This window comes from Salmo salar, chromosome 06, assembly GCF_965601325.2.
Source record: "Salmo salar chromosome 06, fSalSal1, whole genome shotgun sequence".
NCBI classification, from domain to species: Eukaryota; Metazoa; Chordata; class Actinopteri; order Salmoniformes; family Salmonidae; genus Salmo; species Salmo salar.
In genome coordinates, this window is record NC_138296.1 from 36,028,447 (window position 1) to 36,080,317 (window position 51,871).

At 44.0% G+C, this 51,871-nt stretch overlaps 1 protein-coding gene across 1 annotated transcript; it reads right to left on the reverse strand.

Moving 5' to 3' along the window:
* Positions 1-6,375: 6,375 nt before the first annotated feature.
* LOC106607062 (netrin-1) lies at positions 6,376-50,757 on the reverse strand. Its single transcript, XM_014203636.3, has 7 exons — positions 50,470-50,757; positions 49,097-50,141; positions 26,482-26,670; positions 18,254-18,403; positions 17,035-17,088; positions 13,504-13,578; positions 6,376-7,100 (listed from the first exon to the last, which is right to left on the reverse strand). The coding sequence occupies exons 2-7, from the start codon at positions 50,109-50,111 to the stop codon at positions 6,781-6,783; spliced, it is 1,803 nt and encodes a 600-aa protein (XP_014059111.3). The 5' UTR covers positions 50,112-50,141; positions 50,470-50,757; the 3' UTR covers positions 6,376-6,780.
* Positions 50,758-51,871: the final 1,114 nt, after the last annotated feature.

Genomic DNA, 51,871 nt, shown 5'->3' on the forward strand with positions numbered 1-51,871 from the left:
TTTGCTAGTAAGTGAGTTATGAGCCCAGTTATAGATAATTTATAATCAGCAATGGGGAGTGGTTGCTTCCAAAAAGAGCACAAAGCATGTACATTTCTAGCCATCTTTGAAAAGCGAGTCAGGTAAAGAGCATTTTTTCTGTCTTAAAGGGGCAGTGTTGTATTTTGAGACAGGCTTAAATAAGCTAAGTAGCCAATAGGCAGAGGGTAGCATAATTTGTCTGATTCTCTGTAATGTTATGGGAATAATAATTAACTTTATTTTGTAAAGTGGTTTCTTGCATCAAACAACACATTTTCAGTCACCTCCTTGTCTGAAGGGCAAGTGGATAAACAGGTTAATCTCAAGCCCTGCATGTTTTTCAAAAAGTCTCATGGAATGTAGGCCTACATTGAACACCACACATTGGCTGCTACGGTAGGCTGAATGATAGAACAGCTATTTCCATGTTAAAATATTATGGGATGCATTTTCTCCATTGTTTTTGATGGTAGGCCACTCTGATAGGCCTACATTATGATCAATGGCCACAGTATGCTACTTGGCCTCTGTTATAACTGTAACTAAGCGGGTACAGCCTCAGTGTTCACAAATGTGCGCTAGAAGTTGCACAGAATTTTCACAACGTTCAAGTTTGCGCTCAGCAGACCTGGAATTTGCTCAGATGCCGACATTTCTTTGAGCGAACATTGGTCCACACACCCCAACACAGTTGTGAAGAAGGCACGACAACGCTTCTTCCTCCTCAGGAGGTTGAAAATATTTTTCATGTGCCCTTAGATCCTCAAAAAGTTCTACAGCTACACCATTGAGAGCATCTTGACTGACTACATCACCGTTTGGTATGGCAACTGATTGACATCCGACGGCAAGGCGCTACAAAGGGTAGTATGTACGACCCAGTACATACTACCCTACTCTATACTACTCTATACCAGGCGGTGTCAGAGGAAGGCCCTAAAAATTGTCAAAGACTACATCCGCCTGAGTCATAGACTGTTCTCTCTGCTACCGCACGGCAAGTGGTACCGATGCACCAAGTCTGGAGCTAACAGGACCCTAAACAGCTTCTACCCCCAAACCATAAGACTGCTAAATAGTTAACCAAACAGCTACCCAGACTATCTACATTAACCCACCCTTTAGCACTAACTTTGACTCATCACATACACTGCTGATACTGCGCATTATCTATCCTGTTGCCTGGTCACTTTACCCCTACCTATATGTACATAGCTATCTACCTCAATTTCCTCGTACCCCTGCACATCAACTCGGTACTGGTACCCTGTGTATATAACCAAGTAATTGTTAATCATTGTGTATTTATTTCTTGTGTTATTATCTTTCTATTCTTTTTCAGTTTTTCTCTCTGCATTGTTGGAAAGGGCCCGTAAGCATTTTATGGTTAGTCTACACCTGTTGTTTGCTAAGCATGTGACAAATACATTTTGATTTGACATTGGTGTTCATCACCATCATAAAGCGATTGGGTCCCTATAGCAGTCTTCATACTGACTGACAAGATCCTCTCCTCTGATGTTCTAAAGCAAATAACGCTTGAAAAATAGGTTTGCTGAGGAAACATTGGGTTATATTGTTCTTTATTTGGTTGGCTGTTTGGATGGGTTTTACGGAGTGTTAAGAAGATGGAGCGGGGGGTTCCAGAAACAAAGGTACTGATTGCATCTACTTTTCAGAGAGAAGGGGATCAGAACCCCATGGCTCTGGTTCTACCTGATTTAAACACACCCTAAAGCTTTCTCTCGAATAAAATGTGGAGGCACTCTTCTAAAAAGTTAAATGAAGTCTCTGTTTCACAGAGTCACTTTCCCTCAAGAGAGGAGTGGAGCAGAGGGGGAGAAAGGAAGGGCTTTACTAGTGTCAGATTAACCATGGTGGCGCTACTGCCTGCTGAGGGCCCTGGTTGTATTGGGTCTGAGAGTTTCTCACGGCACCTCTTCTCTCCAGGCTAATCCACTCTCCAAGCCTCAGACCTCCCCTCAGCCCTTCACCATCCACCCAACCCCATAGTATTCTCATCGATGGTTTGCAACTCAAACAGCTTCCGAATGGTGTGCAATGGTGTTGGGTGGTGTAGGTGGGAGGCTGGAGTGTGTATGTGAGTCAGAGTTGTGTGGTAGTTAATATAACAGTGAAGTGGTGCTTCACAAGAGGTGTGAACCAGGAGAATGGGGGTGGGAATCTATTCCTGGATATGATGTGAAAAGTTCAACAGCGATGTGCTCAGACCTTTTTTCTACTACCTTCTAATTTACTAATAGCAGGTGGAGGGGTCCTTTGCTTCATTTAGAACTTTGTTTTCATTTTACCTTCGAACATCACTGTCTCCACAGTAACAGAGAAAGGGGAAGCAGATAGTAATTCTATGCCCCTCAGAAGTTTCAGAGTGAAGCCAGGGAGCAAGGAGTGAAATAGAGATTTCAGAGTTTGAAGCATTTGAATATCTGATTGTGACAAAAATATGGTCTTAAAAACACGGTGTGATGGGAGGTTCCCCCATTTCCTGTCAGTGGCTGTTGTACACCAGTGGGGGGGCATAGGGACACTGTCCAGGCCTGTCCTGTCCTGCTGTCAGTTTGGTCCCTGTCAGACGTGCTGGCGGAAGCCTTTGTTTTCGGAGGTGTCTGCAGCCCCTTAACAGGGAAACAATGGCAGGAGTGTGCCTGGCCCTGGGCTGGATGTTTATGGAATGTACAGGGCTAAAGGCGGGAATCCCATCCTGCTGCAGTCTACTGGAGACCGCTTGCATGCGAGCTGAAATCATTCCTCCTCCCAATATCACTCCACAGCCCTCTCTCTCTGCGTCCTGGAGTAGAGCCATGTGTTGCTCCAGATCCTCCTGTTCTCACACTGAGAGTAAGACTCACACACACCCAGATCCCTTTTCACCTCATTTCCCATCCCTCCCTATTACACAGTGAATAGAGCGAGAGCACATCATAAAACAGTCTGAACTCTTTAGTCTGAAGTGAAAGAGTTGTTTTGGGTGTTCAGGACTGAACTGTGTTTTTGTGGAGGAGGCCTGGAGCTTGGATAGCAAGAACAGTCATCCTGGCAGCCAGCAAAACCAATAGAAACCAATAGCAGCACATAGAGAAAGGAGCAAGAGGCTTGTGCAACTCCAGACACACCACATCTTTTGTGTGTCTGAATGAGCGTTATGAGTTTACACTCATCCATAGTGACCTCATCCTCTGTCTTTCTCTCCTCCATCTTTAAGGCTTGTTAGTTGGGATCTTTTTACGGCCACGTCGGCCAGTCATGTTATTGGTTGTGGTCCCTTTCACTAATGAAGAGCACAGCCTTTTATAAAGGGGCGGTTGGTTGGATCCTTGGGAGTATTTTGGATTGTGTTTCTCTTGAGTAGGCCTAGCCTATGACCAATCAATCCTACTGTAGTGTTGGTACAAACTCCCTTAACAGACAAAAAACTAACTAAGGACTTGAGTTGGGGATGGGTATTTTGTATGATGGTTAAAGCAGGGCTACTTTTGGCCATGTACACGTTGTTGAGAATGAAGTTTAGGATGTCATCCAATGACTACAATGCCTCCACCTCACAGTTCCATCTGCGCTGCGCATTAACTAAAAGCTTAGTGATATAATCAGCTTAATATCGAGTACTTATTGTCTGTGAAGGTTATAGAGTTCAGGGATCTAAAACCAATGATGAGAAGGAATTGCTGAGTTAACTACTTTGTGTTGTTGTAAATGACTGGAGCTCTTGGGCGGTAATGTCTAATAAATGTTGAATACATTTACTCAGTGAACAACTCTATTAGTATTGCTGTTTTCTGTAGTCAACCTCTGTGCTGACTGTACTGAAATTACCTCTTTAACTAGGAACTTGGTGCTGTTTAGATTATTATTATATATATTTATTTAACCTTTATATAACTAGGCAAGTCAGTTAAGAACAAATTCTTATTTACAATGACGGCCTACACCGGCCAAACCCAGCCAACGCTGGGCCAATTGTGAGCCGCCCTATGGGACTCCCGATCATGGCCGGTTGTGATACAGCCTGGATTCGAACCAGGGTGTCTATAGTGCCTTAGACCGCTGCACCACTCTTAACGTTTAATTTCATTTTCCCAACTGTAATTCACTGTTATTGCAGGAGGAAAACAGACAAAGGCTGATGCAGTCTCATATGGTAATGACAGACTGTGGTCTTATTGGGCCACACCATTTAGCCCATGTCAATCCCAAATGACTCACTGAAGTACAGAACTACCAATGAGACTCAGATGAGATGATGAGAAACAGTTGAAAGTCCACAAGTACTTTTACAGAGCTTTATTTCAGATTTACTAGGCTGTTCAATAGCTACAGACTTTTACTTTTTCATTACAGCCGTCTATTATCCAAAGCAAAGAGTAACCAAAAATAAAAACAGGCAAAAACAAAAGCCACATTGTTTCATGTGTCATTAAATATATTCATTTGTGATAAACATAATATATTAGTATGCATTACAGGACATTACACAAACCTTTGCAATGGACAGAGCTAAACAACATTTACAAGCCCAAGTATGAACACAAGCAACATTCAGATATATTTTTGTAGCAGATATCTGGTCATGACTGAGTACCATTCTCCAAATGTGTGGAAAACTGGTCTAACTTTACACAGTGGACCCACTGACAGCTTTGATATGTGTAGATCCAGAGATGGATGCACTGGCACAAGAACAGTTGAAATGGATTGCAATAAAAATGTCAATACAAATATGTCAACCAAAAAAAAAATACTAAAAATGTCTGGGTATGTGTGTGTACAGGTGTGCATCTGCTTGCATTTATGTGTGTTATGCATTTCCCAAATATGTTTGGGAATGTTTATTACAGGTTGTATAGACAAGCCTCTCTCTGCTGAAATACACTCCTGGGTATGCATAACTTGTAAACAAGAGAAATCTGCCTCTTTTTCATTCATTTGTCTACCCATTTCTTAAGCCTATAGTATTTAAAACTCTGGTTAATAACACATGGACATAAATCTAGTAAATGTTTAACAAAAAATAGTAACAAACTATACAGCTATATAACATTTAAACAGCCGGTCACCCCTTTTGTTGAGTACCAAGTAACGCCTTGAAAATGGAATGTCTGCAAGGTTTGAAGTGAGAATCAGATGCTGACAGTGTGTTGATCACACAGCTTGACTCCTGTGATATTTCATCACTCCACAGGTTTTCTTTTACAACATCATGCATGTATCTTTATACAGCATATACATACTGTACATACTGTCATCCACAATTTGGTTAGCTTAGTCAGCTAAGTAGTCAGCATGCATCTACTATTTTAACAAAACGTAGGTTCATTTTGATAGGTCTTATCAAACCACATGAGGTGATTCACTGTTGAAGAAATCAGAATGTCCCCCCCCACGATCAGTCCTTTACCAGCAGAAACAGGTCAATGCTCAGAGGAATGTTCAAGCATTCAAGCAGTACTTTGTATTTTAACAAACGTGAACAGGATAGCAAACCAAATGCATCAATCAATGACACAGAGTCAGTGGACATTAGGTTCCAGGACCAAAGGCCAAAGGCAGCACAGTCAATGTGTGATCTCAGTTTGAACAATCATGAATGGACATACATTAGTTCTTTGATGATTTTTCTAAAACCATACAGTATGTTAGTTTGTATCCTGCAAGGTGCCATTAAACACTGAACATATCTTATATGTTCTGAATACTGTTGAATACTAAAGGACTAAACATTAAGTGCACTGTTAACGCATCTATTTTAGTTCTTCTAGTTGAGAACAGAGTGCTGTCTAAATACAATAATATTGTATAATTATATCATGCCTACTGGTACTTTTATTTTGCTGAGGTCACAACCACACTGTCAGGATGGCAAGGAAATGTATCATTTAACAGACTCTTTCCCAATGCTAGTATCTGAGGAGCAACTTGTTCATGGCACTTTCATTTTGATTACATAGTTAGCAGTAATAATGAGGTAACAACCACATGAGGAGCTCTTAAAGAAGAAAGGTAACTGGCAATAGCTGGCTTGTTTTTTTTTTTTTTTCTCCCATTTTTACAAGTATACGCTGAAACCACAGTAAAACCTAGTTTAAATGATCAATTTAACGTGTTAACACTCTTAGCAGTTTACACAGTTTATCTTGACAAGGCCTGGCAAGCAGGAGCCACTCATTAAACATGAGAGAGATTCCCCTTAAGTCATGCCGTGCCACCTCAGCTTGCTAGAAAAAACTTTACACAATATATATATATATATATAAATATATATATATATATATATATATATATATATATATATATATATATATATATATATATATATATATATATATATATATATATATATATTAAACACAGAAATGTGATACAGTAGATTTTTTCTGATGTTCTGTAAAAATGAACTGGAAATATAAAAATAACGGTATCATGAATAAAACAAAAAATAAGTAACTCATCTGAAATATTAGGTGCAAACTCTGCAATTCCACAACGAAACAAACCTTGAAGGACAAACAGAACAGCAACTGTAAAAAGAGCTCCTTCACACGAATGTTTCTAAAACTAATATTCTCTTTTTTCTTCCACTCAAAGTAGCAGCACAGTCACTTTCTCTCTCTCTCTCTGTTCACTTCACTTCACCTCTCCCTCTTTCCTCTCTCCCTCTGGTGTTTCCTCTTTCTTTCTCATCCTCCTGTGTTCCTCAGACTCGAGGTGAGCCCCCTCTCTTTCTCTCCTTTCTGGCTCCTCTTAACACTTGCCCCTCTTGTCGCGCTGTTGGAACTTCCTCAGTCTCCGGCCCCACAGGTCCTTCCAGGGGATGAGCAGGCTACCCTTGTCCGCCACCACGCCACTCTGCCCTGGGGAGTCGTCATCCGTGCCCAGCAGCAGGTATTTCCTGCCAAGCTTGATCTTGGGGCACTTGCAGGCCACGTCCTTGGCACGCACCCACAGGAGCTGGTCGCCGCGCCGGATGCGTTGTTCACCTTGCTTGTAGATGGAGATGATGTTCACGGTAAACTTCCACCACTCCCCTGCCTTGTCTCCTTTGAGGACGTGCACTTGGACAGCTGGATGACCAATGAGAAGAAGGAGTGAAGGGGGAATAAGAAAATGTCACAATAAAGCAAGCAACTCTTCACTATAAGAGATCCAGTTAAATGTTAATGTACAGTAAAACATAGATCATTTTAATAAAACACAGGGTAACTAAGCAGGCAATCCTTAGCAGCCTGTGGGTTTCTGTTCCTGGGGTCCAGACTGGCCTGGGGTGATCCCTCAGCTGTAAATGTCCTGTTTTACTATAGCTCCAATAACTGCTCCAATGTTTGAGTATGATTCAGGAATTGCTGACCCAGTGGGTGTGAATTGTTCCCCTGGTCGCTCCCCTCCCCTCCCCTCAGCCATGACCCCTGACCTCTCCTTGTTGTGTTGGCTAGCATGCTCCGTAATACAGCAACAGTTGCCATAGTGCTCCACAGAGTAAAGACAATGGGTGCCCGCTGAGTACATTTGAATGAGCACCTCCCTGAGACTGGCTGTAATGTTTTACTGCTGTGGATGTATCCTTAGAAACGCTTTCCTTTCCTCAACTGACAAGCCTGGAGAAAAATAAGTGGCGGGTATACTGGTTTAAACTCAGAAAGTCCAACAGTGAAAGTGCAGCATTCAACCTTCACTAAGAAAATACCACATCTGTTTGAGGTAAAAGCTCTGAAGCAAAGCCATTCCTGTGCTTTTGATAGAATGGTCTTTCAGCTGTTAAACAGGACGCTGCACATCTTAAGAACCCTGGGCTAGAGAAACCTGGACCTGGTAGCCATTGAACCTTTCTCCCAAGAATTTGGCCCCTTAGAGCAGACAGAAATACAGACCCCCCCCCCTTACAGCAGCTCCCCTGCATGGATTTCTCTGTCACATAAATCTACCATTACTCCATTACTCTGATTGCAAAAACGCCTCAGTCATCGCAACAAGGGGGAAACAACTGAACTCACTGGGGTAGGAGCTAATCTGTGCTTGAGGTGAAGTGGTTTAGCTGGGAATGTGCTGTTAACCATTGGACTAAAGGAGGGGATGAACCAACCTTAATAGTTTCCACTCACAATTGTTTGAATTGTTTGAATTGACCCAATTTGGAAAACAATGTGTGGATGGTGTGAAATGTTTCAAACACACTAATAAATACACACACACACACACACACACACACACACACACACACACACACACACACACACACACACACACACACACACACACACACACACACACACACACCCAGACACACACACACACAAATGCATACATGCACAAGCAGACACACGAGTGCACACATACACACATAGACACACACACACTTGTGTGTGGACTAATGTTAGAAAAACATAGGTGGCTGAAAATAGCACAGGAAGTATTTTTTTCTCCTTGTCTCTCTCTCTGAATGCCAACGCTCTCTATTGCGAGCAGCATCGATTGTCCCCCATAACAGCCTGGAACGTTCTAAGAGAACAGGAAGGGGGGCCCTGCTAGTGTGAGCAAATTGTACACAATTTCAGAAGAAAGGAGGCCTGTTGGGCTGAGTAGAGCACGCTCTCACAGTCCTGCCATTCATTAACAATGTGTCTCTGGGCTGGAGCCTACTCCTTCACCCAAACACATAAAGGGTGTGTGGGGGGGTGGAGTGGGCCACTATTTATCTTCCCAGCCACAGAGAGGCTTCCAGAAGAATCGGGATGTGTTCCGACCTCATGAGCTATCCGGGTTCTGCTCCCAGAGCCCCATCCAAGAGCAGCGTGAGAATCCAGCAGAGATAGCCCTCTTCTCTCTGGGTCGCTCTTACTGACCGACTGGCTAACGAGCTCCCCGGTGAATGGACCAGACTCAGCTCTCTGCTGTCTGACACCAACGCAGAACCCTCTGTCACTCTATGGGCTGCTCAGGAAATTGGTAGTTCTCTAAGCAGATAGTAAAATACTGTTATACTGCACTGAGATTCCAGCCCATGAGGGGAGCAAAGTATGTAGTACTAATCATGGATGTTAGCTGGAAAGACCAAGCAGCTCAGTCCTCAAACCTCTGCACATTGCTTCAGTCCTGCTCCTCATCCAATGAAGTCCAAAGCGCACATGGGGCTGGTGTTGAATTGAGCTCATGAATGGAGATCTAGGAAACGAAACTTTAGTTTTTCTGTTAGCAGACAATATGGTACATCAGTACTACTTGGACCATCTTAGCAGGGTAGCACAGAGGGAGGGAGTGAGAGAGAGAGGAAGAGGGAGAGAGAGGAAGAGGGAGAAAGAGAGGGGTTTAATAACACAATGGCAGCCAAGCCTCCCGCTGGGTCCCCTCTCTGAGCAGTGTGCTGGGGCTTGACCCACACACCGCCAACAAGGGGGCTCTAATCAAATTAGAGCGTGTTTAATTTCAATACTGAGGCCCCTGTCCCATCTGGTTATCAGCTGAGTGACTGATCTGGGCCCTGCTGCCCCCAGGGTGAGCTCACAGGGACCGCTGGGTGATGGGGCTGTGTGACCCTTCCTTTCACCGCTGGCCCTGAACGTCTGCAAAAGCTCTTTGATTCATTGTCCTCCCCGCTGGAGGGGTGTCAGCCCAGAATATAACCCTTTGTGGCTGCCGTCGCCGTAGCTACGGCCGCGATGGAAAACAAAAATGAATAAACACAACATATTTCTTTCTCTCCGGGGTGGCAATCCGCCAGCGTCGGCCTAATTTACCACCTGTTTGCACCCTGTGGAATGCTCCGAGCCGGCAGAGTGCACCACTGTGTTTAAACAGGGGGCCTCTTCCCGCGACCCCGGGAGGCCCGCAGCGCCACTCACACAGGGGGGTCGTGACCCCAAAGAACAGAGACACTGTGAACCCCCCAAAGGCCCAGGGACAGCCCTGAGAAATGAATTAGATTGAGGCAGAGGAAAATCCCCCTGAGGAATGGTCTCTCCATACAGCCCCAGCTCAGCCACAGGAGAATCATCTGCACTCAGCTGTTTTGATGAACTCTTGAAAAACCAACCTTCTGCTTTTCATGAATCAGTCTTGTGATTTATAGATTCGTCCGTTCTTTTCATGGATGACTAGCAAGATTAAATGAATGAAAATATGGATTCTGATGGCTGTTCAGTTTTCTGGTGAACTGAAACAAGGAGCTCACATTATTGTCTCTCTCTGTGTTGCACAAATTTGATTGAGAAAAGAAGAACATATGGCCATTTATGCATTGAAACTTTGTTAGTCTCTGATGTATCGCTCTGTTTGATTGATGAACTATGATTGATGATGAGGCTTTTGAACATGTGACAGCTATGAAGGGGAACAGTGTGGCCAATGTGTTTCATTAGAGAACACTGAACTAAGTATTAAAGGGATAGTTCACCCAAATAAAAATATGACACAGTGGTTTCCTTACCCTGTAAGCAGTCTATGGACAAGGTATCACAGCAATCCATGCTTTGGTTTAGTTGACTTGACTTGAATGGGATTTGTGCCACAAATGCTAAAACATTATCATGTGAACAGTGAAAGTAAAAAACAGTGCCAGGGAAGCTACATCAAAGCATGGATTGTAGTCATTCCTTGTCAATAGACTGCTTACAGGGTAAGGAAACCAATATGTCATTTTGTAATATGGGTGAACTATCCCCAAACCCTGATTATAGCAGATACGGTCTTGTATGAACAAATCTATTCTATCAATCAAAGGCTTAACAATTTGAACACCAATTTAATGGGTATAACTACAGAGGAATTGGTGACAAAAATATTCAATATGATATAGGCCTACTGTACAGTTAGGTCTCATGCCAGGAGTCTAAGAGATCTTGCATTGTATTTTATAAAGGAAACTTATGTGGCTATTTGGCTATAGGGAGTACGATCTGTTCTCAAATGCTGGCAGAGTGCTGGACGTGCCTCAGGGTTTGTGCTGCTGCTGCGGTTGGGGAGATTTGTACGGTGGTTAGCAGACATGAATCTGCTGATAGGAGATCTGCACCATAATACTACTGTGATTAATGGAATGGAAAACCCTCAGAGGCGAGGGAATCACTCTCCATATGGAGATATGGAGGCTACACAGTGGGACAGCACAGATGAAACACTATATAGGAGGCCTATGATATGATCCATGGACTGTCCCTACTGCTACTACTGTCTCTCTTACATTACCCCCTACCCTTCTCATTCTTTTTGGTCTGTTTTTAGATCTAGAGGTGCTGTTTTTTGGTGCTGATTCAGAATATAATGATACAAGTCCAGCATCGTCAATCATCAAACTCAAATGTCCTTTTAGCTTCAAGTTACAGAAGTTATTTCATTTTGTCACGTCCTGGCCAGTATAAGGGTTAATTGTTATTGTAGTTTGGTCAGGACGTGGCAGAGGTTATTTGTTTTATGTGGTTCAGGGTGGTGTGTTAGTTAGGAGGGTGTTTGATTTATTATTTCCGGGTTTTGAGTTATGGTCTATGTTTATGTATTTCTATGTGTAGTCTAGTGAGTGTGTTTCTATGTTGAGTTAATTGGGGTGGACTTCCAATTGAAGGCAGCTGTTTGGTGTCGCCTTTGATTGGAAGTCCTATATTAGTTGGGTGTGTTTGTCTTGTATTTGTGGGAGATTGTTTTTTGCATTGCGTGTTTTTGTGAGCCTGCAAAACTGTCATTTGTCGTGCTTATTGTTTTCTTGTTTTTTTCGTGTTCAACGTTCGTTAATAAATTAAGAAAATGAACACCAACTCTGCTGCATATTGGTCCACCATTTCAGATGATGATTTCGCTATATCGTCCTCTGACGAAGAAAGCCGTGACACATTTGTGAAACCGTTCTAAAAAAGCAAGCTATGTAATACTTGTATTTGGCTTGAACGTGAATGTTTTCATATTATTCACTTACTGTAACGCTGTGATATCTACAGTGCATGTAATGGCACATTTGATCAGAAGTATTTCAGATGCAGATTAACTCCTGTGGAGTCATTGATGACAGAGTATATTTGTTGTGTGATTTGGCTAATTTTATTAATATGGGGCTTGCTGAAAATTCCTAAGGGCCAGCTCCAAGCCAGAGCCTCATGCTCCCAGGGTGCACCAGCCTTTCACCATGGAGCAATAAAACTGGACCCCACTGAGGCTGGCGGGCTGAGAGCAGGGATTGCCCTAGACCATGGACAGGGGCCAGAGGGAGATGGACAGGGCTTAGAGGGAGGTGGAAGGGGAGAGGAAATTGTCCGTTAGCTGTAATTGAGAGGGACAGTGAGAGGACACAGCGGGAGCTTGTTCTGCGGCCCTCTGAAGCTCAGAGCCCTCTCTTTATGAGGTACAACTCCCCTAAGACACACACACACTCACACACACACTCACACACACACATCCGTCAAGGTGGGAAAACAAATCCGAATAGTTCCAGCTAAAGCCTGGCAGAGCGGAGCTTTTCAGCTCTCCAAACCAACAGGGGGGCTGGCTCGTCCCACAACCTATCTCTGAGGACAGTTTCAGCTGGAGTGGAGGAACTGATATGAGCTCAAGATGTAGAGGTAAGAGTTGAATATTCCCTTTGTTTCTCTGCCCAGACACTGATGCCACTGATCTCTATCTTTGGTGATAAAAGAAGAGGCCCTGCGGTGACGATGCCCCCAGCAAACACTCTTCTCTCTGTCCAGCTCCCCCCACCTCCAGTGAATCTCACATAGTAATGAGTGTATGTCAGTGCAGGGATGTTAGGATATGTTAGACAGGTTTTGTGTGGCTAGCTTACAGATGATAGATAATAATATGTATATGTTTTCCATGCTAACTAATCAAAGTGTAAGTAGACTGGATTTATTTATTTTATTTTTATTTCACCTTAATTTAACCAGGTAGGCTAGTTGAGAACAAGTTCTCATTTGCAACTGCGACCTGGCCAAGATAAAGCAAAGCAGTGTGACACATACAACAACACAGAGTTACACATGGAATAAACAAACATACAGTCAAAAAACAAAAACAAAAAGTCTATATACAGAGAGTGCAAATGAGGTAAGATAAGGGAGTTAAAGCAATAAATAGGCCATGGTGGCGAAGTAATTACAATATAGCAATTAAACACTGGAATGGTAGATGAAGACACATCTGGATACATCTGTTAATGTGCTTTACACCGTCATTACCCAAACACAGTCGAAAGCTGTCTGGTTTTGTAACACAACGTTCAAGAAATATACATCTTTTTTTAATTCCATCATGTCTTATTTCCCAGAAAGCAGCACTCCTCAGTCTAATACTGGCTGGCCTATCCATCAGCGGGGTCCCCTGGGCTCAGTTCCGAGACCATTTCCCTTTGATGCAATGACTGTAATCCTGGGAGCGTGACTAAACCACAGAGAGGGGCTTGGGAGTGGGCATGCCTGTGATTAATAAATACATCTGACCCTTGACCTCTGGCCGACACCTGGGCATATAATTCCTGCACAGTGGACTCACCATAGTCTTTCTTGCAGTACTTCTTCATGTTGATCTTCAGCTTGCCCTTGGATGCCTTGCAGTGAGAATCACAGTCTGTGGAAGCGAGTGAAATAATGGGTGGATTAGGTTACAGCACAGCCAACATATCACAAACATCTAGATTTGAATTATTCTCTACCATGGTTTATGGACTGACCTCAATTATGTTATCTAATAAATGCCTTTTAGGTACATCCAAAGGTCTATACTCTACCCCACTGTAAGGGATTTAAAGCTTACATCTATTGCCAGGCCATTTTAGTGTATTTATGGTACACTGTCTCATGTTATGCTGTTATGGTGTCCCTGTGGAGCTGGTGGAGGCTTAAGGCTTCCACCAGCAAGGCATGCTTCGGTTCGGCTGGCGCCTAGTAGGCGAACCAAATGAGTGTGCTCACATACTCCCTTATAAGACCTTTGCTTGAAAAATGAGAAAAAGCGGAAATAGTACTGTTTGTCCATCTTGAGGCGCCGTAGCCAGTATACACTTCCTCAAAATAGTTTGAATAAATCTAAGATAACTCAAGAAATCTGTCATTTATTTGACGTTTTTGCCGAGAAGATCTTAGTCACACAATTTTACATCTAACTAAGATGTTTGCTACCGAACTTGCAATAGTCTCAAGAAAAAATGTGGCGTGTACGAACAGCCGGAATAAAAACCTTGCCGAAGACCAAAACAAACAAAAACATCACAAAATGTCATAATACACTGAGTGCACAAAAACTGATTGAAGTGGATTTAACAGGTGCCATCAATTAAGGATCATGGCTTTCACCTGGATTCAACTGGTCAGCCTATGGTTTTGTACACTCAGTATATATGCACAAACTGTTCGGAACAGTTTAGGATGGGAAGCATGCGGACGCCTTTACACAGATCCTATTGTCAGCTCACTCCCACTCTCTTCCTCCAACCTCTCCACACAGAATCTCTAGCCTGTCAGAGTCCTGGCATCCATTGTGTCAGCACTCAGGGTTGGGAAGGTCACTCACAAAAGGAGGTCACTGAGGGAAATTAGCTAGTAGCCTAACAAAAATTAGCAGGGGCCTAAACAGTATTGAACCCACTTGAGGCAAGAAAGAGAATACTCTCACGTTGGCCGGGGCCAATCTCTCTGTGGCCGATCTCTCTGTGGCCTCTGAGAGGAGCCTGTTACAAACCAGTGGCCAGAAAGAGCTCATAGTTATGATTAATTGCTTTCGGGTCTGGTGCTATCCCTTTGACACCAGGCTGTGTTGACCTGGGCTCGCAGGCGTGCCAAGAGGCTTTATCGATGTCCGCCGACCGTCGTGTTGTCAAGGTGCCAGGCACCTTTTGTAATGGGGGAGATGGGGCTGGGACGAGAGGCCAAACTGAAAATGGAAATCGTTTGTTCCCACTTTTCCACTGACTGACACAAATTGGAACCAGAACATCTCCTGGTTTTGCTCCCCCTCCCAGTGTAATAAGCCCCATGCTCTTTTATGGGGGGGGGGGGGGGGTCGGCCAGGGGGAAAGGGGGAGCAGTTGGGAGAGAGGGGACCTTTCAGCTTGCCTGAATATGGACAAACTTCATTATTTCTTCTAGCCCTCTGTCCAGTCCTCCCCTTTCTTTCCCTTTATATTCTGTGTGAATGAGGTTGCCCGGGTAACAGCGGAGCGAGAAAAAAACGCACTCCCCCAAAAAGGCAGATTGGGGCGGAGGCAGGGGGATGGGGAGAAAGTGCATGTATGTGGAGAAAACATTTCTAGTGAAACGCCTGGCAGCTTTCGGGGTGGTGTAGAAATGAAAAAGGGAAGGGAAATCCCAAAGTAAAATAATTTGACGAGTCTATATCGACCACGCCTGATTTCCATTTAAATGTGGCTAGGGCGGGGGCCCATTTGTCTCCCCCTGGCCCCTGGAGGCCTTCATCGTACCTCCCTTTGATAGCTGGCATTGCCCATTAGCCCAGCAGCACAATCCCAGGACTGGCCATCACACCCACAGCTCTCATTAAGGCCCCGGCCCCCGCTGGGAGGACAAACGTCCCCTTTGTGTGGCCTCTCTAGCGGGGCCACCGCCATTCTCCAGGGTCCCTGGGGACCACACCACTCTTAATTTGGAGGGTGGTGTCTGTGTGGGCTTCCTGACAAGACTCCAAACCCCATTGCAGCTGGTCGCCAACGTATGTAGCAGGTTGACCATTCAGCTCAGTGAAATATGTGGAGCCACACTGTTAGTCCCATGTTAATGATCAAAAGTGACAGAACCTATATGTTTTAGATGCATGGCAATTTCCAATTTGTAAGTTGCTCTGGATAAGAGTGTCTGCTAAATGACGTAAATGTAGAGGAGTACTTCGGGATTTGGGCAATGAGGCCCTTTTTCTACTTCCCCAGAGTCAAATGATGTCTCTGTGTCCAGCAAGAAGGAAGTTAGAGGCAGTTTCGCGAGCCAATGCTAACTAGCATTAGAGCAATGACTGTAAATCTATGGGAATCTGCTGGCATACTAGTATCCATTTAAGTAGAAGTTGGACCAAAAACAAGTTGGCTTAGGCAACAGGTTTTCGAGACCAATACTTTGCTCCAGGTCTCTCTTTTTCTCCTCATACGCATGCCAGGGGATCTACCTCACAAGCTTGGACTGAGCAGTGACTGAAAGTATGAGCTAAATGTTACAGTGTTATGTCATTTCAAATCAGTGTTGCACTATAGCACGCAGACTCAGAGCTGTGCATTTCAACAATAGGGCTGTAAATAAGTGAGCAAGGGAAGGGTTCTCTTCCCTCTCAGCGCAGCAAGAGATGATTGGAAAACAAACTGGTGCAAATGAAGCATACAATCAAGATTATGGGCTGGAGGCTGAGTGGGAATACAGAATGGGAGGCTGGGGAGAGAGAGCTGACCAAAAACCTGGATTTAAATCTCCTGACACATAGACATCCCCTTAAATACTGCAATTATGAAGGTGACCCTGAAAATACTACAATTATGAAGGTGACCCTGAAAATACTACAATTATGAAGGTGACCCTGAAAATACTACAATTATGAAGGTGACCCTGAAAATACTACAATTATGAAGGTGACCCTGAAAATACTACATTTATGAAGGTGGCCCTGAAAATACTACAATTATGAAGGTGACCCTGAAAATACTACAATTATGAAGGTGACCCTGAAAATACTACAATTATGAAGGTGACCCTGAAAATACTACAATTATGAAGGTGACCCTGAAAATACTACAATTATGAAGGTGACCCTGAAAATACTACAATTATGAAGGTGACCCTGAAAATACTACATTTATGAAGGTGGCCCTGAAAATACTACAATTATGAAGGTGACCCTGAAAATACTACATTTATGAAGGTGGCCCTGAACCCAAATAATATGTAGAAATAGAAAAACATAAAAAATAGAAACTGTGGAATGATATGAATTGTGCTCGTACTAAAATACAATACATTTGTTATTTTATGCTTTAGTAATTGCCATATCCTGTGGATACCACATGCCTCAACAGTGTCACAAACTCACCTAAGGGCTCTTCAGAGCTGGTATAGGTGGCGGTGGGCGATGCAACTGGAATCTCTGTAACAGAGAAACCAGTGCACAAACATAATGATATTTCACATCACTACTCAGTTTGACAGCTTCATATGTGGAAAAAAATAGCAAAGTTGTTAGAGCGTCTTAGTTCAATTTCCTGCTCGCCTTCCTTGGGGCTTAAATGAACCTCAGAGCATTGGTGATATACTCTCAGGTATGCCTTAATAGGTTGTCATGTTATTGATTGCTGATTAGGACACAGAGATTGTGCTCGGGATACACATTAATAGCCAGTTTCCCATTTGAGTTTCACTCTCTTGTATTCGTGGCCTGCTGTATTGTAAGGTACAGAGAGCCAGGGCCCCTGGCCTTGTTAAAATTGAAGTTGTCAGGAAGTTTGATATTACAAAAATGTAATATTAAGCTATTAAACCTAAAACATATTATCTCGAAAATATACGAGAAACCAAATATTTTCAGCTCAATTTTCAAGACCCCCATTTCCTCCATCTTTTTTACACTACATTTGTTACTTTCCCAACGAAATGAAGGAAATCCTATTCCAGTGGATTGATTTTATCGCTGTGGATCCTGGCCAAGCACACTGATTCCTTTTCCACAATGGCTTTGTTGAATTTCCAAATACAACTTTATCGGAAATGTCACCAATTGAAACGGCTGTATAAATGGTGGCCAATTGTAAATGTCTATGTGTCCCAGCCATCCGAGTTATCTTATCTGGTCATGCCAGCTGTGTTGGCGGTGCTAGCCACCCATTAGCCCATCTTGTGTATGAGGTGTTGTTTATTGCCGAGAGGCTGGAATCTGTGGATTGCTGATACTGCCAATAAACATATCAGTCATCATTACCCTGGACTGGCTGGGTGGATTTATAGGGAGATGGGCTGTTAACGGTGCTGCGACTCACAAGGCCATGTTAGCCTAGACATTATGCCCTGTTTACTTAAGCTCTGGTCTAACTGTAAAATATCCATCCAAAGTAATAAAGGAACAGGGGGAAATAACAAAATGGAATGAACTCAGGCCATGAATTCCTGCATAACAAGCATGGGTTTTGGTGCGATAGAGTACTTGTCAGCGACTACTCCTATTGATGGGGCCAGTGTTGTTACTAGCTGGGCTATGGTTGGGCTGACTTGTGTGGTCTGTCTGAGGACATTTCTCTTAGTACTGAGGCAAGTCATACTTATGCAGGGGGCGATAGGAGAGCGGCTCTGCTGGTAGCCCTTGGCACAGCGGTTGCAGGTGATGCCGGTCACACCGTCCTTGCAGGGACACTGGCCGGTGGTTTGGTTGCAGGTCTTGCCGGCTGCGCCAACTGGATGACAATCACACGCTGTCAGGAGGAAAGAGCAGGAGAAAACACAGATGAGATGACATCAACAAAACGTAGATGAAATCTGTTAGGTCTTCACTAGTATTGGTTTAAAACCAATTAGGCATAAGGCATCCTTTTCAATTCACTCTGCCTCTCGTTCCTCCAATGTTGACTCTCTGAACTTCAAAGTAAGCTTTGAACAAGCTTAAAGTGACTCACAGGCCACCACAGACCACAGATGGGGACTGGGACCTCAAACAAGTTACAATTACTCCCTTTTTACTTAATGATTGTAGGCCTTGCCATCAGGCATGAGTATTGAGGAACAGTACATTACATTATCAAATAATATCATATTTAGAATTCACTGCACAGTTCCTCTGCCTGGTCTGTTAGCACTTTGAGACCGTGTGTGTGTGTGTGTGTGTGTGTGTGTGTGTGTGTGTGTGTGTGTGTGTGTGTGTGTGTGTGTGTGTGTGTGTGTGTGTGTGTGTGTGTGTGTGTGTGTGTGTGTGCATGTGTGTGCGTGTGTGTGTGTGTGTGTGTGTGTGTGTGTGCGTGTGTGTGTGTGTGTGTGTGTGTGTGTGTGTGTGTGTGTGTGTGTGTGTGTGTGTGTGTGCGTGCATGCGTGCGTCCGTGCGTGCGTGCGTGCGTCCGTGCGTGCGTGCGTGCGTGCGTGAGATGTGTGTGTGCTTGTGAGCCGTGTGTGTGTGTGACCTGTCTTTGTGTTCTCTCTGTGGAGCGTTGTGATCCACGGAGGGCAGAGCAGAGCCTGTGCGCCTCTCAGATTGAGTTTACAATCTAAAGCTTTTTGGCAAAGAGCTCCTCGCAAATATATCCTGAATAATGTTCCCCATTAATGGGAGAGTGGAACACACTTCAAAGCCGTCTGTTTAAGTTGTTAGTCGGGAGGATCGCACATTAAATGTGAGAATTTAGTTTTGTGCATGTGCTCTGCCAAACGTTTACCATAAAGCCTGTGTTTGAAGTTGAAGCCCAGCTCTCTCCATTAGAGTTGTATGTGTTTTATGTAGCTGAAGAGTCATTTGAAAATAGCTTCAAGTGGTCCGACAGAGGCTGGACTTGGGTGTTATTAGCTGGGATTCAATGGGTTTCATGAAAATTAGAAGTCACTTGTTAAATAAAAAAAAACTTAAACTTTTCTGTCCTCTTTCTACTCAATTTGCAGTATAAGTACATTTTGTCAAGTTTGTTTGACACATTTTATTGAGGTATAATAAAATCAGCATACAATAATCCTGCCAAAAAAAACAAAAAAATGAATGAAAAGTCATGTTTCTAATCAAGTCCTCCATCTTTCCCAGACAGAATGTTATTGTGGTTCTTACGTCAGGAATAAAATAAATATGCCCATTAATTTAGAAACAGGATTTTAAACTGTACGGTACATGGACTGAAACTGTAGGCTTGCTCTTGCTTTCTGTTGATTTCATGGGCATTATCTTCTAAAGCATTTCCAAATGACTTTTTCATGCAGGGTGGGGCCCAAGAAAATAATACATGAGGTCACTATTGTCCCTCCCGATGGCATGTGGGTAACATTCATGTGTATTCTAAAGATTTGTGCCTATTTCTTAAGGGGTTAAGGGATTGTATTTGAAAGCCACATTAAAATAACTCTTGTTTTTGTATTTCTTTATATTACTTCTAGAGATGCCACTAACCACACATCACAATAGAGATGCACCACTGTGTCTCCACTCAATCCATCCGCCACCATCTAGTCCTTTTCCTCTGAGCTCAAACCACTGCATCATGCTCTTAATGTTCTGAGAGCTACACTGGGAACCAACTGGAAACATTCATTCATTTCCCTGTGCGTGTGTAGCTGCCTGCGGTGTGTAGCTGCCTGCAGTGTGTAGCTGCCTGCGGTGTGGAGGTAAAGAGTTGCTGAGAGGTTGAGGGGGAGTGTAATTCAGTGGACCGTGTGGCTGCTCCACTGCTGTGGGCTCCCTGGGCCTGGTGAAAGGCTTATACGGCGGAGCGGACGAGAGGACTGGGAATAAAACAAACCGTTAGAGCTGGGGGCCGCCGGGGGCCGCGCTGTGCTCCGAGAGCCATGTTTACACTGCGCTTGATGAGGGATGAAGTCGTTAATCTGGGAAATAAAACATGAGGCATTCCACAACGCTGGTGTTTCGGCCTTTATGGCGGAGGGGTCTATTTTGTAATCTCCACCTTTCAGAGAGTGGTGATCCTCCATTTTGGGGGTTCAGGTTGGCGAATGAAAGCAGACTTCCTCCTGGCTGTGTTGGCACAGCATTGTGATTCCTGTCCAAAAACAACAGAGTGAGATGGTTGGCTGAGTTGAGCAATAAATACCATGGGCCCTAACTGATGTCACAAAGCTCTGAGTTTGTCACCTGAGGAGAGCGCAGCAATCAGGCTGTTTGGGTTTGATCCCAGAGTATGGAACAGAGTAAAAGTTGGGGCAGAGCTGGAAGCCTTCAGGTTACTGATACAGCCCTCTAGAAAGCCTAAGACAGCTTGCTGTATGTGGTTAGCTCATTAGGGAAGGAGAGAACCTCTGTAACACTAACCTGCCCATAGCTTCATCCTCTGCCCGCCCATGACTGCATCCCAAATATAGACTGTAAAAATGTTTGGCCTGGCAGCGTGCAGTGAAACAATGATGCTCCCAACCATTAGTCACTTTCGAGAAGTGCAAAAGATCCATCAAATGTGTTAAGAACAACAGCACAACATGAACTACATTTGCCCTGAACTCCAATTAGGCGTGAACTCTGACTGCCACCACTGTGAAACGACCCCAAAACAGTCTGGGTAAGTGGCTGACTTTTATATATGATGGTGGACTGTGTTGATACATTCACTCTGTGAGACTTGGAATAGTCAGTATAAGTTAAGAGTGAAGGTCCCTTGTGGTCTGCAGTAGGAAATGTAATATGTTGCAGTTCCTGTGACTAATTGGTGGTGTACCAGGCTGAAGGGCACTGGAGAATAGGTACTCCGAGAACCCACTCTGAGCCAATAGGAATGCAGTCACGGCTGTGGTTGGAGACCACAATATGCGGGTCTGCACAGAGTCACTCACTTGTCACTGAAGCGCAAGCTGGGTCCCAGTGTAATACAGCACATTGAGATGTTGTAATCGGACCGGAAAACAAACGACTTGAAACAATATTCCGTCTTTCATACAAGGAGGATATTACACTCTTAGAACAAAGGTGCTACTGTATCTAGAACATGAAATGATTTTTCGGCTGTCCCCATAGGAGAACCCTTTGAAGAACCCTTTTTGGTTCCAAGTAGAACCCTTTCGGTTCCAGGTCAAATCAAATCAAATGTTATTTGTCACATACACATGGTTAGCAGATGTTAATGCGAGTGTAGCGAAATGCTTGTGCTTCTAGTTCCGACCATGCAGTAATATCTAACAAGTAATCTAACAATTTCACAACAACTACCTTATACACACAAGTGTAAAGGAATGAATAAGAATATGTACATAAAAATATATATGGATGAGCGATGGCCGAACGGCATAGGCAAGATGCAGTAGATGGTATAGAGTACAGTATATACATATGAGATGAGTAGTGTAGATTATGTAAACATTATATAAAGTGGCATAGTTTAAAGTGACTAGTGATACATTTATTACATCCAATTTTTTATTATTAAAGTGGCTAGAGATTGAGTCAGTATGTTGGCAGCAGCCACTCAATGTTAGTGATGGCTGTTTAACAGTCTGATGGCCTTGAGATAGAAGCTGTTTTTCAGTCTCTCGGTTCCAGCTTTGATGCACCTGTACTGACCTCGCCTTCTGGATGATAGGGGGGGAACAGGCAGTGGCTCGGGTGGTTGATGTCCTTGATGATCTTTTTGGCCTTCCTGTGACATCGGGTGGTGTAGGTGTCCTGGAGAGCAGGTAGTTTGCCCCCGGTGATACATTTTGCAGATCTCACTACCCTCTGGAGAGCCTTACGGTTGTGGGCGGAGCAGTTGCCGTACCAGGCGGTGATACAGCCCGACAGGATGCTCTCGATTGTGCATCTGTAAAAGTTTGTGAGTGTTTTTGGTGACAAGCCGAATTTCTTCAGCCTCCTGAAGTTAAAGAGGCGCTGTTGCGCCTTCTTAACCACGCTGTCTGTGTGGGTGGACCATTTCAGTTTGTCCGTGATGTGTATGCCGAGGAACTTAAAACTTTCCACCTTCTCCACTACTGTCCCGTCGATGTGGATAGGGGGGTGCTCCCTCTGCTGTTTCCTGAAGTCCACGATCATCTCCTTTGTTTTGTTGACGTTGAGTGTGAGGTTATTTTCCTGACACCACACTCCGAGGGCCCTCACAACACTACAGTAGTAGGCTTGATTACCAACAACGACGAGATGGCCTACAGGGAGGAGCCCTGTAGGCCATCTCGTCGTTGTTGGTAATCAAGCCTACTACTGTAGTGTTGTCTGCAAACTTGATGATTGAGTTGGAGGCGTGCATGGCCACGCAGTCATGGGTGAACAGGGAGTACAGGAGAGGGCTGAGAACGCACCCTTGTGGGGCCCCAGTGTTGAGGATCAGCGGGGTTGAGATGTTGTTTCCTACCCTCACCACCTGGGAGCGGCCCGTCAGGAAGTCCAGGACCCAGTTGCACAAGGCGGGGTCGAGACCCAGGATCTCGAGCTTAATGACGAGTTTGGAGGGTACTATGGTGTTAAATGTTGGGCTGTAGTCGATGAACAGCATTCTTACATAGGTATTCCTCTTGTCCAGAGGGGTTAGGGCAATGTGCAGTGGGATTGCGATTGCGTCATCTGTGGACCTATTGGGGCGGTAAGCAAATTGGAGTGGGTCTAGGGTGTCAGGTAGGGTGGAGGTGATATGATCCTTGACTTGTCTCTCAAAGCACTTCATGATAACGGAGGTGAGTGCTACGGGGCGATAGTCATTTAGTTCAGTTACCTTAGCTTTCTTGGGAACTGGAACAATGGTGGCCCTCTTGAAGCATGTGGGAACAGCAGACTGGGACAAGGATTGATTGAATATGTCCGTAAACACACCAGCCAGCTGGTCTCCGCATGCTCTGAGGACGCAGCTAGGGATGTCGTCTGGGCCTGCAGCCTTGCGAGGGTTAACACGTTGAAATGCTTAACTCACGTTGGCTGCGGTGAAGGAGAGCCCGCAGGTTTTGGTAGCGGCTGTATCGTTGGCACTGTATTGTCCTCAAAGCGAGCAAAGAAGTTGTTTAGTTTGTCTGGGAGCAGGACATCGTGGTCCGTGACGGGGCTGGTTTTCTTTTTGTAGTCCATGATTGACTGTAGACCCTGCCACTTATCTCTCATGTCTGAGCCGTTGAATTGTGACTCTACGTTGTCTCTATACTGCCGCTTAGCTTGTTTGATTGCCTTGCGGAGGGAATAGCTACACTGTTTGTATTCGGTCATGTTTCCGGTCGCCTTGCCCTGATTAAAAGCAGTGGTTCGCGCTTTCAGTTTTGCACGAATGCTGCCATCAATCCACGGTTTCTGGTTGGGGAAGGTTTTAATAGTTGCTGTGGGTACAACATCACCGATGCACTTGCTAATAAACTCGCTCACCGAATCAGCGTATTCATCAATGTTATTGTCCAACGCTATGCGGAACATATCCCAGTCCACGTGATCGAAGCAATCTTGAAGCATGGAATCAGATTGGTCGGACCAGCGTTGAACAGACCTGAGCACGGACGTTTCCTGTTTTAGTTTCTGTCTATAGGCTGGGAGCAACAAAATGGAGTCGTGGTCAGATTTTCCGAAAGGAGGGCGGGGTAGGGCTTTGTATGCGTCGCGGAAGTTAGAGTAACAATGGTCCAGGATTCTTTCCGCCCGGGTAGCGCATTCGATATGCTGATCAAATTTAGGGACTCTTGTTTTCATATTAGCCTTGTTAAAATCCCCAGCTACAATGAATGCAGCCTCAGGATATGTGGTTTCCAGTTTACATAGAGTCCAATGAAGTTCATTCAGGGCCATCGATGTGTCTGCTTGGGGGGGATATATACGGCTCTGATTATAATCGAAGAGAATTCTCTTGGTAGATAATACGGTCGACATTTGATTGTAAGGAATTCTAGGTCAGGTGAGCAAAAGGACTTGAGTTCCTGTATGTTGTTATGATCACACCACATCTCGTTAATCATAAGGCATACCCCCCGCCCTTCTTCTTACCAGAGAGATGTTTGTTTCTGTCGGCGCGATGCGTGAAGAAACCAGGTGGCTGTACCGATTCCGACAGCGTGTCTCGAGTGAGCCACGTTTCCGTGAAACAACGAACGTTACAATATCTGATGTCTCTCTGGAAGGCAACAGTTGCTCTGATTTTGTCTACCTTGTTGTCAAGAGACTGGACGTTGGCGAGTAGTAAACTCGGGAGTGGTGCGCGATGTGCCCGTCTACTGAGCCTGACCAGAAGACCGCTTCTTCTGCTCCTTCTGCGGTGCCGTTGTTTTGGGTCGCCGGCTGGGGTCCGATACATTGTCCTGGGTGGTGGACCAAACAGAGGATCCACTTTGGGAAAGTCGTATTCCTGGTCGTAATGTTGCCAAGTTGATGTTGCTCTTATATCCAATAGTTCCTCCCGGCTGTTTGTAATAAAACTTAAGATTTCCTGGAGTAACAATATAAGAAATAATACATAAAAAAACTAAATACTGCATAGTTTCCTGAGAACGCGAAGCGAGGCGGCCATCTCTGTCGGCGCCGGATCAATAACCCTTTCCACAGAGGGTTCTTTCTACCTGTAACCAAAAAGGGTTCTCCTATCGGGATAGCCAAATAACAGTTTTTTCTAAGAGTGTAGGATATTGCTGTATTATAACTCTTTGGAAAGACTAGAAGTCATCCAGTTCAGGGTAATGTGTGATGTTGGTGGATCTGATCCTGAGGTGAAATGGTTGCCTTGTTCAAAGAGAATTGTTTGAATCAACTCCTGCACTCCTGAATTCCATGGCAGACCTCACTTCTATTGGTAGCCACTCATCTTTTTTTCCAGAGAAATCCTCTGAGTTCTTCCCCTCCCCCGTTACAATTCACAGAAATGTAGGGTGATTCATTATAGCTCTCCAAGTTAAGCAAATAAAGTCTAATAAAATGTGGTCACTAGGGACCGAGTGTTGGGATCCTCCCCTGTTTTAGTGATAAAGATACTCCAACTACATTGTTTCAAAGGCTCTGTCCACAGAAATGCTGTTATTACTGTAACCTGTAACCTCTATTTGAGAGAGATAACTTATGACTTGGACAAGGAACGGAGGTAGAAGTTAAGGCACTTGAGGTAAATGCGCAAAATATGCTTTTTATTAATCCACTCACTCAAACCTGCCTCAGCTTGTGCTGTTGTTTGTGTGACTGCATGTGTGTGTGTGTGTGTGTGTGTGTGTGTGTGTGTGTGTGTGTGTGTGTGTGTGTGTGTGTGTGTGTGTGTGTGTGTGTGTGTGTGTGTGTGTGTGTGTGTGTGCACGTGTAAGTGTGTGAGTGACAGGTGCTTGTTTGCTCAGTGCTTCAGAGCCTGGCTTCTCTCCCCACGGTGCAGGGAGACAGAGGGAGTGAAGCTTTTCTCTCCTCACACACTAATCCTGAACAGCATGGACTCAAACATGACTTATGTGTTCACACCTGTGAGTGTGTGTGGGGATGGGGGATGATAGCAAGATCTGTTTCCACTCAACTGTACAGCGGATCAGCTCACACATCACTCAGTTTGTTTTGCTTGTGTTGTCATGGAAATCCCAATAGACTCCAAATACCAGAGTCACACAGGTCAGCAACACTCACACTGGCACAGGTGGGAGCTTTTGTCTTTACAACTCTCATTCACCTGTCTCACATAATAATACATAGTAGTGAAGTAGTGGAAAGTTATACTCAATAAAGTTATCAAAAGATTGTTGGAAGACTTGTTTCTTGCTGATAATTTGTTGAATTCCTAGATATCATGGCAGAACAATTCAACTTGTTTTCCAACAACATACAGAAAGTCCAAAACTGAAGCAGAATATCAACTAACGTGAGGTTTGGGTGTCATGCAGCCATTTTGAGCAGCACACCCAGCAGACGCCCAGCCCAGCTCAGGTACTGTACCTTTGCAGGCCCTCCTGTGAGAGATGGCCTTGGACATGTCCCGGAAGAAGCCCTCCTTGCAGTAGTGGCAGTGGCGTCCGGCCGTGTTGTGGCGGCAATTGAGACAGACTCCGCCGCTCCTCCGCCCAGACAGCTTGTACAGCTCCATGTTGAAACGACAGCGCCGGGCGTGCAGGTTACAGTGGCAGGCTGCAGAAAGATGGAGAGAGGGGGAGAGAAAGAGAGGCAAGGGGGAGAATAACACAGAGGTCAGTGCATTCGCATGATTTTTACACAGGTGTTGAGTAATGAAGAGTTTGGCCTCCTTTGGCCTCCACTTAATGAAGACTTTGGCCTCCTGAACCTCAACACGAAAAACCTCCCACCATGCACCCTTGCAGTTCAGCTAGTCTAGTGCTTCATAAGCTGGAACTGAAAACTGATGAACTCAGCGATTTCATTCACATGTACAGTATATCATGGTAGGGTGTTGACCACGTTACTTTCTAATTTCCAAAAAGCTAGTGGAGGGGAACCAAATAACAGCTAGTGAACTGTAGTGTATGGAGACCCTGAGAAGGTTACTGTTACTTTAGTGACATCAGTAGGTCAAAGTCCTCTGGTCAGACATGTCATTTGGAGACAATGAGTTATTAAAACAGATGGATTGGCCAGGCTGTGAGCGATCCAGTTTCTAAGAGTAAAATGGTGTGGTCCGACTCCACGCTCTCATTTCCCCTCCACCTGCTTATAGATTTGACCTCTGACCCATAGTGATGTCAGGAGAGAGATTTTCTTTCCCACAGATCTCACAGCCTTTACTAACTCTCTTAGTTGTTTTATTGTCATAACATTATGAGGGATAACTTCCCAATTAAATCGGGTGATTCATTCATCAGTTCATCAGTTCTCTGTGTGTTAGAATCAGGGTGGACTTTCCACCTCTGCTCTAGTGATATTCTCTTCCAAAGCACTGTGAAAGAACTTCAATTTTTTGGCTTGCATTTGAGCTTTTCTGTTTTAGTCTCATCCAGGCACGTACTGCTGTGATAGGGCTGGAGGAGGAGAAGCCCGCATGGTTTCTTATTTGCGGATAATCTCTCCATCAGTGCACCCTGCATTAAGGTTATAGCCACAAGATCTGAGCGATAAGGGCACATATGCTACACGTTCATCAGCACTCCCAATCACGTACCAACCAACTCACACCTGCCATTGGGGACCAAGGTTGCCAGGTGGGTGGGATTCAGAGCCGCTTCCTCTAAATTGGGGCTTAAACGCACACAGTCACACACAAACCGAGGTGTTTGGCAGCTGTCATGGGCTTATCACACCTCAAACCCCAGGGCCGATCAGCACACTCAGAGCACACCAGACCCCCGGAGCTTTGAAGCGTGCTCCCTCCCTCCCTCCTTCTCTATCCCCCCTCCCTTCCCTCTCTCCCCCCTTGCTCTTTACCGCCTTCTTATCCCAGATGTTATCTCAACTTTGGGTGGACGTGTGAGTACAAATGTAATGGGATTTTTTTTATGAATGGGAAATAGACTGGAATGCTCTTAGTGTTCTAACCAGAGGAAAACATCCTACAGATAAATGCCCAAATAAAGGAAACACCAACATAAAGTGTCAAGGGCATTGAGCCGCCATAACAGATAGATATTCTACAAGTGTCTGGAACTCTATTGGAGGGATGCTACACTATTCTTCCACCAGAAAGTCCATCCTTTGGTGTTTTGTTTACGGTGGTGGAAAACGCATCTCAGGCGCCACTCCAGAATCACCCGTAAGTGTTCAATTGGGTTGAGATCTGGTGACTGAGACACACAAACACACACACACACCCTTTAAACCCCCTATGCTCCTTTGAGACCCCTCTTTTAAAGTTGTGTGATTTGTATTGAGAGGAATGCTGCGCTTGTTCAAGGATGAAGAGGAAAGGAATTCCAGTGAATTATTGTTTATCCGGTATCAATTAGTCCCTCAGTCAGTGAAGGCCCATAATGATAGTGGCCCATATTATGAGAGGATGATGTGTGCCAAGCCAAATAAGCCTCTCATCCTCACCCTGTCAGTGATCTGAGAAAAACACATCAGTCCCCTGAGCAGATTCATATACTTGTCACATTCTCTCCGAGGTATCCAAATCAAATCAAACTTTATTTATCACATGCGCCGAAAACAACAAGTGTAGACTTTACCGTTAAATGCTTACTTACAAGCCCTTAACCAACAGTGCAGTTCAAGAAAGAGTTAAGAAAATATTTACCAAATAATCTAAAGTAAAACATTTGAAAAAGTAACACAATAAAATAACAATAACGAGGCTATATACAGGGGGTACCGGTACCGAGTCAGTGTGCGGGGTACAGGTTAGTTGAAGTAATTTGTACATGTAGGGAGGGGTGAAGTGACTATGCATAGATAATAAACAGCGAGTAGCAGCAGTGTACAAAACAAATGGAGGGGGGGGTGATTGTAAATACAGTGAGGGAAAAAAGTATTTGATCCCCTGCTGATTTTGTACGTTTGCCCAGTGACAAAGAAATGATCAGTCTATAATTTTAATGGTAGGTTTATTTGAACAGTGAGAGACAGAATAACAAAAAAAAAATCCAGAAAAACACATGTCAAAAATGTTATAAATTGATTTGCATTTTAATGAGGGAAATAAGTATTTGACCACCTCTCAATCAGAAAGATTTCTGGCTCCCAGGTGTCTTTTATACAGGTAACGAGCTGAGATTAGGAGCACACTCTTAAAGGGAGTGCTCCTAATCTCATCTTGTTACCTGTATAAAAGACACCTGTCCACAGAAGCAATCAATCAATCCGATTCCAAACTCTCCACCATGGCCAAGACCAAAGAGCTCTCCAAGGATGTTAGGAACAAGATTGTAGACCTACACAAGGCTGGAATGGGCTACAAGACCATCGCCAAGCAGCATGGTGAGAAGGTGACAACAGTTGGTGCGATTATTTGCAAATGGAAGAATCACAAAAGAACTGTCAATCTCCCTCGGCCTGGGGCTCCATGCAAGATCTCACCTCGTGGAGTTGCAATGATCATGAGAACGGTGAGGAATCAGCCCAGAACTACACGGGAGGATCTTGTCAATGATCTCAAGGCAGCTGGGACCATAGCTACCAAGAAAACAATTGGTAACACACTATGCCGTGAAGGACTGAAATCCTGCAGCGCCCGCAAGGTCCCCCTACTCAAGAAAACACATATACATGCCTGTCTGGAGTTGGCCAATGAACATCTGAATGATTCAGAGGACAACTGGGTGAAAGTGTTGTGGTCAGATGAGACCAAAATGGAGCTCTTTGGCATCAACTCAACTCGCCGTGTTTGGAGGAGGAAGAATGCTGCCTATGACCCCAAGAACACCATCCCCACCGTCAAACATGAAACATTATGCTTTGGGGGTGTTTTTCTGCTAAGGGGGCAGGACAACTTCACCGCATCAAAGGGACAATGGACGGGGCCATGTACCGTCAAATCTTGGGTGAGAACCTCCTTCCCTCAGCCAGGGCATTGAAAATGGGTCGTGGATGGGTATTCCAGCATGACAATGACCCAAAACACACGGCCAAGGCAACAAAGGAGTGGCTCAAGAAAAAGCGCAATAAGGTCCTGGAGTGGCCTAGCCAGTCTCCAGACCTTAATCCCATAGAAAATCTGTGGAGGGAGCTGAATGTTCGAGTTGCCAAACGTCAGCCTCGAAACCTTAATGACTTGGAGAAGATCTGCAAAGAGGAGTGGGACAAAATCCCTCCTGAGATGTGTGCAAACCTGGTGGCCAACTACAAGAAACGTCTGACCTCTGTGATTGCCAACAAGGGTTTTGCCACCAAGTACTAAGTCATGTTTTGCTGAGGGGTCAAATACTTATTTCCTTCATTAAAATACAAATCATTTTATAAAATTTTTGACATGCGTTTTTCTGGATTGTTTTGTTGTTATTCTGTCTCTCACTGTTCAAATAAACCTACCATTAAAATGATAGACTGATCATTTCTTTGTCAGTGGGCAAACGTACAAAATCAGCAGGGGATCAAATACTTTTTTCCCTCACTGTAGTCCAGTAGCCATTTGATGAATTGTTCAGCAGTCTTATGGCTTGGGTGTAGAAGCTATTAAGGAGTCTTTTGGTCCTAGACTTGGTGCTCCGGTACCGCTTGCCGTGTGGTAGCAGAGAAAACAGTCTATGACTTGGGTGACTGGAGTCTATGATAATTAATGTGGGCTTTCCTCTGACACCGCCTATTATACAGATCCTGGATGGCAGGAAGCTTGGCCCCAGTGATGTACTGGGCTGTACGTACTACCCTCTGTAGCTCCTTGCGGTCAGATGCCGAGTAGCTGCCTTACCAGGCTGTGATGCAACCAGTCAGGATGCTCTCGATGGTGCAGCTGTAGAAGTTTTTGAGGATCTGGGGACCCATGCCAAATCTTTTCAGTCTCCTATGGGGGAATAGGTTTTGTCGTGCCCTCTTCACCACTGTCTTGGTGTGTTTGGACCATGATAGTTTGTTGGTGATGTGGACACCAAGGACTTGAAACTCTCGACCCGCTTCACTACAGCCCTGTTGATGTTAATGGGGGCCTGTTCGGCCCGCCTTTTGTTGTCCTGGCACCACACTGCCAGTTCTCTGACCTCCTCCCTATAGGCTGTCTCATCGTTGTCGGTGATCAGGCCTACCACTGTTGTGTCGTCAGCAAACTTAATTATAGTGTTGGAGTCGTGTTTGGCCACGCAATCGTGGGTGAACAGGGAGTACAGGAGGGGACTAAGTACACACCCCTGAGGGGCCCCAGTGTTGAGGATCAGCGCGGCAGACGTGTTGTTGCCTATCCTTACCACCTGGGGGCGGCCTGTCAGGAAGTCCAGGATCCAGTTGCAGAGGGAGGTGTTTAGTCCCAGGGTCCTTAGCTTAGTGATGAGCTTTGTGGGCACTATGGTCTTGATTGCTGAGCTGTAGTCAATGAACAGCATTCTCACATAGGTGTTCCTTTTGTCCAGGAATGCCGTATTTCCATGACAACACTTGATTTTAATAGGTTGATATTTCTGAGCGCTGGGTTTGGCTGTGCATCAGGTCTAACTGTGAGTGTCTACCACATTGGTTACTGTAAACCACCCAGTGCGGTGGCTGTGCATCAGGTCTAACTGTGAGAGACTCCCACATTGGTTACTGTAAACCTCCCGGTGCGGTGGCTGTGCATCAGGACGAATTGTGAGAAACTACCACATTGGTTACTGTAAACCTCCCAGTGCGGTGGCTGGGCATCAGGTCTAACGGTGAGAGACTACAGACTCAGAGATTGAAGTCTTGTTTATTGAAGTCTGGTTTATTGAAGTCTTGTTTGGCCATGCCCTCAGGAACCTAGTGATTTCCCAATTAGAATAGGTGTATACTTTGCACATGTTTATAGGACATTTTATGAGCTATGCAGTTTGTTAAACAGCATTTGTTTCAATGTGCTGGTAAAACAAATCTTGGCATCATGTGAAGTTACACCAATAAACGGTTTTAGTTGAAATTAGAGAAAAATAAACTTGTGGCCTTTCATTGAAAGTGCTTGTTACACAGCCTACATGATGCCTGCATGATGCCTGCATGATGCCTACATGATGCCTACATGATGCCTGCATGATGCCTGCATGATGCCTGCATGATGCCTGCATGATGCCTGCATGATGCCTACATGATGCCTACATGATGCCTGCATGATGCCTACATGATGCCTACATGATGCCTGCATAACACCTGCGTGGTGTGTGGGGGAAGCTTCAGAAAATGAGTCACAAGTATTCATTAACATTCATAAAGCACTTATGAAATCAATGTGTTCCCACTCATTCCCCCATAAATATCCAAATCGCAATGTAATATATGAAGTCATAGTTAAGTCAAGTAACTATTTAACTTAATCAATAAAAATGACAAGTGACTAATTGCATGCCTGACTTATGAAAGCATAATGAATCAATCGTTATGTTTTATTAAGGATGAGAACCTATAGTATTACAGTATATCAGCATCAACGTGAGGGACATGAAAGTCACTATTTGGCTCATTAAGAATTATAGCAATAGCTTTAAGTGGATGATACAATATGTTGCCATCACAACCGACTGAAAATCACTCCTACATTACTCTTATGAAGTTCTAATACATCAGCAGACATGCCTCGAAACACTACTTGTAATATGCCTCCATTTCTTTGGGCCAAGGGATTTGTCACTGAATTAAGATCCAACTGTGCATTTGGTCTGTTGATACATACTGCATGACTTTAATGGTACAAACGCCCCTGAACGTCTTCTGTGGGGTACTCCCGTTAGATCAGTCACCCTTAAGCTCTCAGCTTCATGCCCCAGACATACTCAACATTTTCCTACAATAAATGTTTCGATTGCACATTGCTGGAGCAGCTGCTATTTTGATGAGGGAGAAAAAACAACAAAGGCCTTTTGGAATGAGCTATCCAGATGATGAATCATTTTACGAGTTTCCGGAATGCTTTTGATGACTTGAGCTGGGGTGAAAAGACAGAAACAGTCAAAAAAAAATAGAAACGTCTCATATTGGGAGGACTGATTCAGCCAACGGCCCTGATGTTCTTCCATAGCAACCCGTCACCTCGGTGTAATGCTAACGAATAAGTAAACAAGCGAGAGTGCAGATAAAGAGCGTATAAAGACTTTGATCTGTCTGAGCAGAGCTGACAGGTTGAGACAGACAACTGTTTGAACACGTGGACTTTCAGCATGTGTGGTCCCGTGTGGCTCAGTTGGTAGAGCATGGTGTTTGCAACGTGTTTGCAACGCCAGGGTTGTGGGTTTGTTTCCCACGGGGGACCAGTATGGAGAAGAAAAAAAAAAAGAAATGTATGCATTCACTACTGTAAGTTGCTGTGGATAAGAGTGTCTGCTAAATGACAAAAATGTCAAATGTTTTTATTGAGACACACAGGTTTTAACAGGATGCAGTGATGAACGACCCTGGGGCTGGGGTTCATCTGCAGTGGAAGCAGCACCTGTCTCAGTTCCTTCCTCAGCTATAGGAACTGAATGGAAACTCTGACCTCTCTACGCTGGAAGGCCCAACATCTGCATTGTCCCCCTTAGTGGCCCCTCACACCATACCACTGACACTGGGCATTCAGTAGCTCTCTCTTCTAGAAGGAATGCACACAGGCATTGATGGAAATATTGCTCATCCATGAAGAACATGGAAGAACTGGACAAGAGGGTCTGCCACAGTGACAGTTTCTGGACAGTTCCTGGAAATACTGCATATTGACCAACACAGTTATTTTTCACACTTTGACATGGTTGGCTTAAAGGGTAGAGATGATGGAAGCAGATGAGCCCAGGTGGCCTGATTTTACTACAGAGATGTAATCAAACTAAAGTCATTAGAATGGCCAATTAGTGGCAACATGTCTAATCCCTGGGGGGCTATGGCTTGTGCTTGGTTACCATGACAGCACTGAGTGAGACATGATGATAAATCCCTCAGCTCACCTTTAACCTTTGAAGACCTGCCAAACCACACAAGAGTGCACTTTGTGCCCTGAGATGGAAGATGGAAGAGATAAGCCAGGCTAATGAAATGGATTTCTGTGTTATGAAATGGTGTTTGATTCTGATGCTTTTCCATTCAACCCAAGGACCCAAGCATCCTCTTATGTCAAAGGTCAATGCATGGGTCAATACGCTTAGCCCATTTTAGTCTTCATGAAGGTAAATGCTGATTTTATCAGTAACTGCTTGCCTTATACCAAGTCAGAGTGTAAGCTTATAGGGAAAACTCCCAAAGATAACCTTCCAGCTTTAAGCTATCACTCTTGCCGAGAGAATACAACACGAAGAATGTTAAAGACCTGCTACTGAAGGTAAACGTAAACTTCAGGAGCCGCTACATGGTAATGAAAAGATTCAGACTGCCAAAACTTTGAGGTATAGTACAACACAAATGTTTAATGTGTATAACACCATGACAGACCCTGACTAAGATAGTGTACCATAATGAGAACTTGCACTCTAAATGACTGTACATTGTGTTTTACTGAAAGTCTGAAAAACACTTGTCCTATGTGTCCTGGCTCAAGTGGCCCCAATTTCTATGTTCCAGAAAACTCCTTTATAAAGGCCCTTTGCCCTGGTAATTTCTATGTTCCAGAAAACTCCTTTATAAAGGCCCTTTGGCCTGGTAATTTCTATGTTCCAGAAAACTCCTTTATAAAGGCCCTTTGGCCTGGTAATTTCTATGTTCCAGAAAACTCCTTTATAATGGCCCTTTGGCTTGGTAATTTCTATGATCCAAAATACTCCTTTATAAAGGCCCTTTGCCCTGGTAATTTCTATGTTCCAGATAACTCCTTTATAAAGGCCCTTTGCCCTGGTCATTTCTATGTTCCAGATAACTCCTTTATAAAGGCCCTTTGCCCTGGTAATTTCTATGTTCCAGATAACTCCTTTATAAAGGCCCTTTGGCCTGAGCAGCACTGTGTGCCTGAGGACTAATAGGATCTCCTTTACGCCACCAACCCCTGTGGCCGTGTTTAGCAACAACAAAGCCTCCCTAATGGGCTCCCATTTCCCACTACTAACACAGGTTTAATAGCAGTGTGTGTGTTCTCTCCCTGCTCCCCATCTCAGTGGGACACCCTTCCCCTCTCTCCCTGTGGGCTCTCTCTCACACAGAGGCAGTCTGGGAAGGCATCTCCCCTCCGCCTCGCTACGCAGTGATGTCATGGGGAGCGCTCTCTTTTTACGAGCGCAGCTCTGTGATCTCTGGCGGAGATCAATTAGCTGAGCAATCAGGCCTCCCCTGCTTTTGTGTGAGTAACTCCTCGTAAAACAGAGCGGTTGCCTGGCGACCAGGCACGTGGCGTCTCAACAAAAACAGCCACCCAATGTCAGGCCAAGCCATGCTCTAAGAACGAAGGCAGAATTAAACCGTGGTTCTCCTGTTCTGAGCATAACATTAGCTAATCTAATGTAACATTAGCGGAGTTCCATCCAGTTTGATGGGTGGTGACTGGTGCTACTGTCAAAACCAGTTGTTAATTGGCCTAAACGATGCCAGTCTACTGCACACAAGATGTCATAACCATGGAGAAGTTCGGGTTGGATCCATGTTGTCTGAGAGTTCATTGGAAGCCTCTCAAAAACCATTGTTGATCTCAATGACAATGTTTGTGTTAGCCATCTTTCCCAAGTACTCCTTTGCTCGTGTTATCAGTTAAAAAGGCATAGCTACTGTATGGTATGTCGCCTTGTCCTTTTAGAATAGCTCAAGTGGAACCACACATCACCTACACATGAACCCACAGAGACTGCTCTGTATCACAACCCTTAACAACAAGAAAAAAGACCTGACACTATGGAACAGCAAAATTGTATAATTGTGCAATCAGTAATAGCCAGAGAGCTCTGCTCCCTCCCCTCAACAACTAGTTGTGGTGCCAATGATAATACACCGTGTCTTGTGAATAATAATATATAATGAGCAGCATATCTCAGTCCATTTATCCTGTCTGCACAGGACTGGGAACAGGACGAGAGCAGGCAGGAGATCACCTCAGTGGAAATTAACTCGCTATCAAACAGAGCCCAATCAAACTGCTACTCTCCAAATCCACAGACCTGTTCTCATGGCCTCTGGTCTGAATGAGTCACGATCTATTTAAGCTCTCCAGGTCCCCACAGTCAGGAGTCCTCATCACCTCCGGGGAGCTACTTATGAATGATAAAGGTCACTAAGACTTAGCGTGTGGATTAGACGTTAGCGGCCGCACTAAGGGTAATTGTGTCTTATGTGAACTCCGCTGCTGCCTGGACGGTCAATGTGAGAAAACATTGGACTATAACATTTCCAATTAAAGTTTCAGGCTGACATGCTAATGGCAGAGCATCCTGTGGTGTCATGAGCTGCCGGGCGGTGGAAGAAAATAAACAAGTGTATATGGGGGGGGGGGGGGGGGGGGATGTCGGTTTGACGGGTCGTCTGGGGAGCATTTCCGCTTTAGCGTATGTACTGTACAACACCGGTGAGGAAACACGCCAGCATGAAATATACCTCAGTGCTGGCGCAGCGGTCTAAGGCACTGCATCTCAGTGCTAGAGGCGTCACTACAGACCTTGGTTCGATTCCAGGCTGTATCGCAACCGGGTGTGATTGGGAGTCCCATAGGGCGGTGCACAATTGGCCTAGCATCGTCTGGGTAAGGGTTTGGCCGGGGTAGACCGTCAGTGTAAATAAGAATTTGTTCTTAACTGACTTGCCTAGTTAAATAAAGGTAAAATATAGGTGATGTAATCATCTTATGAACAACTTCTTAATTTCTGGTTTATTTGTCTATATTTTGTCTGCGTAGGTGTTTATTTTCATAACTGTACTGTATTACATCACATTTACATTTTAGTCATTTAGCAGACGCTCTTATCCAGAGCAACTTACAGTAGTGAATACATACATTTCCATTTCATGCATTTTTTTTTATTTTAATTTTTTGTACTGGCCCCCCGTGGGAATCGAACCCACAACCCTGGCGTTGCACACACCATGCTGGCGTTGCAAACACCATGCTCTACCAACTGAGTCACAGGGAAGGCGTCCAGTGTGTAAGTAAAGAAACCAAGTGACAGGGGAGGCTGTTCCTTTCCTTCCCCAGGTTTATTTCTTTGAGTTTATGAGAGAGGTGATGTAAAATCCTTTGCTTACTTAGCTCAATAAGCAAAGTTTACACTCTTCTTGAACTTTCACAATGGTCAGTTGATGAGAGGTACGGCTCAAGTTCTTCTTGACTTACTCCAAATGTGTATAGCAACATCCACTACACCAGCCCTAACGCAGCACAAACAATAAATATATATATATATATATTAGTGAACAGAGGTCACAAGTCAGTCACATAATGTACTGAGGTGTTAGACAGGCAGTTCAACAGATGTGCGGCATTATAGCTCATCCACTCCTCATCTCATCTCTGAGACTTTCCTTCTGAGATCCATGCGGTCATGGTCCAGGGAGCGACCCTCTCCTGGTGCAGATGTCATCATCCTTCATTGCCTTCCATTCCTCCCCCCAAGATTTCCCTGTCCTTGGTGGATGTTAACAAGCCTCCACGCTGCTTTATTGGAATGCAGCAGCTCCACAGTGGGGACCTTTCGTCAGTGTAATTTACTGGGCGTGAAAATAACTTCAGTTGGTGGTGAGGTGGGCATGACATAGAGGGGGGCAAAGAAGAGAGGCAAAGAAGGTCCACAACAGCCAATGAAGATCAGGAGATTAATTAATTCTGCACATCCATGAACACAACATCTACACACAGCCTCTGTCATATCCTGGCTTATAGGTCCCTTTCACCTTTCTTCTTCTTCTTCTTATTCCATGTCCTGAGGCTGGAGGTGTCAGCGATCAGAATGTAAACAGGCTCTGGTGTGGTGAAGTGTGTGGTCAGAGGGGAGTCTCTCATTCATTCAGTCTCCAGATCAGAGGAGATATACTAGAAAGCTTGCAGTGAACATCTCCTGCCATGGGCACTCTGGGACTTTGGGGGGCTGCGGTGCGGTGGGCCCACTGTCCAATCCTCCCCACAGCGCGGGGAGCATTTTTTTAGCGTTCTGCTACACGCGCCCTCCACACTGTCTCCCCTGTGGTGGAGAGCGAGCGAGTAGAAATCCGCTGTGCTGTAAATCATAAACGATGATCCATCGTAACCCTGACATGTTTATTGGGCTTTTCTCCCCTTTTCTCCATGGGCTCATTTCTAACCACGCAAACTCCCGATGTTAAAATCTCCCTCAAATATGTTTTATGTTTTCAAATGTGTCAGGCCAGCCATTTTATTTCTCAATAATCAGAGGATCATTAAAGGTCCTTATCCCAGTGTTGTTGGAGGCTTTCCGTTTAGTGGCTTGTTAAGCTTTCTCTATTAATCAAAACAGGTGGAAAGCTCATAATGTGAGATAAATGAGGAAATGTTTTAGCTCTTTTCCCAGCTTGCCTTGGGAAAAGGGACTGAGCAGTTCCATTCTGGTAAGAGAAAAGAAAATGTTATGGAATAATTGTTAATGATTGTTTTCGTGGAAACACTGAGAAGTCATTGTGAGTTGTGTTATTTCATACTAATTTCACTAAAGTCCCAAAGTTTGTTCTGGTTGCTAGGTGGCTTTCAGGAGATGGAATTGGGCTGGAGAGGAAAAGGCAGGGTTCCTCCTTCTGCACGCCAACGTTTTGTTATCTTAGGGAACCCAATGAACCTACCGTAACTACGTCCTGAGCCAGATAGAAAATACACCAATCTAACCTGTACGTTTGAACCGTCTGGTTCCAATCACTGTCAGATACAGTTGAATCCAATACATTTCACATAGACTTACATCACATTGATGTCTGTCATTTCTGTCACTTTCACTTAGGTCAGAATTATCAACTTCTCTCCAGACAAGATATCACAGAACTGTCTGGCTTTTCACAATGACTTATTCAGATCAGACAGTTCCAATATGTGTTTCATTGTAACACTATGTGCTACAGGCTTGTTATGTTGGTTTTTCTGTCAGTTGTGAGTGATTGGAGACCAAGACAAACTTAGCGTCATTAAAGAAACTGCTCTTCGGTGAGAAGCCAAACCTAGAATGAAACAATAAAATAAGCTTAAAAGTCAACCAGGGCTTGTTAATGATCTTTGTGGGGGTAATTTAAACTGGAATGCAGTGTATATATGACATGTTAACTTTAAGGGTTTAGTGTAATTTATGCAATTCCCTGAGATACGGAGTGGAAACCCTTCTGAACCTACTGGCCACTGTTTTATTTACTGTTTTCATTGTGATTTGAACATGGACACTGAGGTTGTGGCCTGGAAGTTGCTGTGACCTGTAAGGTCATTGAAATGGTCATGTCTCCTTTGAAACTTCTCCATCTGTTGATGGGATGGGTCAAGTCCACCATTTTGGGTTTGATACGTGTTGAGGAAATGTGCCCCCAGTGCCCCTGTGACAACAATTTTGGACCCCCTTGTGGCCCCCCTAAATGTGGAGTATGAAATCATTTTTACATAACTCATTTTTGCTATCGTTCTTTTTTTACATCCGTTATTAGACAGTGGCAACGATGATGATTATGAACATGGTCTTTTGCCTGCTAATGCCTGCAATGCAGTGAAGAAAACAATATGACAACAATAACGTCTAATGTAACTGGCCCCTCTAACAGTACAACTGGCCCCAGCTTGGCCCCCCCAGTTGAAATGGTCTAGAACCACCACTGCACAGCACCACAGCAGGAGGAGGAGGAGGAGGAGTGTGATTGATGAATCCCCAGGTTTTTACTTCTTGCAGCAGATGGAACCCTGGGATATTTACAGTTCTGTGGGGAAGGAGGGGGGTCTGGTAGCCATTGTCCTCAAGCCCTACTGATTATATCCTACTGTTATTTATCCCCCTGGATTTCCCCCTAAATCCACTAAGTGGTTCCTTATTCGGAGAAAGGAATTGGTTGGTCACTGGGGTATGGGAGAAAGACATGTTGTGTCGGGGGTGACTGAAATCAATTTAAAAGTACTGAAGACCCTTGGATAGGCCCAAGCAGAAGTTATTTGGACAAATAAATAAAAGTGGGAACAACTCCATTTCCTTATCACGGCGGTGATTGGGTCTGCTGTTTGTTTTACAATGTTCTGGAGAGAAGTGGCTTTTAATGAGGAGGATGAGAAGAGTCGCTGAAGTCATTCTGAGAAGTGTTTTTTAATGAAGAGGACGAGAAAAGTCGCTGAAGTTGTTCTGGAGAGAAGTGTTTTTTAATGAGGAGGACGAGAAGAGTCGCTGAAGTTGTTCTGGAGAGAAGTGGTTGAGGAGGACGAGAAGAGTCGCTGAAGTCGTTCTGGAGAGAAGTGTTTTTTAATGAGGAGGACGAGAAGAGTCGCTGAAGTTGTTCTGAGAAGTGGTTTTTAATGAGGAGGACGAGAAGAGTCGCTGAAGTTGATCTGGAGAGAAGTGGTTTTTAATGAGGAGGACGAGAAGAGTCGCTGAAGTTGTTCTGAGAAGTGGTTTTTAATGAGGAGGACGAGAAGAGGTTGCTGAAGTCGTTCTGGAGAGAAGTGTTTTTTAATGAGGAGGACGAGAAGAGTCGCTGAAGTTGTTCTGAGAAGTGGTTTTTAATGAGGAGGACGAGAAGAGTTGCTGAAGTCGATCTGGAGAGAAGTGTTTTTTAATGAGGAGGACGAGAAGAGGTTGCTGAAGTCGTTCTGGAGAGAAGTGTTTTTTAATGTCTTCCCTGTGGCTCAGTTGGTATAGCATGGTGTTTGCAATGCCAGCATGGTGTGTGCAATGCCAGGGTTGTGGGTTTGATTCCCATGGGGGGCTAGTACAAAAAAAAAATGCATGAAATGAAATGTATGCATTCACTACTGTAAGTCGCTCTGGATAAGAGCGTCTGCTAAATTACTAAAATGTAAACGTAATGAGGAGGTCGCTGAAGTCGTTCTGAAAAGTGGTTTTCAATGAGGAGGACGAGAAGAGGTCGTTCTGGAGAGAAGTGGTTTTTAATGAGGAGGACGAGAAGAGTCGCTGAAGTTCTTCTGAGAAGTGGTTTTCAATGAGGAGGACAAGAAGAGTCGCTGAAGTCGATCTGGAGAGAAGTGTTTTTTAATGAGGAGGACGAGAAGAGTCGCTGAAGTCGATCTGGAGAGAAGTGGTTTTTAATGAGGAGGACGAGAAGAGTCGCTGAAGTTGTTCTGGAGAGAAGTGGTTTTTAATGAGGAGGACGAGAAGAGTCGCTGAAGTCGATCTGGAGAGAAGTGGTTTTTAATGAGGAGGACGAGAAGAGTCGCTGAAGTCTGCACATGTGAACTGAACAGAGATAAGTTTTACAATTAGAAGCTATACGAGCTTTGCTGTATCTGAAGATACGTTTTCCAGCTGAAATTATTTGAGTGTTGATACAGCACTAAAATGCAACAGTATGGATCAGTCAAACATTTTTACTTCGACTTGTTGGTCCAGTTTGTTGGTGTAAAAGCAACAGTTGCTGGAAAACTCCTTAGCTCTGACGCAAACCACATGGTGAAAACGAAAAGCCTCCTGCTGACAGTCTCAGATTCTAATGAGTCAAGCCTTCGTTCAGCCATAATAGAGCTAGTTGCCATTTGTTGTTTTTGTCATTTAGTTTAAAAGGCCCTGTATCCACATAACAGCAGAGAGGATGGCATCAGCCAAGAGGCGTTAGCGCGGCTTCTACTGGGAGTTTCACAATGCTGAGGTAATAGGGTAATTGCGATAACCAGCCATGCCATTTCACAGGGAAGTGTGTGTGTGCGTGTGTGGGCAGGGGGTGGTAACGTCCCAGTACTGGCTGTGTTGGGTGGCAGTACAGTGGGGGAGCTGGTGGGGGGGTATGTAGCTGAGTGGTGGTGCGCGGAGCGTGTCATTTCATTGGGCCATTAATCATTCCCAGACTCCCCAGCTCCAGCGCCGCGTAGGGGCTCCATGCGCTCACACTCAAACTAGGTGGTCCTGTCGCCGCTGCCGTGGCAGCCCAGGCGGGCAGAGGGTGGCGGAGGTTAAACCCATGTAGGTTAAACACGCAAACACACACACACACATCAGGTTCCCATGCCTATGTCAACAGATACACCTAAACAACACACACAGATAAACGAATACACATTCATTCCATCACACACGGTTATCAACAGATATAAATATTGCTTATTTGCTTGTTTTGACAGAAGTGGCAATCTCTTCCTTGGCTTCTCTTCAGACACTAGAATATAATACCATCTAGCAACCAGTGTAACACTATTTAATCCCTCTCCATCCTCCACATCCCCCTGTTCTCTACTTTGGAATTACAAGACTACAGATTTTATTCTGGGGGACAGTTTATATGCCAACACAGGATGGATGTATGGTAGACAGGCTCCCAGCTCTACCTGTGTGCTCCCTCTCCTCTGTTGACCATTGAGAACCCTTGTATATTTAAGCCTGTATTTATTTAAGCCACCCCCCAGCATCACTAATGTACCTCAGCATTGTTACCCCATAGAGACAATGAGGTCACAGATTAGCAACGTGTGCGGCTGTTCCATTTAGTTGCCAGAGCCACCTGTCTCCGTTTTCACTGTGAGATCTCTGAATTATACAGTCTCTACAATTTCCTCTTGGCTTGTGATACAGCACCTCAAGCATTCATAATATGACCTGTGATATGTATAATGCAACACTTGTCAGCAGTTATCATGTGTTAGTAACACTAGACAATGCATTGACTGTTTCAGGACCTGAAGAGATGAGGGTGCCCACCCAGATTAACAGCGACTGGATCTGAATGTCCTCTGACACGCTGAAGCAGTGTGAAAGGACCCCTCATGGTCCTCTGACACGCTGAAGCAGTGTGAAAGGACCCCTCATGGTCCTCTGACACGCTGAAGCAGTGTGAAAGGACCCCTCATGGTCCTCTGACACGCTGAAGCAGTGTGAAATGACCCTCATGGTCCTCTGACACGCTGAAGCAGTGTGAAATGACCCTCATGGTCCTCTGACACGCTGAAGCAGTGTGAAATGACCCCTCATGGTCCTCTGACACGCTGAAGCAGTGTGAAAGGACCCCTCATGGTCCTCTGACACGCTGAAGCAGTGTGAAAGGACCCCTCATGGTCCTCTGACACGCTGAAGCAGTGTGAAATGACCCTCATGGTCCTCTGACACGCTGAAGCAGTGTGAAATGACCCCTCATGGTCCTCTGACGTCAGAGTCAAGAGAAAAGGAATCATAAACCAAAGCTAACATTTCCTTCCAAATGTTGAGGGCCACCTCTCCAAACCGCCGTCCACAACATAGCCATAGAATATTTTCTCTATTGTCTTAAAAGCCAGAGTAAAGCCTCATTGGCTCTACGTTCATGTCTGTCTTGAATTATAAGCTCAACAAAACAAAATCCCCCAAAACATGAAGCATTTGCCCAGAGGACACTGGATTCCACCAGAGCTTGGATTCTGAGATCTCAAAAATATACGTCTTTGTTTTTTAGTCTCTCTGTATACAGTGAAACCTCCCAGCTCACCACAGCCACACAGGCTGATGTGCCAAAAAGACTGTCCTGCAGGCCCATCATATGGAGATACACTGTAGTTTCCACTTCAGTTACAGAACAGAATTAGTCTGGGGATGATTGGAATGAGTAACAGCCCAAATGTACTGCTATTCATTACCTTGTTAGCATAGAGGTTCATCGTGTGGACTTTTAGAACTCCTGATATTGACCGCAGATTCTTTCATTTTCTTAAGACTGCAAATTTGACGTTTTTTTTATATACAGTAAGTGTCTCTACAAATGTGCATAGCATAATTTTTCCTTAAAGAATCACAGAGGCCAAACAATGTACACATTTCCCTCCTGGCACTGTGCTCCATACTCATGGTTTCACATGGGCCTAACGATATGATTTTAGTCTAAGTGCAGTCTAACTGACCTTCTGTTCCCAGTGGGGTGTTTAAAGGTGTCTGAGTTTTCATCTGTCTGTGAGAGACTCCCAATACTGACCTGGCTGCAACCCACCTGCTTCTGATTAACTGCTCAAAAAGCTCTCCTGCTGCATGTACTTGTTTTCATTTTTGTGTTTTCTTTTATTGGTTATTTTTCTCTTTCATTCAAAAAACATTTATTTTACAGAGATTCATTTTTAGGTCTGCATGGCAAATTTCCTGTTGCTTGGTACCCATAATTGAATGGTGCATTCTTTCAGCCCATGAGACCTTTCTTTGATAGCTGTGTTCACGAATATACACTGTATTCTATGAAAACAAGTAACTATCCATACAAAACAAGTAACTATCCATACAAAACAAGTAACTATCCATACAAAACAAGTAACTATCCATACAAAACAAGTAACTATCCATACAAAACAAGTAACTATCCATACAAAACAAGTAACTCAATAAAGTGAAAGCATTTCAGTGGTTATTTGCTCCAATATACTTTCACTTAATATGCTACATTCTTTAACCAACAAAATATTTGTTAAAACAGATCAAATAAAGGTTATTAACATAATAGAAATAACAATCATATAAAACTATTCAAAATAGGGATGAATAACTTGAAAAATCAAAACCTACAAACATGTCACCAAATCCAGATGGACCAAACCCCTGGCAGTAGATGATGGCTGCTTGGGGCCGAAGAGTTCCTCTACAAGAACATCTATGACATCATCTTTTCAAGAAGTTCTTTTTCCTGTCACATGGGCTACAAAGGAAGCGGAATGAGACCCAGATGGTGGGCAGCCGCGGCCTCGACCCAGACTGGCAGCCCAGGGGAAGACAGCAGGACTGGAGTCAGCAGAAACAATGTCAATGGTCCTAGTCAGCCACATGGAGAAAGAACAGGCCTGCAGAGAGACTCACTGAGCTGCTGCACACGTAGTGAAGGCCTCGTCAACATGGGGTCAAAGCAGAGGTCTGGGATTTGTTGGAGCCTGTCTCCTCTTCACTTTTTACCAAACAGGTGGGATAGCTCAACCAGAGATATCACAGTTTAAACAAAGCTCTGTTCTATAACAGGGTCTTTTGGCTGAACAACCTCTGCAGTAGAACATGAACTTCTACTTTTAAAATGCTCTCTCTAAACTGTTTCCTTTGAGACATAGTGAACGCAATCCAGTGGGCTTTCAGGGTGATTTAAGAGCTCACATAAAGATTCAGCATACTTTGACGCTATTTTTAGTGTTAGTCCAACACAAGTATGTGCTGGACCTCCCGGGAGGAGAGCCTGTGGGATATTGATATAATCACATCCAATTCAACATCCCTGTAGGTGGTAGACATGTCAGTCCAAACCAAGAATGACTTCTGTTTCTGTCCGATAGCTGCCAAATACTTTCAACAGTGTACAAAACATACTGATAACAATTAGAGGGAAAAAAGAATCTTACGAGAGAGTGTGGCTGTTTCATAGGTTTGTCAGAAAGGGAACACAGGTGCATGACATGCATTGTTTGTATCCTATTTCAATCTACATGTAAATTCACTTTTGTCCTTTCCTGTAATATGTACTATAAACCAGGGGGTTGGACATTTACTTTTCAATTGCTTTCTCTCTCTGGTTCTTTGTGACAGGCTCTTTGTTATGTTGATCGTTTAGGGGGGTTGGACACATGCAGAGATCTGTGTAAGGCAACAGGTCAAACATGGCGGAGGAGCCAGTGGCAAGTGACTGATACTACCCCTCTGCCAGAGAATCCCAGCTCAGAGAGAAAACAAGGCCATGCTGAATTACCAGGCCTTGGCAGGAACTTTCAAACTCTCCCTCTACATCAGTGGGCCAAAAGCCTATAACATACATTAAAGAGGAGAACATGAAATCAATAACTATGCTTGGATGCACAAATGCTCCACAACTGTAAAAGCCTGGTAAGGTCAAGGCCCCATCTCAATGAAATAATAGCGTTGCATTTAACCTCTGTTCAAAACAAAGTTCAAATTGAACAAGTGCAAAATTACACGTATGAGTGACTAAGGCTACCATTTTCAACTTGCCTCAAAAGCCACTTGGCAGGCAAGTCTTTCCCACAGTTTCCTTCACACCCCATCAGTCAACGAAGTGAGGAGAGGAGGTCTGACGTGAAAGGGTCAATGCTACACTGTGCATGGTTGGAATACAAAGCAGCTGTGATGAATTTAAGAGATGTGCCTCTTCTGGAAGAGAAAATCTGATGGTCAGGGGAGGAGCCAATTCTCTGTGTGTATTTATCTCCATTTATCTCTTCAATGATAAACCAATCACTGGCCATTGGGGGTGTGGTGGCAACAGATGAAGCTGATCATGGAGATGTATTTTGTCATAGCATCTAAGATGCAAAATGAAAGGCAAATCCAATCAGGAAGATTTGAATTTGGTTTAAATTAACTAACTTGCTTTGCATGCCACATCATTGGATGGGAATGCAATGAGGGGGTAACGGCTGCCAATAAGAATGCATTTCCACTAAATATGATGGCTTCCCTGCATGCAAAGCCATGGGAAATGGATATTGTTTTACTTCCCCAGTGCAGCACCTGCAGTGTAGCCAACGACTCTCCCATATCCACATCTCTCTCTTTCTCTCCACTTCTCTCTTTATACCTCTCTCTCTTCATCTCTCTGTCTCTCCATCACTATCTGTCTTTCTATCTCTCTCTCTGTCTTTACACTTCTCTCTCTCAACTTTCTCTCTCTCTACCTCTCTCTGTGTCTCTCCATCTCTCTCTGTCTCTCCATCTCTCTTTCGGTCTCTCCACTTCTCTCTGTCTCTCCACTTCTTTCTCTCTCCACCTCTCTGTCTCTCCACCTCTCTCTGTCTCTCCACCTCTCTCTCTCTCTCTCCACCTATCTCTCTATGTCTCTCCACTTTTCTCTCTCTCTATGTCTCTGCACTTCTGTCTCTCTCTCTCTCTCTCTCTCCACTTCTCTCTCTCCACCTCTCTTTGTGTCTCTCCATCTCTCTGTCTCTCCACTTCTCTCTCTGTCTTTCAACCTCTCTCTCTGTCTTTCTGATAGTACTCAAAGTCAGAGGCCAACCGGAATCCCAGAAAGATCCTTAGCAGCAGCCATTCTGAGCCACTTTAGCCAGACCACTGAGCTGGGCTGTATCCCAGTGAATAACAGCCTCCCTCGCCCATTCTACACAACAAGGTGTCAAGCAACCCTTATTATTCCCTTCCCTTGGACTGCATGCTTATTCTGCCTGTTCTGACACTTTATCTAATGACACTGCTGACATAGAAAGTGAGGTGGTGAAAGGGGCCTCATTCTGACAGCATGATGGATGCCACAAGTGACAACCTTTTGTTTCAGTAAAACACACTGACATGCTGGCCCTGCACAGGCAAAATGCAGAGGGCAAGGGGAACAACTTGTTCACTTGTTCTGTGTCATTGAACAAACCATGGCAGTGTCAGAACTTGTTTCTTTTCCAGGTTTTGGTTCACTGTAGATGAGGTTCGTTCTGTGTGGTACTGTTTATATGCTGTGTGGTACTGTTGATACAAGCACCCAGATCTGTTGAAAAATATACTCTACTGATGGAATTAAACTTAGCTCTGGTTTCAAAGTACCTCATGTTTTGTCCCTTTCTGAGTAGTTGACTTGGCCCAAAGTGACAGTTTATTCTCTATGTGCCAAAAATGTCAATAAAACCACCTTAATCGCCCATCCAATCTGGTAAAAGCACCTGCTTACGGAAACACAACATGCCTCTGCGGTCTATCTCTGCAGCGACAATGTTTCCTTCCTATTGAACTGCTACTACAATCGGAAACGCTGCTCAAAATGCAGTTACGCACTTGGGCACCCGCACTTCCTTTGGAGAAATAATTTCCTGCCTTTTCTTTCAGGGATTATTTCTGAGAGTAAAATATAAACCTAGTTAAAGCATTTAGACTAAACAGTAATCATGTGTTTTTCATGTCCTCCAAAATGGATAGTATGCCAAGAGGCCCTGTTTATAAATGTATTTACATATGATCTTTTTTTTTTTTTTTTTTTTTTTGGGGGGGGGGGGGGGTATTTCCATTTTTTTATATCAATATCTAACAATTTTACTCTCCAATGACTTATGTAGTTACATACCTTTATCTATGATGTGTTGTTCTAAACAATCCAAACATGTCATTGTCATGGTTGGTGTCAACTCAGTCAATTCATGAGATGAAATACTATTCAATTTATGAATTGAAAATTGTCCATTATTTTTAAAGGAGGATGAAGTTCATTAATTCAGTGATTTAAATGTTAATTAATCCAAGGCTAGTCAAAAGTTGATGAGTATTACAGTGCATTTTGATATGAGTGTAACATATTATATCATAAAACAACGTTTTTAAAAATGTAATTAGGCCAACACATTGTGGTTAAATTTTTTTTTAAATACGTTTTGCATAAATCATTGCAATGTGTAGCTAATCAGCGTTTGGTTTTATGTGGGTAACTGTTTGTAAATTAAACTAACTATGCCATTACATTTTTGTATGGTCGTTTGAGTTATAAAAACAAAGTTTGGAACACGGACCAGGCCTCACTTTATTAAATTCAAAGCATTCAATTAAATATTTATTTTTACATTAACACAATAAGTTGGTTATAGGCTACAACATTTGATATAAATGATGCGGACTTTTTCAAATTGGTTGATATACCTGAATAAAATCCCCTCCTCATAATTACTGTGGTTTTGCCATTTTGATTCGTTATCAAATAGGGCATATTTGAACAGGGTAATTCATTTACTGGTGTAATTTACGAACGCACGGTGCATTAGTTTTATTTGACACAATTAAACGATTTAAATAAAACTAATTAGCCAAAAACAATCGGTGGTTTACAAAGCCTAATTCATATTGGATCAATGTGAGATGCTTAAATTGAATTTAAGAAACGGAATAATGAACAAATCAGGTCTGCGTTAGACTATGCGTAAAATGCGTTTTTCTAGGCATTATAAGAAACATGGGCAATCACACAAAATACTTTAGATCATTATGAGTCTTGCAATTTAGAAAGTACATTTAAATCTCGAAAAAATACGTTATAGCGCAAAGCTTTGGGTTATAAAGGTAAATAGTTGACTTACCAACACATTCGTTTGCCTCTCTTGCGGTTGCGCGCTGCCAAGGACGGTCATAATGGAAAGGTTTGCACCTGTCACACTCCGGCCCCGCGGTGTTGTGCTTGCACTCGCATACCAGGTTTCCTTCCCTATCTTTTACGCACTTTGAAGCGTGACCGTTGCACTTGCACCGCCCGCCAACCTGCAGGTCTGATACCGCGTAAAAGTAGGAATCTCTAGCCAGCTCCGAGTCGTCCTCGTTCTCATCCCCAAACGTGTGCAGTCGGCTGAACGTAACCTTGATGTCGGTGGCTGTCACCCAGTCCTGCAGCACGGGAGAGTTGTCGAAGTCGTGCGCCGAGGGTCTGCCATCCAAGGTGCTGAACGCAATGAGCCCACCTGTCAGCGGGTGCATGTCCGTGTGAGAGTCTGTGCAAATCGCCTCTTGTTCGTTCTGCTTGGTAATTACAGCCTTATTCTGCTTGGTATACATCTTCTTACACTGGGTAGAGTAGAATTGGAAAGGAACCCAGGATTTGCCATAGTCCATGGATTTAAAGATAGCCATAGATTCGGGTCGGGGTGAACAGAACTGCGAGCTCACATAGGTGACCTCAAATTTTTTACCCAAGGACAAAGTGAGCGTGACGTTCTGAGGATACTGGACATAGTTTTCTGACTGCCAGCAGGTGAGGTTATGAGGGTTGTTGAGATCAGTTAAATACGCAGGTGGATGAGTTTTCTTTGGGTCCCCTGAATCGCAGGTGTGGCAATCCCTAGTCCTCTCCTCTCCCTTCTCGGTGACGACGCAGTACCTTGAGGCCGGGGTTCCACAGGTGCTGGAGACGCGCACGTCCTTCCCGAAAGCAGAGTTCACGAAATCTGGGATGCACCTCCGGGGGTTGCCGTTCTCATCATAGCATGGGTCTGGAGGGGACGACTGGGCAGCAAACATACTCATCCCATAACCTCCAAGAGCCCCCTTAACCAGCAGAGAAATGGCCACCGAGGTGACCCAAACCTCTAAAATCCGTATCATTGTAATCCGTGCTCTTTAGTGTCACTTGCGCTGAAATGTAGTCGTAGAAAAAGAGAGACATATTTAAGATGTTTGTTACATAGATTTAGAGGAACATTATCATGTCATGCATTACACAATTATTAGCCTATAATATATATATATGTGTGTGTGTGTGTGTGTGTGTGTGTGTGAACAACTATATTTAAATGCTATTTAGCCTACATCTGAAAGTATCCATGGTGAAGACAAACAAGCAGAATTTTCACACATGTTAATATTAAATCAATAGCATATGTACATTTCTGTGTTTTGTTCTCCACACAAACAGATGAAACACAAACAGTCATGCACATGTATGTGAATGAAATCATCTTACGAGACAAAGAAAACTCCACAGAGGACACTACCTCCGAATAACTGTTCAGCCTGGAAGAGAAGTGTTGTAAAACTTAAGAATTTAGAGGGCAGCCTACTCTCTTTTTACGCACGAAAATATACCGCTAGTTTGGCTTTCTCTGGGTTTCTAGACATAAATTGGAAGGAACAGCTCGCTATTAGCTTCCCTGACTCTGTCTTCCACTCAGTCACACCTCTGTCTACCTCTGTCTCTTGTCTGTCCCATTCCCTTTCTGACGCTCTCACTGTTTGAACAGAGAAGTGAGACCCTGTTATCCAGCAGCGCTTGAGGTCATACGGAGATGCTCGCAGAGCTAAAAGAGAGAACAACGACATCCACTGGTGTGTAACAATAAATTATAAATATATCTCAACTCAAATGTATTTGAAATATGTTTGTATTCAGCTTATTACATCATCTTATTAAAACAACAATGATATTAGTTTGTTTTTTCTTATTATTTGAATTATTCAAAGATCACATAGCTGGCAGGACCAATGACTAACTTCAGTGTTCTTCTCAAATTACCACCTGTGCCACAACAGGATAGCAGATGCAGGTATAACTGATAAATAATAATACAAAAAAACGTTTACATTGAATCTCACAAAAGTGCCAATCCAACAGGTTTCATCTCAGCCTTAGCCGTATTATTGAAGTGCTTCTGTAGGATACGTTGGAATGAGATTTGCCTCAAATTTAACGATAGAAGTCCCGCCAAACTTCAGGAAATTACAAGCAAGCAGCGACATCGTGCGGTGGCGGGAAGTACTGTTACGAGAAAGGAACTCATGGTAGTCTATCCTTGAGATATTACTGCTGACTGTCCCCGCGTTTGTTGGCTACTCTGAAGCTCAGTAAACGCTTGATTGGGAAAATGGAAAATAATGAGCAAACAGCAAACCAATGTCACATTCCTTTAAATGTTCCACACATTTTCCCATATTGAAAAAGTTGTGTGTCAAATTCTTTCAGACATTAAAACATTAAAGGTAGACTCAGCGAAATGATGTCGCCACAAGCAGCACCGCAGATATGTGGTCATGGCTAGAAGGATTATAACTTTTGTCAAATATTTTTTTTTAGCTAACCTTACCCTTTTCCTAACCTTAACCTAATGATCCTAACCTGCTACGTTAATTATCCTAACCTTTTGCGTAAATTCAAATCTATGAAAAGTCAAATCTGAGAAAAGCGGTACGCCATCTAGTTCAGGGGCGGAAATCCCGGGGGGGACGGGGGGACACGACCCCCCCATCCTGGGAAAAATATGATTTGTCCCCCCCAATATATCACTGAAACATAACTATGTAATTTAAATAATATTAATAATACGTAATGAAAGCAATTGTGCTGATTATAGACACTTAATAGCGCATTT

Excerpts from the sequence above, each read along its gene's own strand:
- LOC106607062 (XM_014203636.3), bottom strand. The coding sequence starts at position 50,111 with ATGATACGGATTTTAGAGGTTTGGGTCACCTCGGTGGCCATTTCTCTG. Across the intron at positions 26,671-49,096 it reads AGAGGCAAACGAATGTGTTG|CCTGCCACTGTAACCTGCAC; the intron begins GTAAGTCAACTA and ends ATCTTTCTGCAG. Across the intron at positions 13,579-17,034 it reads CAGCTCTGAAGAGCCCTTAG|ACTGTGATTCTCACTGCAAG; the intron begins GTGAGTTTGTGA and ends TCGCTTCCACAG.